The sequence below is a fragment of the Thamnophis elegans genome, chromosome 15, assembly GCF_009769535.1.
Source record: "Thamnophis elegans isolate rThaEle1 chromosome 15, rThaEle1.pri, whole genome shotgun sequence".
Lineage (NCBI taxonomy): Eukaryota > Metazoa > Chordata > Lepidosauria > Squamata > Colubridae > Thamnophis > Thamnophis elegans.
In genome coordinates this window covers 24,987,844-25,058,263 of record NC_045555.1, presented here as the reverse complement: position 1 = coordinate 25,058,263, position 70,420 = coordinate 24,987,844, and the positions used below count along the sequence as shown (strand labels likewise).

The window sequence follows — 70,420 nt, the reverse complement described above, 5'->3', positions numbered from 1 at the left end:
CTCTCTACAATCTCCATGGAGGAGCCATTGATGTTCAGTGGTGAGCGGTCGTGTTGTGTCCTCCTAACGTCAACAACCATCTCTTTTGTTTTGTCTACATTCAGAGACAGGTTGTTGGCTTTACACCAGTTTGTTAACTTCTCCACCTCCTCTCTGTATGCTGTGGGTTTTAGATTGAGATATGATTTTCTGATTGTACTTCACCCCCCATAAAATATTGGAAACTCTTTCTTTCTTTCTTTCTTTCTTTCTTTCTTTCTTTCTTTCTTTCTTTCTTTCTTTCTTTCTTTCTTCTTCTTCTTTCTTCTGCATTTTTCTATTTTTTTCTTCCTTTTTCTTTTCTCTCTTTCCTGCTTTTTTGTTTTCATTATTGTGTTAATTTTTATGTCTATGTAATACTTTTTTTAAAAAAATATTAAAAAAGGACAAAATCTGGCCAGATGTTTCCTCTTCCAATCCGGTGGTCTGCCTTTCCCAGGGCCACCGAAGCAGCTAGTGCCTCAGCTCTCCAGTGGGACTTTCTTCAACAAGATGCAATTTCTCCACCAGATTCCTTCTCTTGTGGGGCAACAGCGCCCTCTCCTGGAAAGCAGAGAGGAAAAGGTTTCTCCAGCTTCAGCTGGATTCTGCATATTCCAAAGGCTCTCCCACTGCAGGGAGATACAGTTGGTTCCACCACAAATGCGCGTACGACAAAAGCGCGTGTGACTAAAGCGCGGTGACAAAACCGCACGTCAAAACCGCGGAGATGAATGAGCGCTGAAGCGCGCCGACAACAGCGCACCGACAGAAGCGCGCTGTAACCCTAACCCTAACCCTAACCCTAACCCTAACCCTAAAGCTAACCCTAAAGCTAACCCTAAACCTAACCCTAAACCTAACCCTAAACCTTACCTTAACTTAAATCGCGCTTCTGTTGGCGCGCTGTTGTCGGCGCGCTTTTGACATCGCGGTTTTAGCGCCACGGTTTTGTCGGCACGCTTTTGACGTTTGTGGTTATGTCGTGCCACGGATACAGTCATGGGCTTGCGCTGGCTGCACAGCTGGATTTGCATCGGGCAGCCTGGGAGCTTAACATAGCAGCTGCTCTTTAGTGCCAGACCTCCCTCGGTGGTGGTGGGGAAATCAGAGGGCTGCACCAACCTTCCTAATGCATCCTCTGGGGCTGGTAGTCAAGCTTTAATCCAGTTAATCTGGGTGACAAAAGAGCCACTTTTCCATGATCTGGTGCTGTCACTCCTTGAGCCACTTTGCCAGATGACCAGGTCAGCTGGCCAGTCTGCCAGCCTGCCTTGCGGCCCTCTCCCCCAGGGAGTTAATTTTGCCCACTGAATCTGAGGGGGACAGCGGGAGACGCTCCAGCCTTGCATGATAGAGAAAAGGGGTGGGAAGCCTGCATTTGCCTCCCTCTCCCTCCCTCCCTCCCTCTCTTTCTGTGCATGTGTGCATGCGCGCACAAATTGGGTTTATACAAGGTAATGAAGCCGAAAGGCATTGCTCTGATTATCCGTTTGTTTCGCCTCCAATGAGATGAATTATGGAGATGGTGGTTCATAAATATTACTGGGGTAATTATGAGTGAAAGATACACACCCTTGTACGAGGCTATTATCGAGGCAAAGAGATCCATTTGTTAAAAATCTGACTTTAAAAATGAACAATATAGGCAGGGCAAATACAAGAGGAAGCCCGAAGTAAAAAAAAAACTTATTTCATTTTAATTTGTAGGTATCCAAATCAGAGGTGGGTTGCTACCAGTTCGGCCCAGATCGGCTGAACCGGTAATAGCGGTGGTGGGAGGCTCCACCCACCCACCTGGATACTTCTGAACATTTGCAGAAACATCACGTGCTCAAGTGCGCCCAAACGGTTAGTTAAAAAATTAGCAACCAACCTCTGATTCAAATGCAAGCATTAAAAAGGACCTGCTTTAAAATATACCCGTACTTTTCAGAGTATAGGATGCACTTCCTTCCCCTCCAAAAAGAGGGTGGAAATGTCAGTGCATCATATACACTGAATGCAGCCATTTTTGGGCTCCCAGAACCCTGCCTCACGGGTCCCTTTTCCTTAAAAAATGGGCCTGTTTTTCCCCCCCAAAAAAAATGGGATGTGCAGAGGGTTTGGAAGGCCTGCAGAATGAGGCCTGAGGAGGGCAAAAACTATTTTTCTTTCTTGTTTTCCTCTTCGAATTCTTGGTGCGACTTATACGCCGCTGCATCTTATAGTCCAAAAAATACGGTACTCAATTTGTTTTGCACTGCTGAATTTTTGTCAGTTCCATGAACTGTAATTCTCCAAGGGCGCAGCTGAAGAAGCTGGCTATGGGGGACTGGACACACACCCTAAAACAGACCTGGGGATGTTCCCCTCTTGTAAAATTCTGGCTTGGAAGAGAAGAATATCCTTTTCTCTGCTCCTCCAGTACTGGCCGGCTGCCTCAAGAGTCCCTCCTTACCTTGAGAGCCTTGTACATTTGCTCCTCCTTCTTGTACTGTTTGCCCCTGCACTATACTGACCTATATTTCCTTTGTTTAAAGCCCAGCTGATTGGCACAGCAGAGCAGATTGCCGCGCCTCAGCTGTTTTACTCAGTTGAGTAACATTTACTTAGTAAATGTTAACTCCCAGCATTGTTCTTTTTACAAGACAAACTTTTCTTCTGAGGGGAGGCTGCCTGTCATGCCTGCAAGCCATCTTTTCTTTTGGACTTTAGGCCTGTGGCTGCCAAATTTTCTACTGTGGGAAAATGGGAGGGGGGGTATATAGAGTTGGGTGATATATAGCCATAATAACATTCTTCTTAGAAAGTCAAGGTCATCTTTGTCTCTGCACCTGGCTGGAACCGGATGGGTGGAATCTGTCATTGTGGCAGTGGGAGATTGGACCATGTGATGGACTTGTGGGTGTGGGGGCAGGATCTTGAACTTTCAACTGGGTGGGGAAATCTGGAAGCTTTCAGATTCGGGTTTTCCCAGATGTGCCAACATGACATCTGTAATAAATTGGAACTTTGAGGAAACAATAGCCTCAGAGTTTTATTTTGTTGTTGTTTTTTGGAACCCTGACATTGGGGCTGTAATAGAAGGTAAATTTTTGAGTTGTTTTTAAATGCAGTTTTAAATTTTGCAGGTGCTCAGCGAACCGGTTCTTGCACTGGTTAAATCCCACCACTGCACGGGTCTCTTCGCTGCCATGGCCCCATGATTTTGCTTTCCTGCTGCCCAGCCATGGAGGGAGACGAGCTTCACCGCCTTCCCTTTTGCTGAACCAGGGTCACCCCTGATTTCTGGGCCTAGCCTTTGGTGGGGGAGCTTGGCTCTCGCAGGGTGACAAGAAAGGCATCCAGCACCCCCAGGCCATCCAGAGGAGGGCAAGTCAGGGTTAGAAGAGTAACCTCAAGATCAATAATCAGAAAATCTTGCCCTGCTTTGTCAAGCTGGCTCAGGCAAGATGCCCTCACCCAGAGCGCTCAGTGCCAGCCTTAGCAATACCCTTACCACGGATTGGCAGAGTTTTGAAAGGGACTTTAACTCCCAGGACCCTCGGATGCTCCCTGGCTCTCTGCCTCTGAGGGTTGGACTCCAGACTCACTCTGCTCCCAGCAGAGGGACTGAAGCCCTGTTCCCAAGGGGAGGGGTTGGCCTGCTTTAATCCTTGGCCCAGGTGGGGCCCCTGCCAAAGTGGATTGGCAGTAGCCGAGCAGTGAGGCTGAGTATACCCCCTCCATCACTTGAGGGGGAGGGAGAATTGGCAGAAGGAGGCCCATCTAGGGGAAGAACAGCCAGCCTCGACCGGATTTCGTCTGCCAGACAGCCAAGGGAGGTGGTTGGTGAAGCCAGCCATTTGCTGGTCTGGCCACCAAAGGGGCTTTCCTGGTTGCTGCTGCTTTTCCACGCTGGCCTTGGCGGAGGTCGGCTGCCAGCAAACAAGCAGCCTTTTTGGATGCTTAGAAAAGAAGAAGATGGCTAAGACGTTCCCAAACCGATTGGCGGAGTGTTGGAGTTGTGGGTGCAAACAGGGAACATTCTACCACATGTGGTGGACCTGCCCCAAGGTTGTAAAATATTGGCGTAACATAAGGAAGTGGTTGGAGAGATAATTGAGCAAAGGATAGAGCTGATGTGGAATTGTTTCTCTTGGGAATCTTTGATGGAAAATGGAGAAAGAATTACAATACATAATATTACACATATTAACTGCAAGTAGAATTGTACTAGCGCAGAACTGGAAACAAACAGATAGCCCCCCCCCCCAAACCCAATTACAAGAAGAAAAATCTATGAATGTGCAGAAATGGATAGACTGTCTATGGAAATGAAGGAGAGGGAAGAAACCAAAAACTATCAAACTTGGAATTGATGGTATTCCTGGCTTGAGAGTAAATGTAAAACTTAAGGCAGAAAATGGTAAATGTATAAATGTGTAGAGAGTATCCAAATAAGGATATAATTTAGGATAATGATATAGAAATAGATTTTTCTGCAAATAGGATCGTTACAAAAAATACGGATACCGATATGGAAAAGCTGTTACAAGTGTAAATTTGTGATTGTGTTTTGTCTTTTAAATGTTGGAAAATGTAATAAATATTTTAGAAAGGAGGAAAAAAGAAAAAAAGAAGATTTAAGATTGCAGGATCCACTCTGGGTTTATCCCCTGCGCGAATGAGAATGCCATGCATGTCAAAACCACACATCTCAATTTTGATGTGGCAGGGTGGATGACACATTTGCCATCCTCAGAAAAATTTTCATACCCCACCAAACTTAATCTCCCCAGATAATCACAGTGACCAATCCAGACAAGAGCCTTCAACATTATCCCGGGACACATATATTGGCTTGTAGTTGTGATTTAAGACTACACTGCCAGACATTCTGGGACTCTCCCATTTGTGTGTCCATGTGCACATACCCCCGTACGCTATAGAGCAGGGGTATCAAATTGGATTTCTTCATCCCCCCTCACCCCCTGCACCATTTTTGGGCTGAACAGCCTGCAGCACTTACTGGGTAAAATGGGCCATGGGAATCTCCATACACACACACACACACACACACACACACACACACACACACACACGGATCTCTTTTTTGCCCTCCATAGCCTTCAACAGCACTCTGCCAGCTGAAAATGTGTCACACAGAGCAGAGATGGTATTCAGCAGATTCTGACCTGTTCTGGAGAACTGATAGTGGAAATTTTGAGTAGTTCGGAGAACCGGTAAATACCACCTCTGACTGGCCCTGACCCCATCTATTCTCTGCCTCCCAAGTCCTAGTTGATCAGGAGCGAATGTGGATTTTGCAGTATCCTTCCCCTGCCATACCCACTAAATCACGCCCACCAAGCCAAGCCTACAGAACCGATAGTAAAAAAAAAATGAATCCCACCATTGGCGCGGAGGCTTCTCAAGGCCCCCAAGTTGTCCGTTTTCAGCTTCCCTGGCCTCCAGTAGCACTCTGCCAGCCAAAAATGGGTGGCCTCCATGTAGCCTGTTTTTGGCTGGCAGAGGACAGTCCTTTGATATTTCCAGGCTTGCCCTGTGGGCCGGATTTAAGCAACTTGCAGGCTGGATCCGACCCACGGGCCTTGAGTTTGACACCCCTCCTATAGAGCATAGAACATGTACAGCAATTTATGACTTTGGGCCGGAAAGGCTGCACCAGTGGAGCCATTGCTTTATCCCATTAAGGGCTGAAGATGTCGCCTCTCGGCCAGCTAGAACCATGTGGCCTTTTTCTAGATCTGCAGCTACCTATGGACCAGTAGTGGGATTCAAAAAAAATTACTACCAGTTTTACTACCAAGTGTGGCTTGGTGGGGGTGGCAGGGGAAAGATACTGCAAAATCCCCATTCCCTCCCGATCAGTTGGGACTCAGGAAGCAGAGAATAGATGGGGGCACGGCCAGCCAGAGATGGTATTTACCTGTTCTCCAAACTATTCAAAATTTCCGCTACCGGTTCTCCAGAACTGGTCAGAACCTGCTGAATACCACCTCTCCTATGGACCTACCTACACAGGACAGACCAGCATTCGCTAACACATCAATCTAAACATTTCACAGTTTGTAGTTTCCACCCAGCCTTTTGCCAACATGAATTGGTTGTCCAAGGTATTTTTACTGGGGTGGGGGGATATCTAGAAATATTTGCTCCCACTTTCTCACTGGTGTCCAAATGTCCTGTTCAGTCCTGGGGAAAACCTGTTTTCTTCACCAGCTTTTATACTGGATGTTGAAAGGGAGTAAGTGAATAAGTGGAGGATGGAGGGAGTGGTGGAGAGGTGTGCAAAGTGCATCCACACCCTGTGGTGGGATTCAACCCACTTAACAATGCAACAAGGGTTGACCGAGCCTGCTCCGCTCCATATCTGCTGTCCAGGGCAGCGGCTGCTTCTCTCCGCTGCTGCTCTTGCTGGGAGAGAGAGTGTCTCTTGCACAATTTAGCAGCTGTAAGCTGCCACTTTCCTCTAAGTCCCAAGGCTCTGGAGTAAGGCTGGAGCCGGGGAATGGCATGACCCTAGGCCCCAACCGGAGGCGAAGGGTGAGTGGATGGCATGCTTACTTTTGGTGAGCAGAGCAGGCAAGGCACTGAGATTAGCTGGATGGTCTGCACTGCATCGTGAAGGGAAGATAATATATAGAATGGGGAGGGGTATAGAGGGGCGGGGCCAGCCAGTGCTCGATTTTACTGGTTCTCCAAACTGTGCAAAATCATAACCAATTTGCCCGAACCGGCTGAATCCCACTCCTATCCACACCATGGTTTCAGTTGTCCTGTTGCACATGGATGTGTGGATAATTTCTGAGGCCTTCATCGGGCTCTTCCACAGCATTCCTGCACAAAATGAGGCCATCTTGCGAAACTCTTTTCATTTCAGTGGGCTTAAGGCTGCCCCCAATCATGTGTGTATGTTTGTACCAGAGGTGGGTTACCACCGGTTCGGATTGGTTTGGCTGAGTAGGTAATAACTTGGCCAGACCTGTGCCCAAACTGGTTCTATCGGCAGTGCTGTAGATGCCACCATCTTGTTTTTTGCTTTTGCCAACACACGGAAGCAATTTTTTTTACTTCTGCGCATGCGTGTGCGCAAAGCACACCCATGCCCAAAGTGCGTCCCTGAGCAAACTGAGTAAAAGAAGCTGGGACCCACCCCTGGTGTGTACGCATGTGTACGCGTGCATGCAGTCACCACCCCTCACAATCTCCCCTTGCTTCACAAAAGGACCTTGTTCCCATCAGTTCTGCACGCACCCAGACTTAACACTGCAATAACACTCCACTGTCTCCTGCAGGAGAGCAAACAACCAGCCCCCTTGCCTGATGACTCTCCCTCTTCCTAGGTGTGTGTGTGTGTGTGTGTGTGTGTGTTGGCTGTATCTCTACCTTTATTTAGAAAGAAACACGAGAAATCCCCCATTCATGAATTAAAGAAGCGCCGTCTGGTTTTGTCCATAGCTCTGCAACGCAAATGAGACATAACAGTATCTAATTATACATCTGCTCTTCCACGGACGGTATAGCGTTGCATTCCTTAGTGGTCCTTGGGTGTTTATGAATCATGCGGCAGGAAAACAGGGTCTGAAATTCACAGATCCCAGCAAATCTGCCCTGCATGGAAACAGATCCAGTGATGCTCTGTTAATGTCTCTGCCTGGCTCAGCCCAAGGACAGGGAGGGAGAAGCAGACCCCAGGCCCATGTAGAGTGGGTCTTCCCCACCCCACACTTGAACCTGCAATTGGGCTGCTCCTCCACCCCACCCCAGAAGCCGTGCCACCGCTGTTCTCTTCCTGTTTCCCCCACCATAGCCCCACAGGTCCTATGATCAATGATCGCACACAAAATCATGACTTCTGCCTGCCACCCAATTGGCTGGAGGCTAACTGTCCTGTGCAGCCAAAGGGCCGGGACAAATGGTGTTTTGGTGAACGGGCGGAGCCGAAGGACATGGTGCAGAGGGGCAGCAGCCCATTTTCCAAGGAGAGTAGGTGGGGAAAGGCAGCAGAGGAGAAAAGGTGGAGATAAATGGGCAGAGGTGGGAACCTGGAGGAGAAGGAGGTGCAGCCAAGGGTAGAAGCCTGAAGGTCCCATTCCGTGTGGAGCAGCAGCCCCCAATCTTTTGGGCACCAGGGACTGGTTCCACTGATACGTTGTCGCCTGCCAGCAGCCAGTGGAGCTGGCAGCAGATTCAGAGAGTGAGGATGTTGGGGAGGAACATGGGGCAGTCCTGAAGGCTGGAAAAGGCTCTGATGAGGGCTCTGTGTTGAAGGCAGAGATGGGGCCAAGGCCATCTGGCAGTTCTCAGCTGCCTTCAGAGCTAGACAGCAGTGAGGCAGAGGAATAGCTGAAGCCTGTTCCCAGTGTGTGCATGTGCAAAGTTGTCAGGAGAAGGGAACAGCTAAAGAACAGAGGTCAACTTGGGAGTAAGGACGATGAATGGCCTCTCCTGTAGGAAATAAAAGAGGAGCAAAAGGGGAAACAATGTGTTCGTTCGTTTGTTAGTTCATTTCAGGAGTGTGAAGATCTGTCCGTGAATCTCAGAGACTCTGTGCCCAGTCTTTCCTTGCACAGCACTGTGTTTGGAAAACATTTACATGACAGCTTTCCAAGCTAGATAAGATCTGTGGTCATAACTTCACCTTTGAAAGACTGTTTGCCAGGCCTTTGCTGAATGTGAATGAGAGGAATTCACATTCATTTACGAAAAGGGGTTTTGTTGGTACCAGAAATCTGTTTCGTACTTTTCTTTTTTTTTTCATTTTAATGACATTTATAGGCCGCCCTTTTCCCTGGGGAAGCCCAGGTCAGAACAAGATATTAGAGAAGACTTTCAGCTGAAGAAGTGACCTGGGGACACTGGATGGCATGGCCTGCATGTCTTTGTGGAGCCTCAGGCTTACCCATTTCTCCCTCAGAGGATGAATGTGCTTGGATGGATTAGAATGGATTTGCAAATCAACGTGTGTGAAACTGATCCCTACACAAATTGGAAAAATCTACTGTATTTTTCGGAGGATAAGATGCATCAAAATTTTGAAGAGGCAAATTAAAAAAAAAGTTTTTGCACGCTGCATACCTCCCCACAATGGCCCATTTTTTTGTCAAAAAAGGGCATGCATAGCCTTTAGGAGGCTTATAGAGTGCTCCTGGGGGTTGTGGGGGGGCAAAAACGAGCAAAAATGACCTATTTTTTGCTCATTTCTGCCCTCCCCAGCCCTCAGGAGCACTCTGGAAGCCTCCTAAAGGCTACGCATGACCATTTTGGTGAAGGGGTGGGGTTTCAGGCAGCCAAAAATGCTGTATTCAGTGTATAAGATGCGCCCAGGTTTTCACCCTCTTTTTTGAGGGAAAAATATGCATCTTATACTCTGAAAAATACGGTAAGTGTTCCTTGTGTTAATTGACATTAAAGACAAAGTGTGTACTTCATCCTTGTTGAGTGGCTCAGTCTTGACTTCCCCATCGTCTTCCACTTGTTGCCTCTCCTGCCCCCCGACTTTGCCAAGGAAACAGGAAGCCCTTGATGAGAGCCAGATATTTGCCACTCGTGCCATGTTGTGCCAATTCAGGAGGGTCATTGCCAGGCTCCCCATGAGCCACCCATCCTCCCCTTTTCCTTGGGATCAGCCTGTCCTTGCTCTAGCCACAGAGATCCTGCTGGCTCATTGTGATCCTGGGCAGTGAGATCTGGGCCTGGCTGGTCCTTCCCTCCTTGCTAGGAGCCCCAGGGGGCTGGCTTCCTTTCGCTTCCAACTTCTATTGGTGGGCTGGCTGCTAAAATAAAGTCATGGCACATGCTTGAAAGTAAATCAGGAAGACTGTAATTGTGGGTTACGTCTCCGAAGAACAAAGAATGCTTATCAACAAGAAGTATGCATGTGTAAAGCTTGTAGCAATTATGGGTAGTTAGAAAGCTGATAAAAAGTAACAAGTATTAAACAACTTGCAGATCTCAGCCAAAAGTTAGCAATGGAGATGGCTTGGAGCAAATGAAATGTGTATTAGATAACTCCTGGGGCATTCATTAGCCAAGGCTTAGGAATGGGACAGCTAGAGACCAATAGAACAAATGGTAGAATTATTGCTAAAATGTTTACTAGAGGATATTTCTTATTATTTCACTTTGTCCTGCCTTCTCCTTTAGTGGAAATGTATAAAGCTTTTAAAACCCTTTCCTCTTGGTTCTTGGCCTTTTGACCAGGAACCCTTTTCCTTGGAGTACTCCAATAAAAAGCAATCAGAAAACATGGACCTCGTGTCTGGCGTCCATCATTGGCTTTGGCACCAGGCTCAGACCCGAATTGGGGACAACACTATGTTCACTGCCTCCTTACTTTCATGCTAACAGAAAGGGGATCTTGCCTGTTTACATAAGATGCTCATAAAAAGACAGAGACAGAGCGGTTTTTGAATGACACCCTATCAAATTCACATTCCATATGGCATCGTGCTCCACCCACCCCCAACCTCCAAAGCAGCCATTAGCCTTGGCGTTTCATTAATCCCTTCTAATGGCTGTCATGGTTGTTCTCTGCTTCCCCCGCCCCCCCTGCTCTGTCACGCCCATCTGCCAGCAGAGTTGGGGCCTCCCTCGTTTTACCAGGCACACAGGCCATGCTCCAGTTATGATCATGTAATTATAATATTTCTTTCAGTCTTGGTTTTATGTTTCTATTCAAATTATGCGCACCCCGCCGATCCATCAAAGGCTTACAGAGAGAACTACTCCAAAATAGAAATGTTTAAAAACATCCCACCCTTGTCTATCCAAGAAAGGCCATTGAAGTCTGCCAATGCCAGCTGCCCAGAGCCCTCAAAGGGGGGGGTGGGGGGGTGGATGAAAGTTTGTCAGAGGGTGAGCCAGTTCAGGCTGGCTGAGTCACACTCTGGGTGGGTCTTCTGGGTGAAGTTTAAGGTTCCCTTTTGGCAGTTGCTCCCTGGGAAAGCTGCAGCTTGGCTGGTATGTTTTACATCTGTCTTCCTGTGGCTGGACTCACACAACTTACACACACACACACACACACACACACACACACACACATGCAGTGATCACCAACGAGTGGTCCATGGACCACTGGTGGCCCATGAGAGAATTTTGGTGGTCCGCAGAAAAAATTATTTGCATTTTTTATATTGCACTAAATCAGGGGTCCTCAAACTACAGCCCTTGGGATGGATACGTGCAATGAACGCTTGTGTTGCTGCAGAGGGTCTCCCCCTTTGGGGTCTTTTTGTGTGGGTCGGAGGTGGGAAGAAATTCTGACTTGGGGTCTGCTTCAGCCTCCTAGTGCAGGGCTTTGGGCAAAGGCTGGAGGGAAGTGCCGCTGGTGCCGGAGGGCCTTGTTCCAGTGGGACTGGATCATGGCCTGGAACTGGCTGACTATCTCAGTCCGCTGAGCCTCCAGGCGCAGGTACCTGGCCTTGCACTCTGCTTGGAAAGCCTATGCTGATAGTCCTCGGCGAGGTCTTTCTGCTGAGCCTCCTTCTCGATGAAATCCTATTTGAACTGAGCCAGCTGTTTTGCCAACTCTTTCTCATGGTGGCTGCCTAGCTCTAACAACTGCTTCCTATTGGAGCCCTAAGGAGCCTGGGCAGGGAGGCGAGGAGTGGCTGGGAGGGGAGGGGCGAGTAGAGGCTGGCGAGGCTCCCCTTGACTTGAGTGACATTGAGTTGGCCATGCCCACCCAGTCACATGACCACCAAGCCATGCCCACCCAACTGGTCATTAGGCAGATCACATTAGTGGTCCGTGGGATTTAAAATTATGAATTTAGTGGTCCCTGAAGTCCAAAGGCTTGGTGAGCCATGCACAAACACACACACACAAACCAGACGGAAGCTGTTGTGAGATAGGAGTATTAGTGGTCAGTCATGGTGAGGACCTCTCTGGGCCTCCTGCTTGGGACTCCCAGCATTTGCGTCTGTTGCTCCGAGCTGGAGGAAGGAGGCGGCCATGTTTTCCCTCAGAGAAAAGCGTCTGGAGAGGGATTTGGAGACATGCTGCATGGTGAAAGAGGGCACATTTGTGTCTTTTGCATTTTCTGGCTCATTCCTCCACTAAAGAGATCAGCATGCAGGGCTGAAGCAAGAGATGGCTGCTTGGGTAGGGATTGGACTAGATGACCTACAAGGTCCCTTCCAACTCTGTTAATCTAATCTAATTTAAGAATCATAATCCTAAACACTGTAAGGAAAATAAACTCCACTTAAAATCCCTGCTGATCTCGGCAGCAAACTTTACCCCCACTTGCTCAGGAGGGAGCCCTGCTGAATTTGAGGAGGGGGGTTCCTGTGCGAGGAAGTGTGATGGGGCTCAAGAGACTAGTCCACAATGGATGGAACTGGTAAACGGAGCAAACGGTCCTTAACCACGCAGTCACCATCCCCAGGAAATGACTTCTGGCTTTCTGCTTCCATCGCCATGGCAAACCCAAGAATTAACCCTCTGTTTCTCCCATCCTGCTTTGCCCCGCTGAGAACCACGGACAGCTCCCTCCTGCCTGCCTCACTTCACCTGCCTCTTCCTTCTTCCCCCCTTGGGCCAGCTTGTGTTCCGCATCCCCCGGGGACACCACTGTTCCCCCCCACTTGGCCAGCTTCAAAGCCACACCTGGAGGGGGCAGCTGCCAGCTAATCCACCAACCAATACTCATGGCAGGAGGAAGGTGCCCCTGTGTGGCACCCAGTGGCCAAAAGTAATCTGCACTCTGTAGAAAAAGGATGATGGATGGTCGAGACTTTAATAACTCCTTGGAACCAGAAATTAACAGAGTAGCAGAGTTGGGAGGGACCTTATAGGTCATCTAGTCCAACCCCCCACCACTCAAGCAGGAGACCCTACACCATTTCTGACAAATGGCAGTCCAATCTCTTCTTGAAAGTCTCAAATGATGAATCCCCCACAACTTACGAAGGCAACTTCTGTTCCATGGGTTGATTGTTCTCACTGTCAGAAAGTTCCTCCTTATTTCTAGGTTGAATCTCTCCTTAGTCAAATTCCATCCATTATTCCTTGTCTGAACTTCAGGGGCTTTGGGAAATAGCTTGACCCCTTCCTCTCTGTGGCAGCCCCTCAAATATTGGAAGACTGCTGTCATGTCTCCCCTGGTCCTTCTCTTCACTCGACTAGCTATGCCCAGTTCCTGCAACCATTCTTCCTATGTTTTAGTCCCCTAATCATCCCAGTTGCTCTTCTTCACACTTTTTCTAAAGTCTCAACTTCTTTGTCAGTGTGGTGACCAAAACCAGATGCAGTACTCTAGGTGTGGTCTTACTAAGGCTTTATATAGTGGTATTAGTACATCACTTGATCTTGAGTGTTAATGCAATTTAGGATTGCATTGGCTTTTTTGGCTGCCGCTGCACCCTGCTAACTCATATTTAATTGGTTGTCCACTAAGATTCCAAGATCCCTCTCCCAGTTACTGCTATTAAGCTTGGTTTCACCCACTCTATATGTGTCCTTTTGGTTTTTCTTGCCTAAGTGTAGGACTTTACTTTTCTCTACATTGAATTTCATTTCGTTAGATAGGGCCCAGGGTTCAAGTCTGAAAAATGCCCCGTCCTTTGTCTCTAACAGGGAGCCTCACTTACCTTTTTTTTTTTTTAGTATGATGCAGCTTTTCCCCTCAAAAAAGAGGCTGAAAATCTGGGTGCGTCTTATACACTGAATACAGTATTTTTGGTCTCCAAAAACCCCACCCCCTTCACCAAAATGGCCATGCATAGCCTTTAGGAGGCTTCCAGAGTGCTCCTGGGGGCTGGGGAGGGCAGAAATGAGTGGAAAAATAAGCCATTTTTGCTGACTTTTGCCCCTCCCCCCAGCCCAAGGAGCACTCTATAAGCCTCCTAAAGGCTGTGCGTGCCTTTTTGGGACAACAAACGGGCCTGTTTTTGCAAAAAAACAAGTCCTTTTTTGCTCATTTTTTTGGGGGGGGGGGCATCTCCCAGGAGCACTCTACAAGCCTCCTAAAGGCTATTCATGCCCTTAAAAAAAACCAAAAAACAACGGGCCCATTTTTGGGAGGTCTGCAGAGCGCAAAAACTTTTTTCTTTAAAAAAAAATTGCCTCTTCAAAATCTTGGTATGTCTTACACTCCAAAAAATACGGTAGCTGCAGGCGGCGGCTGAGAGTTTAACCCTCAACATTGCTAACCCAAAAGAGAAGAGGATTCGCTGGGATTGTTAAGACCTAGCAAACCTGCGCTATGTATCCTCAGTACCTGAGCCGACAAGCAGCTCTTCCTCTTCCCTGGATGTTTGCAACGGGAAGGAGCCACCGCCCCAATAACTCTTAATAAGTGTGCGAAGCTCTTCATTATGGAGAATCTGATCAGACATTTGTTATTTGTGCAATTTTGTGCTAATGGGGCAGCAGCAAGATTTATATCTCCTGTTTGGATCTCAATTGATTGCTAACTTTTTCTGCAACAATCCATTGCATTTAGTTATCACACATGAACTCTGTTATTAAAACCAAATTAAATGCTTTTCTGCCTTTTAATTGAATTAAAATAAATGTTGGTGATGTTTAATTAAATGCAAACAACACTTTTCATTAGCGTGGTGCTTCAGTAACTTCTCTTGTTGAGCGAGGGGCCTCCCGACCCCTTGTGGGCTGTTAAAGGTGGCAGAAAGGGGACTCTGTCCCATCTCTCTGTCCACACATCAGATGCTGTTTTTGGGGTGTGTGGTACCCAGATGCCTTCGGCTACCTGGTCCTCTTCAGCACCCTCGGGATGAATGGAAGGGCCCACTGCTTGCTTCCCTGACCCTACTCCTCCAGGGAGTCACAAAGTTCTTCTCTCTTATACATTAGCACATGGAATTGTTGGAAGAAATGTCCTTCTGGGTTCAGTTCCAAGTTGGGAGGGGGGGAAGACACTGGAAACATGGAGGCTGCTTGGAAAGATGGTTTAATGATGGACAGGATCACATGGCTTGAGCTCCTGAACAGAAAAGGGGGATCACATGCTTTGATGATGTTGAGTGAAGAAAAAGAAGCAAAAGGGACTTGCTGAGAGTTCCTAGTTTTTTACACTCTCTATTTGGCCCCACCTCACTGTTTCCTGTTCCTGTGTAAGAAATGTATTCTGATTGGTTGTCAGACTCCCAGGGGCGGTGGGGGAGAGGTCTTAGCTAACTTTGTAAGTTCTGTGTATTTTGAGTCCCAAGCTTGGTTGTGTTCCCAGGTGCCCCGTGGTGAGGTGGGTAAAGGACTAATACTATCATGCCTTAATCCCAACACCCTGGTGTGGAAGGGGGAGATCTTTGTTATGTAGAATAGATTGGCACAGGCTTTTTAAATGGTTCATTGACAAAGGTATTAAGAGTGAGTCTGTTTCCTGCCTAAAGCATGTTTCTCCATTCAGGGAAATATAATATTCTGCCTTCTTAATATTTCCCAGGATATTCCATTTTTCTAGCAGAGGGGTGGGTTTTAACATCCTACAGATTGAGGTGGGTGAAGGGGTCTCTCAGTCATTTTCACCAGGCAGAGAGGCTGGCACAGAGTGTAAGTGGGCTGCTAACAGCTTTAAAAGTATTGTATGGTTCGTGAAACCCAGAGGTGTAGATGTACAAGTGAGGCACAATTGTAGGCATGCAGACTTCGCATGAACTAGCTGGCTGCACCATACGGTTCTCACGTGCAGCTTTGCAGAAACCAGTTTGGCATCTTCTCTCAGAGGGAGGGAGCCTGCAGCCTCCAACCATGAGTGGTAGGGAGGGACTCAGACAGGCAGGCAGGTGCACAACGTAAGTTAAATTGCACCTGCTGCTGTGGCCTAGAGGTGGAGCTCCTGCCTCACAATCAGGAGGTTGTGAGTTCAACCCTAGATATAGGTAGATGTAGGGTTTCTTGCTTGGGCAGGGGGTTGGACTAGATGACCTGCAAGGTCCCTTCCAACAATCCCTTAATAAGGAAGGCGAGCAGCTTTCCATGGTCCAGCTGGTGCCAAGTCCATCAGAATGTTTCCTCATTCAAAGGAAAGGAAATAAACTCTGATTGACTAGATGTAGCTAACACGGCCAGACAGTTTCTTCCGCATCGTTGTGAACCCTGGCCTGAGGGAGCTCCAGAATCAGCCATGACTCGCTGAAGAACGTCCAAGTTTTTGTGAGTTTCTCTTGACATCAGAAATTCTCCCAAAGGTTATACATTTCACTCTCTCTACTTCTCTGATAATCATCCTGTTCTTCTTTTTAACCTGAGGATTGCTGGTTTTTAAAAAAAGTCCCATAATATTCATTGTACAGTGTGGCAAAGATGCAATCACTTAAGTGAAAAAGCACCTTTGGGACAATCACTCCAGTGCTACAGTTGAAGGTGAAATGGAAAAGGAAGGAAGGAAGGTGTCAAGGTTTGAAATAGCATCCAAAAGTAAATCAGAGTCCAAGGCAAAGGATTCCTCAAAGTTCCAATTTATTAAGAGAACCATGTTGGCACGTCTGGGAAAACCCGAATCTGAAAGTTTCCCAGTTTTCCCCACCTAACTGAAAGTTCAAGATCTTGCCCCCACACCCACAAGTCCATCACATGGTCCAATCATCCACTACCATGCTGGCAGTTCTACTCATCCAGTTCCTGTCAGGTGCAGAGGTGCAAAGACAAAGGATGACCTTGGCTTTCTAGAAAGAATTTTGTTATGGCTACATCACATCTAACTCTGTACAATCCTCCCTCCCATTTTCCCATAATAGAAAAAGCATAGTAGAATAATAGAAAATGTGGCAGGCCAAAGATCCAAAAGAAAGATGGCTGCAGGCCTGACAGAAGGAAAGAAAGAAACAAAAAAAAGAAGAAGGAAAGAAGGAAGAAGCGAGGGAAAGAAGGAAGGAAGAAAAGGCTGTTGAATGAATCAGCCCAAGACATCAAAAATTCATTTTAATGCAGGGCTGAGAAACAGAGGAGTCTTCCATTTCTCTCCATCCCATCTTTCTGCAGTGACCTCCCAGTAATTCCAGTGGTAGAAGCATTTTGGTTTGTGGCCGAGCAGGAGAAGTTAAGGGTGCTGGTGGAGGGGGACAGGATCAGAATAGGAAGGCTGGGTGCTTGATAGCCAAAGAAATCCTCTGTGCAATCATGGCCTTCCCCTTCCATTTAGACGAGTGAATTCCTGCAGAGACAATGGCGGTAAAGAAATGGCAATTGAACCAAATGTTTTTGAAAGAAGTTCCAGCAAAAGCTTTGCAAAATCACCCTTCATGCTTTTATCTTCAGGAGTCCTTTGACCCTTGGATCAGTGGGCTCCGTTTGGAGCAAATGCCGAGGTCCCAGGGGAGAAACTTTGCTTTGGTGCCAGTCCATGGTGATTTCACCCTGGGACCTCAAAGGACTTCCTGGGCTTTTGAGGTCCTTTGCTGTTATGGTGTTGTAGGAAGTTAGCACCCGCCCCTCTCCTAGAAAAATGAAATATCCTGGGAAATATTGAAAAGGCAGAATATTCTATTTCCCTGGATCAGAAATGGAGAAAACATGTTTTTAGGCAGGAAACAGACCCACTCTTAATAGCCCCCACCTTTGTCAATGGGCCATTAAAAGGCCTGAGCCAGTCTATTCTACATAACGTCTTTCCCCTTCAGCTCCAGGGTGATGGGATTAAGGCCTGATAGTATTAGCCCTTTACCCATCTCACCACAGGGCACCTGGGAAGAAGCAATGTTCAAGCAAACCTGGACTCAAAACAAAACCAAGAGAGTTGTCCCTGCATGGCCCCATAGGAGTCGGACAACCAATCAGAATACAAGATTAAGATCAAAGGCCAGAGAGGGCATAAAGCCAGGAACTTTCAGTATCTCTGTCTCTCTTTTCTTCTTCACCCAACATCTGGAAGCATGTGATTCCCCTTTTCTGTTCAGGAGCTCAAGCCATGTAGTCCTATCCACAATTAAACCATCTTTCCAAGCAGCCTCCATGTTTCCAGTGTCTTTTCCCCCACTTGGAACTGAAACCAGAAGGACATTTCTTCCGACGGTGTGAAAAGGAAGATGATTATGTCTGGATTTGTAATACCAATTGCATTGCTTCCTTGGGTTTCACATTTTTCTAACTGAGCTTAGATAATAATCTGGTTTTATCTGTTCTGATTTAGCTGGAGAAATGAGTGAAATAAATCATTTCTAGCAGCAGCACTTAATACGCTGCAGAATGCTCTTTTTCCAAATTTACGACCAATGATGGATTAATGTCATTAGGTAGCATTAACAGCTGCAGAAAGCGGTGTGTGTGGGGGGTGTCAGAGCCATAGAGGGACTTGCTGAAGGGGGACGATGGCCAGTGGGGAACGGGAAGGGTGGCCGGAGCCAAAGGAGTCCCAAGAATTTCTTTCAGAGTCCCAAAGCTCAGCCAGAGAGTTAACTGGGCGGGTGCCCAATCATGCAATGGCTAGAGCAGTGGTGGGATTCAATTTTTTTTTTACTATTAGTTCTGTGGGTGTGGCTTGGCTTGGTGGGCGTAGCAGTGGAAGGATACTGCAAAATCCCCATTCCCCACTCCTGAGGGAAGGATGCTACAAAATCTCCATTCCCTTCCTACTCCAGGGTGGGGGGGGGATACTGCGAAATCCCCATTTGCTACTGTTCTCCAGAATACTACCTATAATACTGGTTCTTTCCCCTCAAACAGCTGCTTGGACACTTGACTTCAAAAGTGCTCCATTGTTTCTCCCTTGATTTATGTGGCTACTGGTGAGGCTTCCAAAGATCCCAGCCAGGTGGTCTGATTCCCAGTTATATTCCTGCAGCAAAACAGAGTTTTGCAGGCCCTTTGGGGAAGGGGGCACACATCCAGCAGCCCCCCCCCCACCCTGACAGTCCAGCTTCTCCCTCGTCCACTGCATGCCCAAGTGGGAAGTGGCAGGAAATAACAGGAGGGGTGTATGTGTGACAAGGACCTTGGTGGGCCCCCATGAATACCTTCTCTTAGTGGAGCCAAGCCAGGCTATTGTTGTAGCTTGTTGTTGTTGTTAGTTGTGAAGTTGTGTCTGACCCATCGTAACCCATGGACAACGTTCCCTCAGGCCTTCCTGTCCTCTACCATCCTCTGGAGTCGATTTAAGATCACGCTGACTGCTTCAATAACTCCATCCAGCCACCTCCTTCTCTGCCATCCCCTTCTTCTTTTGCCCACAATCGTTCCCAGCATGAAGCTCTTCTCCAGGGAGTCCTTCCTTCTCATTAGGTGGCCAAAGGATTTGAGTTTCCTCTTCATGATCTTGCCTTCTAAAGAGCAGTAAGAGTTGATCTCCTCTAGGATTGAACGGTTTGATAGCCTTGCACTCCAAGGGACTCGCTGGAGTCTTCTTCAGCACCATAGTTCAAAGGTCTCCATTCTTTGTGCTAAGCCTTCCTTAAGGTACAACCTTAACAGCCATCCATTGCAACTGGGAAAACCATAGCCCTGATTATACACACTTTTGTTGGCAGGGTAATGTCTCTACTTTTTAGTATGCTGTCTAGATTTGCCATAGTGTTCCTCCTCAGGAGCAAGCGTCTTTTAATTTCTTGCCTGCAGTCCCCATCTGCGGTTGATCTTGGAGCCCAGGAAAATATAAAATATGTCACTACCTCCTTTTCAGCTTAGCTACCTTTTAATGCTAGCTGTACCGTGTAGCATTATGTATGTGTGAATTCAGCCACAGTGGCTCACTGAGCACCACAAGGAATAAAATCAATCAAGGGAGGTGTTCTTAGATTAAGAAGACAGGAACAAGTCAAATGAGAGTTATTTCAGCCAGCGCCATACCATTAATTTACCTCCACTGAATGTGATGTGTGTATGTGTGTGTGTGTGTGTGTGTGTGTGTCTTCTCCTATCCAAATAAGCCCCCCTGGCCGAGTAAATGATTTGGGAGAAGAGGTGAGTGGTCAGTCTCACAAACCAGAAGTCCTTGTAGGAGAGAAAGACAGGAGTAAATCTATTGTTCTGAGTCTGACCTAGGTTTCCCCAAAAGGCACAAAGCGGATTCCTGGTCCCAACAACATCCCTTTTATTAAATGAATGTGAATTCATCTCATTCACATTCAGCAAAGGTCTGGTAAACAGTCTTTCAAAGGTGAATTTATGACCACAGACCGTATCTACTTTGTAAAGCTGCAATGTAAATATTTTCCCAAATGAGGTGCTGTGCAAGGAAAGACTGGGCACAGAGTCTCTGAGATTCACGGACAGATCTTCACACTCCTAAAACGAACAAACGAATGGTTTCCTGCAAAAGCCGGCTCCTCTTTTACTTCCTATGAGAAATTTCCTATTATTCACCACCCACCTGTGGCCTTACTCCCAAGTTAACCCCGATTTTTGAGCTGTTCTTTTCTTCTGGGAACAGGCTCCAGCTGTTCCTCTGCCTCACTGCTGTCTAACTCCGAGGACAGCTGAGAACTACCAGACGGCCCTCCCCCCCCCCTGCCTCTGATGAAGAGCCCTTGTCCGAGCCTTCCCCAGCCTCCAGGACTGGCCCATGTTCCTCCCCAACCTCCTCACTGTCCGACTCTGCTGCCAGCTCTGCTGGCTACTGGCAGGCCACAACAAAATCTATGCTGAAAAGCTGTGTGGCCTGCAGGCAGCAGTCAAACAGGCGGGGGATAGGTTAACATTTAGATGAACTGTCTTTGGAATGGGAGGGGAGGGGGCTTCTCTTCCGACATTCAGGGCAGCATTGTGTTGTTACATTATTCCGGTAACTAAGAGCAAGTCGCAGAACCCATTGTGCCCCCTTATATAAGCCAGATATACTGGACCAGAGGGCTCTAAGTATGTCAGCTCAGCCAGCTGGCATTTATAAGTGTCTCCGGAGTGGCTATTTAAATCCCTGAATCTGAAGTGAACTCTCTTGGCAAGAGCTTTCTACGGGGTCACAGACCTGGCTGCTGTTGTCAGGGGGAACAGAGCCTGAAGGAGCCACCTGAAAAAGGATGAGCTCCTGTTCTTGGCTAAAGTTTTCCTCAGCCACACGAGAAATACTCTTCACATGCTGCCAGATCTTTGAAGCCTGGCCTCATTGGCCCTGGATGTTGCACAATTCCCTTCAATGGGGTTGGGGACAAAACAAAATAATCTAGGAAGCCCCACCCCCACCCCTCAAATGGCCTTTTAGTCATGGAAGGAAGTAGCCGATTGACTTGTCGTGATTCAACCATTCAAAGGCATCTTTTCCCGTATCCACCTCGTTCCGCAGTAATTGAGATGATTTCTCTCACAGCTGCACCAAACTGACAGGAGTTTGCTAAAAGGTTCCTCCTAGAGGGCAGATCATGTGAGACCCTTTCAGTGGCCCATTAGCCTCACGGAGGCTATTAAGGGGATGGCTTCGAGGGCCAGCATGTGCAGAAAGTCCAAGCTGCACTCTGGTAGCTACCATATTTTTCGGAGTATAAGACACACCGGAGTATAAGATGCATCAAGAGTTTGAAGAGGTAATTTTAAAAAAAAAGTTTTTACACTCTGCAGACATCCCAAACCCTCTGTATGCCTTGTTATTTTGTGAAAAACGCGGCATGAGAAAGTTTGCGAGGCCTTCAAAGTGCTTCTGGGCCTGGGGGGGGGGCATAAAACACCCTGTTTTTCGCAAAGGTTTGGGGGAAGATTCAGAGCTGCAAAACTAGTGTTGGGAGAAATGTCCATTTGGGTTCAGTTCCCAGTGGGGAAAAAGACACTAGAAACATGGGGGATGTTTGGAAAGATGGTTTAATGGTGGACAGGATCACGTGCCTTGCAGTTCCTGGGTGAAAAGGGAAGATATGCTGAGAGTCCCTGGGTTTTATGCCCCCTCTGGGCTTTGAACCTCCTGGGGCATAGGAAGAGTATCCTGATTGGTTGTTGTCAGAGGTCATAGCTAGCTTTGTAGGTTGCCTGTGAGCTAGGTTTGGTTGAGACGTGGTAGGTGGTGCAATGAAGGGCAATGAAATGGCTCTGCCTAAAGGGAGTAGATCTTTGTTATGTAGAATAGACTGCCTCAGGCCTTAATGGCCCATTGACAAAGGTGGGGGAGGGCTATTGAGTCTGTTTCCTGCCTAAAACACATTTCTCCATTTCTCATCCAGGGAAATATAATATTCTACCTTTTTAATATTTCCTAGGATATTTCATTCTTCTAGGTGAAGGTGCTAGGTTGCATGTCAATCTTACAAACTTTGCATCCGTATTTTTGCCTCTGTATTGCTATTTATGCTCAGCGGGAATCGATCCTTTCCAGATGAGGTTTTCACCTGCAGTTACACCACTACCACAACTTAGGTATGAAACATGCAAATATTTGAAAACATTTGTTGCACAAACAATTCAGTGAAAATCAGTGATATTTTTTCCTCCAGATGGAAAATTGCTGATTTGTGCCCAGCACATTGCCAGTGAGACCCTGTATGCAGATAAGAGGAAGCACGCACACCGTTAAGTCCAGCTAGCCAGAAAATATACCGGTAGTTTAATGTGTACTAAACATCAAAAAGAGCTACCTGGCAAAAGAAAGCAAAAAGCAGGGAAGAGGAAGGAGAGAAAAGCATGATGAATAAGTGAGAGATAAAAGGGCAGAGCATGGAACTGGCCTATTTATTTGTCTCTAGCAAGAGGCACAGACTTTTTCATAGCCACTGGATCAGTGGTGAAATTCATTTTTTTTTTACTATCGGTTCTCTGGGCATGGCTTGGTGGGTGTGGTATAGCTTGGTGGGCGTGGCAGGGAAAGTATACTGCAAAATCTCCATTCCCACCTATTCTGGGACCAGCCAGAGGTGGCGTTTGCCGGTTCTCCGAACTACTCAAAATTTCCGCTACTGGTTCTCCGAACTACTCAAAATTTCCGCTACTGGTTCTCTGAACTACTCAAAATTTCTGCTACCGGTTCTCTGAACTACTCAAAATTTCCGCTACCAGTTCTCTGAACTACTCAAAATTCCCGCTAATGGTCCTCTGAACTACTCAAAATTTCTGCTATCAGTTCTCCAGAACCTATCAGAACCTGCTGGATTTCACGCCTGCACTGAATGCAACCCTGCAGGTCATTAGCCTAGGGTGTCCCCTAAAGGGAGTGAGTTGCAGACTTTCAGCCTTTGTGTACATGGCAGTCACAGAATAAAAATGGAAGGTAGGACACCAGGTGACCTGAGCTCCCCCACCACCCTGTGCATGCGCACATGACCTCCCTGTGTCCCATTTTGGGCCTAGCAGGACTCCCTGCAGCCTCCTGGGACTATTTGACACCTGGAACCCTGACAAACAGGGCATGGGGGGCACGCATGAGCATGTACACATGCCTCCTGGCTCCTGCATGCATGCACATCTCCTGCATGTGCCCCGCCCCTGCACATGGGCATCAGAGAGCTGAAAATCAGCTAGCCAGTAGAAGGCATGGGCGCATGCATGGTGGAGCTGAGCTGGGGTGATGGCTCACATGACCACAGAGAGGGCTCCCCATGTCACCTATGGCCCCATGCCATAGGTTCGGCATCACTGGGCTTTCCAAATTCCCCCGCTCTCTGAAAAATTCAGACCACTGGTTGGGACTGAACTGAATGAAAATGTAAATGGAACTTAAGGTAGGGAAATGGAGCAATAAATATCAATAAAATATTTTTAGAACAGGGGTGTCAAACTCATGGGTCGGATGTGACCCGCAAGGTGCTTGGATCTGGCGTGTATGACTGTCCTGGAAACAGCAAAGGACCAGCCTGCGGTGCCTCTGCCAACAGAAACGGAGCTTGGGGAGGGGGGGGGGGTGCTCCGTTTTCACTGGCAGGGGGCTATCAAAACAAACCGAAAACAAAACAAAAGGGGAAACGTTTCCCCGGTTGCATCTGAGCAAGCAAGGAGGAGAAAGGGAAAGAGGAAAGAAAAAAGAAAGAAGAAAAGATGGGAAGAGAGCAAGGAGGGAAAAATAAGGAAAGGGGGGAAGGGAGAATGAAGAGGGAAAGAAAAAGAAGAAAAGGAAAGAAATTATAATGAGAGTGAGTGAGAGTTTCAGGGAAGTCCTGTCTTAGCATTTGGCCAACAGCTTGCCCCCCCCCGCCCCCCGGACACGAGTGATGTTGAGTTGTCCACGCCTACCCCACCCCACCCTGGGCCATCTGAGGTCAAACACAACCCTGATGAGGCCCTCAATGAAATTGATTTGACACCCCTCATTCACCTCCGAACTAGGACCGTTCATTAGGCTTCAACTTCCCCTAGTGGGCAAAACAGGGCATTACAGGAACCCTCTCCTGCCTCCCATCTACTTTGCGAGTCTTTGAAATATTTAGACCTACCCATTTGTCTCCTGAATCTGCAACTGGGCAGATGAGGAGGGGTCTCTGTGTTATTCATGACTGAAGGCTTGTGGCTCTCAGAGTTTCATGCTTCATGGATTTCCCATTCTGTAAAAGTGATCCGGAAACAAAATCCACCCATTGCATAGGCTGTGTGTTTGTGTGGGTGGGTGTTTCGTTAATGTTGCAACTTGTGTAGGAGGTGAGCACTCACCCCTCTCTTAGAAAAATGAAATATTTTAGGAAATATTAAAACAGAATATTTCCCCTAAAAAGAAGGCAGAAATTCATCCCCCTCCCACCTTTGTCAATGGGCCATTAAGGCCTGAGCCAGTCTATTCTACATAACAAAGATCTCCCTCATTCAGGCAGAGCCATAATAGGAATCCCAAAGCCCTTTCATTACATCATTACCCAGCAAGGCTCAACCAAGGTTGGGACTCAGGACAGCCTACAGAGTTGCCCCTGCATGGCTCCATGGGAGTCTGACAACCAATCAGAATACAAGCTCAAATTCAAAAGCCCAGAGAGGGCATAAAACTCAGGGACTCTCAGCAACTCGCCTTTTTTTTTTCCCTCCACCCAACAACTTCGAGTCACGTGATCCTGTCCGCCATTAAAACAATCTTTCCAGTGTCTTTTTCCCCACTTGGAACTGAACCTAGGAAGACTTTTCTTCCAATGCTTGCTTTCGTTTCCTCCTCTTTTGCCTTCCGGCCTCGCTGATGGAGCAGGGAATCAGCCTGTACACAAGCCCTTCTCTGAGCCAACTTCCTGGGGAAACTTCAAGGAAGCGCCCAGGAGTGGTTGGAGGAGAAGAGCAGGATAATTACTGGATTATGTGACGAACCGACATCAGTGCCTCCCCTGTGCAGAGGTTGCACAAAGGATGACTCCAAAGCTTGAGAGAGGCTCAAACTGAAGACCCTCACATGCCTGCAGAGCCCCTCTCTGCAGGCATGTGAGCTCCCGCCCCAGCTCAGCTGCACCACACATGCACATGTGCCTCCCGTCAGCCAGCTGACTTTTGGCTCTCTGCCATGCATGCATGAGTGAGTGAGACACATATGGGAGATGCACACGCATGGGTGAGGGGTGGGGAGTCAGTCGCGCACATATAGGCAAGCAGGGAGTCATGTGTGCATGGGCAGGGGTGGACGGAGCACAGGGGGGAGCACAACAGGATGCAACACCCCACGCTTGCAGCCCTGTTTGCTCTCAGAAGGATGCAGGGAAGCTTAGTAGCAGTGGTGGGTTGCAGGCAGTACGCTCTGGTATAGGCATACCAGAGACTGCCCGGAGCACTGGATACCGTTCCGGTACAGTGCTCCGTAGGGCCCACCCATCTGTCCGAGCTCCTTACCGGTCTTTTAAGTCTTCGGCGCTTCGTACAGCGCCTGCATGATGCTGGCATTGTGGAGGCTTGCGGAAGCAGTAAGACACATGTGTGTGCTGCACGTGTCCATGTGGACACCTCCAGGCCCATTCCCATTGGAATGGGATCCAGAACCCACCACTGCTTAGTAGACCCAAAATTGGGCATGGGGGGGGGGGTGTTCATTGCACATGCACGGGGAACGCGGGGTGTCACACATGCATTGCATTGTGAATGTGGGCACGCAAGCTTTTGGCTCACGACGACAGAAAGGTTAGCCATCCGAGGGGAGGAACTAAAGTCACGATGATACGGATGTGCAGTCTCGATGCTCTGAGACCGCAGCCGATACTTTTGCCTCCGGGTGGTCCAATCGGATCCTGCAGAGATGGTGAACAGGAAGAATATGTCTTGCTGATCTCAGGGACATTGCAAAGTCCCTGATCGATCAAAGAAAAGTTCTTCAAGCCGGCAACAAAAAGTCCAGCCATCAGGCTGATGAAGTCAGGGCGGCTCCAAAACAGAAGGATACAGAAAGAGAAAGTGTTTCCAGCTGGTGAGGAATTTTTACTGTTTTAAAAGAGACTGCCTATAAAAAACTTAAAATTAATTTAAATTTGAGAACAGAAGAAATAAGCGTCGAAATTAAGCTTTGAATGGTTTTGGACAGTGGGTTATCTTACTTTTTAAATGTTATTTTCATGGATGGAATTTATGCAAGCCTTTTAAACCTAAGGGATTAAGTTTTCTTTTTTATTATTATTATTTTTTGCAACCTATGGACTAAAATTCTCCTTCTTCATTACTGCATGTGTTTTTCCCCTTTTCTTATCTATTTCATTCAAGAATTTGACTTTTTTTTAATTTGGAATAAAAAAAGATACAAAAAGCAACAAAGAAAATTGTAACAACAGAGGGAACGATGACACTGCTACTCGGAGGCTGGAAGTCTATGTATTGGAAACAAAACACTTTTACTTTCCTCACTGATTATTCTGGCTTGGCACTTCAAGGTCTCACTGTTTTGTCTATAGAGAGTGATAAGAAGAAAAGCATACAGATGTTCCTTTGACGTATATCTTTAACCAGAGAAAAGTGAAAATAAGACTTTATTGTGAATTTATGCTTAATCTTGTAAAAACCTTCCAAACCAGAGCAGCAGTGTTTATCAGGTTGAGACAATGGCACAATGTCAACAGCAGAAAGAAACTTTAAATTTGCAAAAGATATTGTTAGAAATTCAGAAATTATCAAACACATTTGAAAGGATGGAGAAGAAGATGGAAAATCTAGAGCATCTAACTGTAAAATATGATGAAGAAGTTGGAGATGTTTATCAAGTGGAAAAAGTGGAGGTTAGAGTCCTAAAAACTAAAGAGAAAAATGACTACAAAGAAATTAAATCCACTGATATCTATGGTGATTGGTTTGTGTCTGGAAATGGAAAGAGTGGAATATGGAAAGAGGAATTAAATGGAGCGGAACTCTACCCCAGATGGCAAGGTACAGAAGAAGAAAAAATAAAATAATTTATGGATTTAAAGAGAGAAATTTTATTAGCAACATCATTGAAAACACCACTGACAATTAAAGATAAGCTGATTAAGGAAACAGAAGGGCATTGAAATTACATGAGAGACTTAATAAGCAATGAGTTGCAAAGAGGAGTCCATACACATTTGATTAAGGAGATGATTAGAGGACTGATACCACAAATGGCAGAAGACATGAGATTGTTTTGCTACTATTATTTATAGTTAAATAAATAATTGATAATGATAATAATGTATACATGCATATTGCTATGATAAGTAATAATTGAATATGGATATTGAATGGTACCTATGAAAGGAAGATTAGAAAATTTTTGGTTATATATAAAGGTTAATAAAAAAGAACTAAGTTAAATTTAGTTAAGTTTTGTTTATTAGGAGGAAAATGTTATGATAAAGGACAGAGTTAAATAAAGGAGGGATAATGATAACAATGTATATATGCATGGGTACAACATAAGGAAAGTAGATGCAAATTGTAAACAGTGATTTCGAAAGGAGGATTAGAAATTTTTGTTATTAAATATTATGGATGTTTAGCCAGAATTGGCCATAAGGATTCAGTGTTATTGGAGGATATTAGAAATAGCAAATGAAATGACAGTATGTGGTTATGTTTTGAATCTTGATATATTTTATGATGAAGGATGTTTAAACAATTATAGTCAAATGAAAATGGAGGTATGATGATGGTAATGTGTATAAATATATCTGAATTAAAATACTTGAGTTAATATGAATTATGGTTGATGACTGTGGAAGAGATGCACAAAAGCCTTTTGTAACCAACTGATACAGTTTCTACAGTATGTAAAAAAGGAGGATTCTTTGTGTTGTGTCTGTTTTGAATATATATATATATATATATATATATATATATATATATATATATATATATATATATATATATATATATATATATATATATATATATATATACACACATACATACACACACACACACACACACACACACACACACACACATACATACATACATACATACATACCTGGCTCTAAATATATACCTACCTCCCTGGCTCAGCTGATATGGAGGACGACCTGTGGCTTAATGGTTAAGACATCTGCCTAAGATGTAATACAGCACAAGTTCGAATCCCAGTAAGGGTATGGCTAGCTGATGAGAGCTAAATAGCTTGAAATAGACCTATACTAGTCTCCCTTTATTTATTTATCAGCACAAATACAACACAAATGTAACAAAGGCAACAGTAAAAATATTGGGCTTCTGTCTGGATGGTCTCTTGTGACGAGCCGATGGACAGAGAATGGAAGCAGTTACCTTCTTCCCATAATTGGGGCATACCAGGGGTTGTGACACTAAATATATACCTTCCTCCCTGGCTCAGCTGATAAGGAGGACAACCTGTGGCTTAATGGTTAAGACATCTGCCTAAGATGTAATACAGCACAGGTTCGAATCCCAGTAAGGGTATGGCTAGCTGATGAGAGCTAAATAGCTTGAAATAGACCTATACTAGTCTCCCTTTATTTATTTATCAGCACAAATACAACATTATATATATTGTATTTATATTTATATTTAATTTATATTTAATTTATATTTATATTTATATTTAATTTATATTTATATTTATATTTAATTTATATTTATATTTATATTTTTTATATTTATATTATTTATATTTATATTTATATTATATTTATATTTATATTTATATTTATATTTATATTTATATTTATATTTATATTTATATTTATATTATTTATATTTATATTATATTTATATTTATATTTATATTATTTATATTTATATTTATATTTATATTTATATTTATATTTATATTTATATTTATATTTATATTTATATTTATATTTATATTATTTATATTTATATTTATATTTATATTTATATTTATATTTATATTTATATTTATATTTATATTTATATTTATATTTATATTTATATTTATATTTATATTATTTATATTATTTATATTTATATTTATATAAAGGTTAGCCATCCCTAGCCTAGATGTTTTGGTGTGATCCTCTGGTGCCCTTTCCTGTAGCTGCTCTGACCTCTGGGCCAGGGTCTGACACATTGGCAACCTAATTGGCAGAGGAAGAGATCCAGACCACCCTCCTCACTCCTTCCAGGCCAGCTAAGCAGCCCACCTAGCTGCCATGATAACAAAGAAGGCCTATACCTGAGGGAACTCTTGGGTAGTGAAGTCTGACATCTGACGGAGAGGAGGCCAGCAGCTCAGGCCTTGAAGGACCGTCCTGTACCTCCCTGTGGACAGAAAGACTTTGAAGAGGGTGTCTCTGTCAGATAGGAGAGACTCCTAAATATCAACAGATTAACAGAGTTGGAAAGGACCTTGTAGGTCATCCAGTCCAGCCCCCTCCCCCGCCCAAGCATGAGACCCGATACCATTGCTGACAAATGGCAGTCTAATCTCTTTTTGAAAGCCTCCAGTGATGAAGCTCCCATAACTTCTGAAGGCAACTTCTGTTCCATGGGTTGATTTATTCTGTCAGGAAATTTCTCTTTATTTCTAGGTTGAATCTCTCCTTATTCAGTTTCCATCCATTATTCCTTATCTGGCCTTCCAGTGCCTTGGAAAATAGCTTGACCCCCTCCTCTCTGTGGCAGCCCCTCAAATATTGGAAGACTGCTATCATGTCTCTCCTGGTCCTTCTCTTCACCAGACTAGCCATACCCAGTTCCTGCAACAGTTCTTCATATGTTTTAGTCTCCTGTCCCCTAATCATTCTAGTTTCTCTTCCAGTGGTGAAATGTAAAAAAAATTGCCACCTGTTCTCTGGGCATGGCTTGGTGGTGGTCGTGGTCATGTAACTGGGTGGGCAAAGCCAACTTTTTATATTTTTTAAAGCCTATTTGTCCAAACCAGCAGGAAAAAAATGCTTTAAAAAGCAGAAAAAAATAGTTTCCAACAATTGCGCAAATCAGCTGTGAGCTGCATGGTCCTCGGACGTTTCCCCCCCCCCTACTTTTTAAAGCATTTTTTTCTCTGCCGGTTTGCAGAACCAATAACCATCGTCCCCTACTGGTTTGACCAAACCAGGCTGAACCAGGAAGATTTCACCCCTGGTTTTAGCCTCTAACTCCCTAATCATCTTTCTTGCTCTTCTCTGCACTCAGTCTCAACATTTTTTCTTATAGCGTGGTGACCAAAACTGGATACAGTACTCTAGGTGTGTGGTCTTACTAGGGCTTTATAGTGGTATTAGTACCTCATTTGATCTTGATGGCATCCCTCTCTTAATGCAATTTAGGATTGCATTGGCTTTTTTGGATGCTGCTGCACACTGCTGTCTCATATTTAGCTGGTTGTTCACTAAGACTCCAAGATCCCTCTCATAGTCACTGCTATTAAGCCTGGTTTCTCCCAGTTTATATGTGCATTTTTTGGTTTTCCTTGCCTAAGTGTAGGACTTTACTTTTCTCTACACTGAATTTCATTTTGTTAGATAGGGCCCAGGGTCAAGCAGTCTCTGAGAAGCCCAGTTAGTTCAGCCACAACTTATAGCCGAGTAAGAAGCCAGCAAGGAGCTTTTGCAGGTCTGGAAGTTTGGTCAAGGACCTCCCATAACTCCCTTAGCCTTATGGCTGGCCCCGGTTCAGGTCAGGAAATGCAGAACCCACCCGCACCCCCTCCCAGGCTGAGAGGGAAGAGAGGCCTGAGAAAGGCTCAACCTAACTCCGTCCTCGGCCTGGGGGTGCAGGTCATCCCGCTGGTCAATGGAGATCGGAGAACTGCGGAAGCCAAAGGCGATTCTTTAGGTTGGTGAAAACCAGAAGACCACGCAGGACAATGTAATTGAGAAATATAATCTTTATTAGACTTTTTTTCATAGTCATCTAAAATGTATTTCTTCCTCTCTCTCTTTTGGCATTACAGTGCATTCCAACTGCTTTGGAACTGATTGATTCAGCTTTTGAGGATAGCAAGGAAACGACCGGCCCTCGGTCTTCTGCCATGAGAAGCAGCAATTGCAGGCGAGAGGTGAAAATGGACCGAGTCCTGTTTGTGGGGGGGGAGGACGATGGAGCAGCCAAGACCCTCCTGGAAAGAGGCAGCCCCTCCAGCCGGGCTCAGAAAGAACCCAGAATGAAAGTTGGTGTTGCAAAGCCCTGGGAGCAACTGGTATAAAAGAGACCCCCGCCTCTCTTCATGAGCCTCCATGGCCTCAACCAGAGGCCCAGCACCTCTGCTAAGACTGCCTTCCCCAGCTCTGAGCTGAAATCCCCAAGGAACAGTGCAGGGATAATCTGGGGAGGGGGAGCTCCTCGGGACCCCTTTCCTACCCCGGCCAGCTGCTGAGGCCACATCCAGAAAGCTACCAGCTAGTTCAGTGATGGTGAAGCTTTTCGGCATCGAGTGCCAAAAAGGGAGCGTGTGTGCACGAGCACTCGTCTGGGCTGCAATCCTCCAGAAGAGGAGCTGCCCAGGGGGCATGTCAGGAAATGAACTTCTGGTTTCTGGCACGCACCTGAGTGCCGGCCAGCTAGCCTTCTGGTTACTGGAGCAGATGTACATGTGACAATCAGCTGGCGCAGGCTTCACGCCAAAAAATGGAAGACCAGGTTTTCCAGCTTCCGGCACTGCCGCACACAAAGGCCAGCTGATCGTCACGCACAAATGCGCGCCAGAAACCCAGAAAAGGAATGTGCGATGCCGCGCATGGCAGGTGACATGGCTCTGCGTGCCACTTCAGGCATGCGTGCCATAGGTTCATCATCACAGAGCTAGTTGGAGCCAAGGGAAGACACAGGGAGCATTGCGCAGGGTAGCTGGCTTTACAACCTACTGGCGGGGCAAGGAATCGCGCCAGATCTCTTTCTTAAGTATGGGAATGGAATGTCCCCAGGAAATTAGGATAAAAGCAGGCAGAGGGGTCCCCAACATCAGATGGGGGGGTGTCTTTGGAGGCTGGGTGAGACTTGTTTTCAGGGCCATTTGATCTGGTGCTGCCACCTGCTGGCCAATGGGTGGATGAAGGCAACTAGATACAGAAATTCCAATGCAATGTCCCCATCTAATGGTTCTCTAGATCTGTGCAGGTCAGAGGTGTGAGCCCAGCTACAGCTGGGATATTTGGGGTCTATTTGAAACAGCTCCAAAGATAGAACTATCAATTGAAACAGGAAGCTGGACATATGCCCCCCCCCAAATCCCTTGACATTATAAAATGAAGCAATGTTTTAACAGATCGATCGATCCCTACAGCTACAAATGCTTGTTTTCCCACCTGTTTAAATATATTGCAAACCCTGGTTTTTATTGCCACAATCCTACCAATGTTCCCCCCTCCCAAGTAAATTTAAATCTTGTAAGGAAAACAATCCACAAGGCTTAATACGCTTACCGCAGGACCACCTCACATAAAGACATTTTACATCTTTTATCAGAAGCATTTATAAAAAGGAGAGATGGGTATTCGGGGAATATATTTTTTTCGTACTGGAGAGAAGGTAAAACATCTGTAAATTTGGCATGAAGGTGAACGTCACCCAAGGACAGCCACCCGGAGCAACGGAGAAGATGCAATGGGTGAAGGGAAGGCATCATCAGTGAAATCCCACCCCAGTTCTTTCTTTGGCAAAGTCAGAACCTCCTGGGAAGACCAGGGGAAGTGGCTTCTGTCCCTTGGTCTTGTCTCCCAATCCAAAGCGGAGGGAAACTCATTGCTGCATGCTTCCTTGCTTGGTCAAAAGACCAAAATGCTTCTACTGCTGGAATCACTGGGAGGTCACTGCAGAAGGATGGGATGGAGAGAAATGAAAGACTCCTCTGTTTCTCAGCCCTGCATTAAAATGAATTTTTGATGTCTTGGGCTGATTCATTTCCCTCCCTTCTTTCCTTCTTCCTTTTTTTCTTTCTTTCTTTCCTTCTGTCATGCCTGCAGCCATATTTCTCTTGATCTTTGGTCTGCCACACTTTCTATTATTCTACTATGCCTTTTTCTATTATGGGAAAATGGGAGGGGGATTGTACAGAGTTAGATGCTATGTAGCCATAACAAAATTCTTTCTAGAAAGCCAAGGTCATCCTTTGTCTCTGCACCTCTGCACCTGACTGGAACTGGATGGGTGGAAGCTGCCAGCACGGCAGTAGAAGATTGGACCATGTGATGGGCTTGTGGGTGTGGCTGCAAGATCTTGAACTTTCAACTGGGTGGGGAAAACCAGGAAGCTTTCAGATTCGGGTTTTCCCAGATGTGCCAACATGGCTCTCTTAATAAATTGGAACTTTGAGGAATCCTTTGCCTTGGACTCTGATTTGCTGTTGGATGCTATTTGGAACCTTAACACAGGGATGGGCAGCTGCTGGCTCAGCTTCTGTGGCCAACACCCTGTGTCCATCACTGCCCTGTGCCAAGATTTGTCTATGATCCATCAGGCACAGCAAGGCCCCTCCTGCCTCCACTCCAGGCAAGCAGAGCTGTGGACAAGCTAGACCCTTCTGCTTGACCTTCGCACAGCAGGAGGCTCTCTGAGCAATGGCATTATAACAGTGCAATCAACCGACAATTGTATGTTGTTAAAAGTCTTGGGAGAGTTTATCCATCGTTCCTCAGAGCCTCCCCATGCAAGAACAGCCAACTCTCATGTGTGAGAATGTGGACGCCCCTGTTGTGGCTCACCAGTAGCCTGCAGAACTAGCAGCATATTTGGACAGTGAGGAGGTTGGGGAGGAAGATGGGCCAGTCCTGGAGTCTGGGGAAGGCTTTGATGGGGGCTCTGTGCTGGAAGCAGAGAGGGGTCCAGAGCCGTATGATAGTTATCAGCTGCCTTCAGAGTCAGACATCAGTGAGGCAGAAGAACAGCTGGAGCCTGTTCCCAGTGTGCGCATGCGCAGAGTTGTCAGATGAAGGGAACAGCTAAGGAACAAGGGTCAACTTGGGAGTAAGGCCACAGGTGGTTGGTGAATGGCCCCTCCCAAAGGAAATAAAAGAAGAGGGGGTTTTGCAGGAAACAATTAGTTCATTCCTGCATTCTTGCCAAGTATTGCGGTGTCTGAAAGATATCATCCTGGCGACTCTCCAAGCCTGATAAAGGACGGTAATTGTGAACTATCTCAAAAGACTGGGAGTGGAAAGACTTTGCTGGAGAGGAATTCACTGTAAATTAAATAAAAGGGGTTTACCGGGATGAGGACTCAGCTTTGTGCTGCTGGGGAAGCCTAGGCCAGAACAGCCCCATGCGAGGAGCTTCCAAAACTTTGACAACTAGGGGGAAGATTTCAGGAACCCTCCATAGACAATGTATTACGCACTTCCCTTTCGCATACCCTCAGTGCTGCAAGGAGCGACAGGGGAGCATCTCAACAACATGCAACACACAAAGGTGTGTCGACGTGCGTCTCACAGACACCAGTCATGGCGAATCGATGGAGCTGGGAAGGGGTTAGAGGCAACATTGCTTGGACCCACCCCTGCCCAGCCCTCACCCCTCACAACAATTAAAAGCAAATGTTCAGGGTGCCAGGCCGAATGGATTCTTCCAGATGGATTGCAGGAAAAGGAGCTACGTTGAGATGGCTTACCAAAGTATCTTACTGTGATATTCTGGGTAACTGCAAGAACAAGCTTGGAAGCAAATGGAAAGGCTCCCAGTTGGTTTTGAACTTCAGCTGAAATCAGCTGTTGAAAATAAGCCATTCATTCAAAGTCACATGGAAATGAGGCCATTTACATATGCAATCTCGGTTATCTCTTAAATATATCAAGGCCTTGCCCAAACGAGTAGGGAAAGACATGAGGATGATGGTTGGCTATGAGCAGCTTCCGGGAAGCCAGTCCCCCTAATTATTCCCCCTTCGATGTGCAGACACTGCACCCTGGAATTGCCACGGACCTTCCAGGCCAACCTCAGCAGAGCTCCAGAGGGACCTTCTGGGGAATCTCCAGCTTCTGGTTCAAAAGCGAATTATATTAGAATATATGTAGATATATCAATCTCTCTAGCCACACACACACACACATCCACACACGCGTGCGTGCGTACCACAGGGATATATGGGGGCCTCAGTAAACAGGTTTGCTCTTTTTGCCGATTTTCGATTTTGCGTTCACCTTTCGGGCGATGTTGTTGGCTGCTTCCGCCTTCTTCTGGGGCCTCCCAATGTCCCGGCCGCCTTCCGCGGGTTCATACAACCACTTGACAGGGTGAGGGCCGCCTGCGAGTCTCTCGTCCTTAGCTTTCTTCAGGAAGAGCCGCCCTTTCTGAAGCGAATGAGATTTGGGGTCAGGGGGGCTACTGGAACTGTGTGGATACTCCCAGCTGTAAGTGGGAAGGAGAAAGGGGGGGGAGAGGGAGAGAAAGGGAGGGAGAGCCAGGGAGGGGGAGAGAAAAAGAGGGAGAAAGAGAGATTAAGAGAGAGAGAGGATGGGAAGAGGGAGAAAGAAAAGGAGAGAGAAGGAGAGAGAGGGAGCGAATGAGAGAGAAAGAGAAAGGGAGAGAAGGAGGGAGAAAGAGAGGAAGAGGTAGAGTTAAAGAGAAAGAAAGTGAGGGAAAGAGAGAATGGGAGAGGCAGAAAGAGGAGGCAAAAGAGGGAGAGGAAGTGAGAGAAAGGGAGACAAAAAGAGAGAGAAGGGGAGAGGGAGGGAGAAAGAGAAAGTGAGGAAGAGATAGAGGCAGAGGGGAAGGGAGAGAGAGGGCAAAAGAGAGAGAAAAAGAGGGAGAAAGGGAGAGGGAGAAAGAGGGGGAGTGGGAGGGAGAATACAAGAGAGAAAATGAAAGGGAGAAAGAGGGGGAGAAGGGAGAGAGCGAGGGAGCGAATGAATATGAGTGTCAGATCTGGCAAAGGTAACCCAGAAACAGAAAATGTAGTTTTAGCTGCCCAAGCTCAGGCACCCACCCACCCATAGGAAAGGGAAGGGAGGCCATACATACAGACATCTGGCTTTCTTGAAAGACGACAAATCTGCAAACTAAAAAAGGAAGAGATTATTAGACTGACCTGAACCAATACTAAATGAATCATTATTTATTGATTATTGCGATCCTGCGTTTCTTGCATACAGGTGCAAATTCTGCTGAGATCAATGGGGTTTATTTCCAGATGACACAGCATGGTCAACATTAATCAACCGAGAATACTTCGATTGAAATTTGCCACCATGGGACCATCGGAGCAAACAATCTCTGTTCAGGACTCCATAATCCCCTTCTGGAATGTTCTCCAGCCTGGCCTGGTTGCAGGCTGGTGAGCGTCTTTGCCTGTTGCCATCCTCATAAATTCCGGTTTGGTAAGAGATTTTCTTCCTTATTTCATGCAAAGGCTCCAGAACCTTCACCATGTCCCCACTTTTTGTGGGTGATTCCTGCACTGCCTGAACAAATTAACTGCCACCGCTTTGCCAGTCTGCCATGAACCCAGGGGGGAGGCTGGAAGGGAGGGAGAGGGCCTGGGACAGAGGGCAGGCAACCTGTGGCTCGGGAGCCGCATGTGGCTCTTTCATCCCTCTGCTGTGGCTCCCTAGCGCCTGTCACCTCCACAATTATAGGGATTTCAGTTAGGACAGGTAGAGGAAAAAGGACGGCACCCTAGGACAGTGATGGCGAACCTTTTTCGCCTCGGGTGCTAAAACCATGAGTGTGCGTGCTATCGTGTGCTCTTTGAGTGTTTAAGGTTGCTGACCCCTGGCCTGGGTGAAAGTGAAACTGAACTGTGAGGAGACTTCTCTGTGAGAACCTGACTGAGGTCGTTTCCCTGGGAGAGGAATACCAACATGTAGAGCGACTGCTTCCAAAACATCTCTTTTAGATTTGATTGGACAATGGAAAGACCAAAAAAAAAAAAGTGGGGGAGGAAGGGATCCAGAGAGGGAATTTAAGTGGCAAAAGCCTGGCCCGAACTCTTGAGTTCTGGCTTTACGCTACTGCAAATTCACTTGACTTCTAATAAATAATACCTTTATCATTGGAGTTAAGGATGGTTTTTACCTAGAAGCCCACATTTGGGGCAGGGCTGACATTTAGCAGCGCCTGGCCCATTTGCAGCAGAACTCGAACCCACAAGCAATCTATCCTGCACTTTGCTTAGGGCGATTTAGTTTGCTTGTTCCTGGGGAGGAAAGCTATAGCAAATCTAGACAGCATAGTAAGAAGCAGAGACATCATCCTGCCAAAAAAAGGGCATCTCGTCAAGGCTATGGTTTTCCCAGTTGCAATGTATGGCTGTGAAAGTTGGACCATAAGGAAGGCTGAGCGCCAAAGAATGGAGGCCTTTGAACTCTGGTGCTGGAGAAGACTCCTGCGAGTCCCTTGGACCACAAGGCGATCAAACCGGTCAGTCCTAGAGGAGATCAACCCTGACTGCTCTTTAGAAGGCCGGATCCTGAAGAGCAAACTCAAACTTTGGCCACCTAATGAGAAGGAAGGACTCACTGGAGAAGAATTTAATGCTGGGAAAGATTGAGGGCAAAAGAAGAAAGGGACAGCAGAGAATGAGGTGGCTGGATGGAGTCACCGAAGCAGTAGACATGAGCTTCAATGAACTCCAGGGGATGGTAGAGGACAGGAAGGCCTGGAGGAACATTGTCCATGGAGTCACAAAGGGTCGGACATGACATCGCGACTAACAACAACAGTTTGCTTGAAAAGGCTTCAGCTGCTTTGAAGGAGGTTTTTTCCAAAAATCTTGAAGGAAACTAGGAGAAGGATGATCACTTCTTGCAGACACACACATACACAAACACACACACACACTAACCGCACACATTTTGCCTGTATTCAAAGTGCCGCCAGTGGAAAATCTTTTCCTCCAGGAATATAGGTGGGCATTTCCATCTCTTTAAATGTGGGTCCAGCCACATCACGGAGGCCACACTTCCCTCTGGTCACCAACTACATTAAGTTAGATGCGGCCACTAGCAGCAGCCACACCAGGGGTGGGTTTCAACCGGTTCGCGGCGGTCCCTGCGAACTGGTTGGTCGGCGAATCCGGAAGTAAGTAACTTCCGGGAACGGCGAAGGGCCCACCTGCCGCCCGCGCTCCTTACCCGGTTTTGACGAGTTCTGCGCTTCCACGCATGCGCAGGACGCATACAGCGCCTGCACGATCCTCCAGGAGCAGCTGGAGCATCGCACAGACGCTAGTACGCATGCGTGCACTGCGCGCGTGCACGAGGACGCCGCCGGCCCCGTTCCAACTGAACCGGTTGGAACAGGGTGAGAAACCCACCCCTGAGCCACACCCACTCCGGGGACCTTCAAAGGGAGGAAATGAGGGTCCTAGATCCATGAGGGCGAACCTATGGCACTCATGCCAGAAGTGGCATGCAGAACCATCTCTCCAGGCACAGGGTGCCATCACCCATTGCTCTTCTGGGTTCTGGCGCACCAGCCACCTTGTCTTCCTGAGTGTAAGAGTGCCAGAAAGCAGAAGAGCCGCTGCCCGGGAGACGCGCCACCTGGGAAGCAGTTGCAGTAAGTGGCACTGCGCTCAGAAAGTAGTCCTGCTCCCTTGGCAGAAGTGGTGGGAGAGGGGAGGGGGCTGCGTTGGCTTGTTCCGAGGCTGGGAAAGTGCTCCTGCTTTCCAGCGGAAGAAGGCAGCATTCCCCACCCAAGTTTCTTTACCCGTCCGGGACTGCGGAACTGGGTCATCAGTGGTTATACCCCACCAACCCGCCGGGGACCAGAGGGGTGGACAGGGAGACGCGAGTACCCCTGAAAGGCAAGGCGGAGCCAGCGCATGGGCAGTGGACAGTTGGTCTTTGTGCGTGCATCCACACCAGAAACCAGAAGATCGTCTGCTTTTTTGGTTTCAGGTGTGCATCTGTTTTGGTGCTCAATGCCGAAAATGTTCTAGCGTTCCAGTTTTGGCACTCAGTGCCAAAAATGTTTGTCAACACTGTCCTAGGTGGTCCCAGAGAGGGAATGGCCTCTCTGCCAAGTACATTGGGAAGCCACGGAGGACTCTTCTAAGGCCAGGATTTGGAGACGAGCAGGCTTCTCTTCCCTTCGGAGTATCCGCTCACCAGATGTTGGCTGAGGTCTCCAGAGCTGCCCAGCAGATGCTGATGCTGGTACTTCTCCAGCTGCTTTTCTGCCTGGTCGACCCGCTGCAGCAGGTTCTCGATGAAGCACTCCAGCCGGGCTTTCCCACGGACCTCCTTCTCGGCTGCTTCCTCCAGGAAATGATTAAAGGTCACGACCTCCCTGCAAGGGCAATAAGGCAGCTGTGCTGGGACCGCACAGAGCAGTGGCACCCGCTGAGCAGCAGAAGCAGCATTGCCCACCTGGCCCACCCACAGCCCACCTCAGATGCCAAGCCACCCAGGATCCAGGATCAGCAGTGGGACAGGCTGGGGCAATGTATGATGTCTGGCAACAAAACAGGTTTCGCTTCTCATTGAGATCCTTCTCCCTGGAGGGAGGAAAAGAGTCAGGAAGGGAGAGGCAACGCCTGGCACTCCAGGAAGGCCACTGCGGGACAGAGATGACTTTAAAAATTATGCTCTTTAAAAATTATGATTTAAATCAATTCCTTTTACTAGTGATTTAAATCATGATTTAAATAGTGATTTAAACTACGATTTAAATTGCGATTTAAATTGACTTGATTTAAATTCTGATTTAAATTGATTTGATTTAAATCAACTTGATTTAAGTCGACTTAATTTAAATCGTGATTTAAATCGACTTGATTTAAATTGTGATTTAAATTGACTGGCTTGAAATTGACTTAGTTTAAATCGTGATTTAAACCAACTTGACTTAAATGGCGATTTAAATCGACTTGATTTAAATCAAATCCACCCTGGCTGCAGCAGAACTTCAAGTGGAGCCAGGGAGCGAAGGGGTGCCTCCTTTTGGGGTTTCCTCCCAGGCTGTTGGTCCCAGCCGAGCAGAGGAGGGAAATGCAGGGATGGTGGACCCAGCACCAAAGGGGGAAACCCCCCAGGTACAGGCACAAGAAGCCGCACTTCCAAGGTTCTTGTGACCAGTTTGGGACAACACCCCCCACCCCATCCCAGAGATCCCTGGGGAAAGAGTGGGGCGGCCCCACTGCACAGCACTTTTTAACTTCCTGTAAATCTTGTGGGAGGAACTGTGGGCAGAGTGAAGGGCAGCCTTTGGGCAAAACCTTCTCTGCTCTGGAATATTCTCCCACTGGAGGGGAGGTCTGTGCCCCTCCCCCACCCTTCTGTTATAGACTAAAACTGTGATAGCTGAGCTTTTTGTCATTGTGTGCCGCACCTGCGCACCTGTACCCATAATGCAATGCATGCCTGACACCAGTGGTGGGATTCAAATTATTTAACAACTGGTTCTCTGCCCTAATGACTAGATGGGTAGGCAGGGCTTGGTGGTCATGTGACCAGGTGGGCATGGCCAACTCAACATCACTCAGCTCGATGGGCACTTCACCTTAGCTGTGACAATGTAATAAGGGTTAACTGGAGAGGCAGTTTCTGTAAGCAGAGCAATAGGCTAGAAGCAACAGTTTGCTATCACGGGCCTAAAACATGGCCATACTTTGCCTTTGCTTTCTCCTCCTCATTTGATTGAAGGGGCGGGGGGACATGCAAAGCACACAGAGTGTTTGATTGGCTGCAGAAACCAAATCTCAATGACTGAGCCCCTCCCCAAAGACCCCCTCAGTCCAAGCCTTCTGCGCCCTTCCAGTAATGGGAGAATTGGGAGACCCCTCCTCATGGCTGAGCCAGAGAAAGTCCTTAAAAAGCTTTCCGTTCTGGCTTCCTTCCCATCCCAATTTCCACCTTACATATTTTAAACCAGATCAAACATGGCTGCATTTCATTTGGGGACCTGCCTGCAAGGCCTCCCAGCTGCACATGAGCCTTTAAGAGAAGAGCTGGAGCGCCCGAGGAATCTGTTGCCAAGGACAGACCCGAAGGTGAGACTTGACGCAAAGCAGGTAACTAAGCAAATGAAAACAGGGAACTGTGCAATTGCTCCCTTGAGAAAGGTTTTTCCCCCACCCTTGGCTGAGGATTCTGAGAACAGGCTACCTGTTCTGACTGCGGCTTCCCAAGAGCATGAAGCAAACTCCGGGTCCCGACAAAACACCCTTTTATTAATTCACTGGGAATTCTGCTCATTCACATCCAGCAAAGTCTTTCAAGGGAGGATTTACAATCACAGACCTTATCTGGCTTGGAGAGCTGCCAGGCTGATAGTTGCAAAACCTCACAAGAAGTCTCAGCAATTAAGCGAACTAATTGCCCACTGCAAACTCCACTCCCCTTTTGCCCCTCTTTTATTTCCTCTGGGAGGGACCATTCATCGTCCATCTGTGGCCTTACTCCCAAGTCGACCCCTATTCCTTAGCTGTTCCCTTTGTCTGGCAACTCTGCACATGCGTGCACTAGGAACAGGCTCCAGCTGTTTGTCTGCCTCACTGATGTCTGACTGAAGGCAACTGAGAACTGTCAGATGGCTCTGCCCCCCTCTCTGTCTCCAACACAGAGCCCTCATCAGAGCCTTCCCCAGATTCCAGGACTGGCCCATGTTCCTCCCCAACCTCCTCACTGTCTGAATCTGCTGCCAGCTCCACTTGCTGCTGTTGGCCACAACACTACCAGCCTAACCTGGCCCATCATTTCATTTCATTTTATTTATTAAATTTATAGGCCGCCCAATCCCGGAGGACTCCGGATGGCTTACAATGAAGCTGGGACATCTATGGCCTTTCAGTCAGTGGAAAGCCAAGAGCTGGCATATGTCTGGACTTTCCCCACCTCATCCCCTCCCCAATCACCTCTCTCTAGCAGCAGGGTCAAAGTGTGGCTAGGTGGGAGGAGGAAGGTCACCGCCCTCTCGGACTGGGGTTCCTCCTCATTCCCGACTTACTCCTCTTTGCGGTGCAGCTCCTCCTCGGACTCGGTGAGCCGCTGCTGCAGCACCGCAATCATCTCCACCGCCACGTCCACCTGCCGGTTCAGGGCCCTCTCGCGCCGCTGCACTTCCTGCTTCTTCTGCGAGAGCTGCACAAAGGCTGCCCGGACCTCCAGGAGCTCAGCTGTCTTTCGGGATAGCTCGCGCGAGAGGTTGTCGATCCGCCTCTCGATGGTCTTGTCTACGGCTTCCACCATGTGGTTGAACTTTTCCCGCACGTGGGCCTCAAAGGAAGCGCTGGAGTCCACGACCTTCCAGGCAGGGTCCCAGGCCAAGTCGGCCGAGGCGTGGCCGGACCCCAGGTCGGCCGGCCATTCTGCCTCTCCCGCCAGGGGTCTCCTGGGCAGAGCGTCTTCTGGCTCGCAGAAGTTCAGGTAGGAGAGCCGTGGCTTCAGGACGCTGCGGCCCCCATCCTGGAAAGTCCCCTGTGTCTGGGGGTGGGAGGAGGAGCCCCGCCCCCCCTTGAGGGGCGAGAAGAGGCCACCTTGGGGCCGGAGGCTTCTGTCTTCGAAAGCGTGGCTGTACTCCAGGTGGGCCCTCAGGGAGGACAAGCTTCTGAACCGGGCATGGTCCCCACACCGGGGGCAGCGAAAGGGCATGCGGGCCCCACCGGCATGGTCCAGTGATTCCTGCCACGTGGATTTGCTGTCCTCAAAGGCCTTCTGTTGCATTCCTTTCCCAATCCTAATGGTCAGGGGAGGGGAAGAAAGGAGAGGTCAGCAAGGATCTTCTTGGCTAGGAAACTTTCTGGAGACTACAGAACCCATCACCGGGCCAGAGCACAGTTTTGCCGGCTTCAGAGAGCGGGCAGGAGAAACCAGCACTTCCAGAGAGCACCGGATTTGGAGGCAGCTGCCTCTCAGTCCCCCAGAGACCCTGAATTTGGCTTCACTCGCCAACTCCTGAGGGACGCCAATTCACACGACTCACCTGTATCCAGGCAAAGGGCAGGTAGGTCGGCCTCTCCATCAGGTGTAATTCCTTCTGTCTCACAGGTGAGACCTGGGTACAAGGACCCAGTTGGGGGAGGGATGGAAGGAGGGGCTGCTTTGGGACTGGACCACTCTGAATTCAGCCCGGGGGGGGGGGGGGAATCTCTCCTGTTGGGCCAGGAGGGGGGGGGGGCTTGTGTAGGATGAGGGTCTGGGTTGGGGGTGATGGGGACACACACACACATTTGGAGGAAAAGGGGTTTCCAAAGGGCACTAAGGCTTCGCGGGGCGGGGGGGGGGCGCCAAAGCCCCTCTTTGGGAGGGGAGCAACAGCCCGGTGCGTCCTTCTCTGGGGGGAGAAGCGGTCTCCCCTGGGCTGGAGCCAGCGGCAGGGATCCCCTCCCGAGGCGCCCGGAGATCCCGCTCCCTATTGCAGGAGGGGGCGTGGGGGGAGAGGTTTAAGATTAAGAAGTCTCTTTAGGCCTTTAGAGTAAAAAGTGGGGAGGGAGCGGCGGGGCGGCGGTTGCTCAACCCCCCCCCCCCGGCCAAACCAGCCTCGGGGAGGCGGCCCTCCTGGCCCTGCTTTACCAAGAGCGGCCCCGTCGGACCCCGGGGCTGCAAGAGGGATGCCGATGCGGAGGAAAGCCGGCCTTTTGCGGGGGTCTCTCCCACAAATCCCCTGCCTTGAGAAGGCCGCCCAGCTCCCACCCCCGTTTCCCGGCAGGCCCCTAGGGCCACGTGGAGCCCGCGAAGGAAGGGGCCGCCAGATGCCCTCGAGGCGTCCCCTCTCCCCGGGACCGAAGGGGGGGGGGGAGGCTCCCGGGACAAGCTTTCCACCAAGCCCCTCGGATGACGTCAGGTTCATGCCGGCGGCATCCCGTGCTGGGAGTGCGGCTCTTCCGTCAGCCGCTCCCCGCCCTCCAAAGCCGGGCTGCCCGAGGGGGAAGTTGCCCGCTGCGGTGGGTCAGTGCCGGCCGCCGCCTTCGCCTCCCGCAGGCCGGTCCAGGCGCCCCCGCGCTCATCACTCACCTCCGAAGCGGCGGCGGCTGCTGCTGCAGTCCCGGCGCGGCTGCCCCTGCCCCCCTCCCTCCCTCTGGGCACCTCCGCCGCGCTCCAGCCGCGCCTCCTGCGCCGCTCAGCCCAGGCTGCGGGGAAAACCGTTTTCAGCAGCGTCGTAAATCACGGCGGACGGACGCGCTCCCGAGTCGTTCCCGCCCGCGGTGGCGGGAAGAGAGAGCGGCGCCAGGGCCGAGCAGTTCCAAGGCTCCGGGATTTGCCTTTTGCTCCCCAAGCCAACCAGGATGGGAAGGGAGGGCTCGCCTTCCCGGGGCCTCGTGGGATGCGGGATGCTCCGCAGGCGACCTCTGGCCCCTTCCCTGACCCCCAAAACCATCACCGAAGCAGCAGCCAGGAGAGAGAGAGAAAAAGAAGGAGAAAGAGGGAGGGTGAGAGAGGGAGAAAGGGAGGGAGAGAAGGAGGAAGAGGGAGAAAGAGGGAGGGAGACAGAGAGAGGAAAAGAGGGAGAGAGAAAAAGAGGGAGGGAGGAAGAGGGGAGAGAGAAAAAGAGGGAGAGGGAGAGAGAGAAAGGAAAAGAGGGAGAGGGAGAGAAAAAAGATAGTGAGAAAGAAGGAGAGAGGAAGAAAGAGAGAGAGTGTGTGTGTCCAAGGCAGGGCAGAAACCACAGTGATGCATCTTTGGGGCAGGTTACATACCCAGCATAACATACAACACGTTTATACCGCTGTAATATAATCTTATATACATACATACATACATACATACATGCATGCATGCATGCATGCATAGGAATGTGTGCTAGTTATTACGTACTTATTTGGGTTTATGGATTTCTTTTTTCATTGTTATTGAGATATATTCTGGGTTTTTTTGGGGGGGGGGCAGGGAGCTGCACCAGGAGACGCAATTTCATTGTACACATGTTGTGCATTGCCAATAAAGGTTTGATTTGATTTGACCGGAACACACAAAACCACAATATGGCATTATGTGACAGAAAGGACTTTGGTTGGGCTGTGAGCAAAGCAAAAGTCTACAGGTTCCAATTACAGCTGAAGAACGGTTGCGGGAACTGGCCATGGCCAGTCTAGTAAAGAGACATGATAGTAGTGTTCCAATATTTGAGGGGCTGCCACAGAGAGGAAGGGGGTCAAGCTATTTTCCAAAGCACTAGAACACCAGACAAGGAACAATGGGTGGAAACTGAACAAGAAGAGATTCAACCTACAAATAAAGAGAAATTTCCTGACAGTGAGAACAATCCATCCATGGAACAGAAGTTGACTTCGGAAGTTGTGGGAGCTTCATTACTGGAAGCTTTCAAGAAGAGACTGGGCTGCCATCTGTCAGAAATGGTGTTGGGCAGTGATGGCGTGCCAAAAGCGGGAGGAGCATGAGGGGGTTGTGCGCGTGTGCCCTCCACCCATACATGATTGCACAACCACGCCACCCAGCTTTTGGTGTGTGATGGTACGGTGGACCTGTTTCTTGCCCTCCACAGGCTCCCAAGGCTTTTGGGGAGCCTGGGGAGGGTGAAAATGGCCTCCCCTCCCCCCTGCAGGTCCTCCTGAGGTGGGAAATGGCCTGTTTTCCGACTTTCAGGGAAGCCTCCTGAAGGAGAAAAACAGCCCTATGGGCAACTCAGAAGTTTAGGAAAGGACTTCCGGTTAGCATGTTGGGCTGTTTTTCTCCCTCCGGAGAAAATTTTTTGGCCTTCATTTTCAGCCCTTTTTCACCCTCCTGAAGCCTCCCCTCTGAAGGGTGAAAAATGGTGCAATGCGCAAACCGGATCTCGAATTTCTGGGTTGCCCATAGGGCCATTTTTCTTCCTCTGGGTGCTTCAGGAAAGCCTCCGGAGGGAAAAAAATGGCCAAAAATGGAGGCCGAAATAAGCTGGCCATCGTGCGGATGCGCACTGGAGCTGACAAGGCAACTTGCCATAAGTTCACCATCATGGGTGTAGGGTCTTCTGCTTGGGCAAAGGGGCTGGACTAGATGACCGACAAGATCCCTTCCAATTCTGTTAATCTGTAGGACAAGCTGAGAAACAGCAAAGGATTGATTGCGATCTTTATCCACCCAAAGACGTTGTGTGCAAACTCTTCCTATAAAGGCGCCATCTGCATAGAACAGCACTGATCTCAAGGTGGGAGTCTTGCTTAGGGGCCCCAGGGAGCAATAGACCCCCTGTGGGGCAAAAGACCCCCTTGCTCACCCCCCCCCTTCTTGGCTGGCTCTGCACCAAGAGCCTGTTTCTTTTGAGCAGAGGGGAGAAAAGGCCTCCTTCATTCCCAAGGCAACCGGGAGGTGGCCCACCATTAGGCCAGTCTAGCGTAGGCAGAACCAGCAGGTCAGTCCCAGGGGCGCCAGTGGCCACACAGAACAACCACTCATATGATCCCTGGCAGGCAAAGGGGTTTATTGCTGGGATTTGCCAGAATTTGCCCGAAGCATGATGTGCAGGAAACAGCATTCATGGGCTCTCCCTGTCTCTCCACCCCACCCCCAGTCGCTCTTCTCACAGCTGGAGAAGCACATAAAACTCTTCTGGGTTTTGTGGGGCATCTCAAGCCTCGCAGGCCCCAAACAAGCTGCCCTGCTGAGCCTAAATTGCCATGTGGCATTGTGCCCACCATTTTGGGCTTTGAGAACAGTCAACCCATTGAACAGAAGTTATGGGAGGTTCATCACTAGAGGCTTTCAAGAAGAGACTGGACTGCCATCTGTCAGAAATGGTGTAGGGTCTCCTGCTTGGGTGGAGGGTTGGACTAGATGACCTGCAAGGTCCCTTACAACTCTGTTAATCTGTTAAATGGTATAAGGCCTCCTGCTTAGGCAGGGGGTTGGACTAGATGACCTGAGAGGTCCCTTCAACTCTGTTAATCTGTTACATGGCAGTGATGGCTAACTTTTGTCGCTGCATGCCAAACGTGTGTGTGCGTGTGCAGCCATAATGCAATGCATGTGCAACCCCCATGCGGCCCACACCCCCACGCATGTGCACATGACCCCGTGTGCGCCCCGCCCCTGTGCATACATGCACAACCCCATGACCCACGACCCCCCCCACGTATGCATGCACATCTTCCGCATGCACCCCACCCCCTGCGCATGCGTGGGAGAGATCCCAAAACCAAGTGGCTGGCGCAAGGCACATACACGGTGGAGCTGAGCTGGAGTGATGGCTCATGTGCCTGCAGAGAGGACTCTGCATGCCACTTGTGACACGCGTGCCATATGTTCGTCATCATGGGCATAAGGTTTCCTGCTTAAGCAGTGGGTTGGACAAGGCCCCTTCCAACTCTGCTAATCTGAATGAATTGGCTTATTTGGCCAATTCATTCCCCTTTGGGTGTCTTTCCTCCATTTGCTCTCTTGTTTGGAGGCCCCTTCCAGGGGCTGTTCCATTTGCCCATTCAGATTAAGAGAGTTGGAAGGGTTCTTGGAGGTCATCCAGTCCAACCCCCTGCTTGCTCAGGAGCCGTTATACCATTTAACAGATTGACAGAATTAGAAGGTACCTTGGAGGTCATCTAGTCCAGTGGTAGTCAACTGGTCCCTACCGCCCACTAGTGGGAGTTCCAGTTTTCATGGTGGGTGGTAGGGGTTTGTTGTAAGTCTGCTTTATAAATTTTATAAAGTAAAATTACTTCCCTACTTTATAAGGGAATGGTCCCTACCATTACTGTGGAACCGGTGGGCGGTTAGAAAATCTTACTACTAACAGAGATACAAAAGTGGGCGGTAGGAATAAAAAGGTTGACTACCCTTGATCTAGTCCAACCTCCTGCTGCGAAAGAAATCCGGCTTTGGCTCGAACCTCGCGCCTCCTTTTCCCTTGTATGGAAGCACAAGAGATCCGGACACGCGACGTGCACAATGGGGAGGGGGGCGGTGGGGGGGGCGCGGGAGAAACCGAGCCAGGTAGAAAGAGGGAAAAGAGGCCACCGGGCGATCGCAAAGAGCCGGGGCAGAAGCGCAAGCCGGCCTCCGGGGGTTTGCGGCCGAGCAGGGCGGGGCTTGGGGAGCGGCCGCGGCGGGAAAAGCTAAGGCGGCCATGGCGGCGGTGAGAGCGGCGGGGCGCTTGGGGGGGAGCGGGAGGCAAGCGGCCGGGGCTTCGAGAGGAACCTCCGAAAACGTCCCTTCCGCCTCCCCGAGAGGAGAAGGACGGGCGGCGTCAGATGTGTTCCCGAAGCCCCTTGCCGACGACCTCTTGCGGGTGACGGGGACGCGAGACGCGTGTCAGCCAGTCGTCGGGATGCCCTCTTACGCTGACGCTTCCTTCGCTTCACCAGGAGCAGCTGGAGATGGAGATGCGGATGCGCGACGGGCTCCGCAAACTGCTGGCCGCCAGCACCAGCCGGGACCAAGCCCTGCGCGCCGCCAAGGCGCTGGCCCTCTGCCACGGACGCCTGCGGGGCCTCCGCGCCCATCTCCGGCGGCCGAGCGAGGAGGAGGAGGAGGCGGCGGCGGCGGCGGCGGCGGCGGCGGCGGAGGGACGGTGAGCGAGAACCCACCGCGGCCGGCGGGTGGGGAAGGAGAGGGGGCGAAAGTCTTTGGGAAGCGCTTCCTGTGAGGCCGCTTTCCCCGCGGGCTGCGGACGACGCTGCCTGAAAGGCCAGTTCTGGAAGGGATCGATGGGGAGCTGCCGAGCATCCCCACTCCCACTTCCGGGGCCCCGGAGCTCTTCGACAGACGCCCTGAGGCAAGAGGGAAGCAGGGCAGCGGCAGTTTGGGTGCTTGGTGGAGCGGAAAATGACACACAGACACACACAGCTACACCACAATGCTTTTGCGCCCCGGTGTAGCAGAAAATCATGCACACACATGTGTGCGCGCACACTCATATACACACACCTTGATGGTCCTGGAAAGTTTCTGCTCTTCCAGTCAACTCACCCACCCACCCACCCCCCACACATCTCTTCATGGTCCTGGAAAGTTTCTACTCTTCCAGTCAAAAAAAAAAAACACACACACACACAATCATACAGGCTTACACCTTGATGCTCTTGGAAAATGTATGCTCTCCCAGTCAACACACACACACACACACACCTTCATGGTCCTGGAAAGTTTCTGCTCTCCCATTCATCTCCAGCCATCCCAGTCTGGATTACGCCAGATGGTCTGCCAGGCCCTGCCTTCCCCCCTCCTTGGCCTTTTCTCTGCTCCCCTTCCTGCCTTTGACAGAGGCTCCCTCCTCTTAAGCCACATGACCCTCTTGGGCTTTTATCCCAGCTCCCTTCCTAGGTGGACACTTTGTAACCCGGATAAAGCACAAAGTAGTGAAGCTTTTAAAAACAAAGAGATTGAAAGGAAGATTTGCGACAGGAGCAGCATTGGAGAGGCTGCAGATTATTCCTTGATTTAGGCCAGCCTCGTGGTTGTCCTTGTGGCAAGAGTAACTTTGTAGATTTCTCAACTGACCCTATCAAGACCCAATGCAGCAATCAGCCACAGTCAAGTAAGAGAGTGTGAGATAAAAGTAACAATGAGCAAGAGGCCCCTTGGCTACTCAATATTTGCAATCTGTCTCTTCCCATTTCCCTGTTACAAATGATGGGTTGGTGCCATCTGCTGGCCAAAGCTCATACTATCACAAGCCCTTAGTTTGAGGGTTGGATAGTGTCCTTCCCGTAGTTCTCCGTCTATTAGTCTGTAGAAATTCTGCCTCATCCAGGTCATGGTTGTCCCAAAGGTGTTGTTTTAGGAGGCAACTGGACTTTCCTGTTTTTTTTTGTTGAAGATGTTTCGCTTCTCATCCAGGAAGCTTCTTCAGCTCTGATAAGATAGTGGGGAATGGAAGGATTTATATTCCTTACAGACATCTGGTCATTTGCATCCTTTTAGAGGGTCCGTGAAGCACATGGAGGTTTATTTGTGTTCTCAGGATCACCTGAGTTTTAATGAATGCAAGAATGTAGGTGGCTTTAAATCCCTAAAAGGTTTAACTTTAAATTATTAGTGGTATCCATTTATTTGATTACTGATGGGGTTACCTTGGAAGAGAAGAGGAAATGATGAACTTTTTTTCTTTCTAATTAGTGTTTTTTTATTTCTTTTGTTAGAGGTTCAGATGTTGCAGCTAAAGATCGTGCAGCCTGTAGAGGGAAGGTTGGCATTTCAGGTATGTTTGTTTTCTGTTGTCTGCAACTGGAGAACACAATACAGGTAATCCCTGGGTTATGAGCGTTCCCTTAGCGAATGTTGGAAGTTACGTGATAAACGCCCCCTAGCATTTATAAATGGGCCCCGAAATAGCAATAGCAACAGCAGTTAGACTTATATACCGCTTCATAGGGCTTTCAGCCCTCTCTAAGCGGTTTACAGAGTCAGCATATTGCCCCCACAGTCTGGGTCCTCATTTTACCCACCTCGGAAGGATGGAAGGCTGAGTCAACCCTGAGTCGGTGAGATTTGAACCGCTGAACTGCAGCTAACAGTCAGCTGAAGTGGCTGCAGTATCGCACTCTAATCACTGCGCCACCTCGGCTCTTATTATGAATGTTGCAGCACCACAGCAGTTGTTTGCTCTTACGAATGACTGGAGAGGCTCTGCAACATTCACCCACCTCTATCACCCCTATCAACCGGTTCGGCAGCAAAAAATGCGGACCGGAAATGTGCGTAAATGGCTTGAAGAAGGCTTCAGTGATGAAAAGGAGGTATGGAAGGCTGTGTGCAGGTCTCTAGGCCTCTTTTATGGCCTCCAGAGCCCTTTTCAAGTGCTCACTTCTGGTCTGCATTTTTCACCACCAAACGGCTTGAAAAGGGCTCTGGAGGTGGGAAAGGGGGGCTGGAGGGCCACATGCAGGCTTCAGTGCCTCCTTTTCATCACCAAAGAACTTCTTCAAGCTGCTTGCAGATGAGAAAGGAGGAAGCAAGCAAAGATACAGCCTGGAGATCTTCACAAAATAAGCCACCACACGCAGAAGGATGGGGGAGGAAGGAATTGTGGGGATCCCAAGAGAGGGAAATGAGGTGTCTGTGGGTCAGGGGAGGCCTTGGGTGGTCTGAAGTAGGTCTTCCCCACCCCAAAATACCTCATGCGCACTTGATTCATTCCCATGAATCCTCGGGTTACGCATGAAATGGGCAGGCTCCATTCCATTCATAACTCGAGGACTGTAGCTGTAAACTATGCTGATCTGGCTGGTAGCTCACACTGATGCCTCTTCCCACTTAAATGCCAGATCCAGTTTCATCTCCTTGGCTCTGATGAGACTTGTCTTGGAGGGTAAATTCCTCCATTACCTTAACATTTAAAAGGTTTTTGCACCTATGCAAATTCTGCGAGTCTCCTGTAAAAAGTATAGTTTTACATTTTCAGTGCCAATTTGAGTAGAAAGGAAGCAAAAATTTTCTTCCAGTCTCAGTGTAGAGAGGGAATCACTTTGGTATAATGTCAGTGAGCTGAAAAACAAAAACAGAAGACTTGATTTCCAAATGCTACTTGCACCTAACCTCATAGCAATATCACTTACTTATATACCATTTTTCAACCCTTTCTAAGTGGTTTATAGAGTCAGCATCTTGTCCCCAGTAATCTGGGTCCTCATTTTACTGACTTCAGAAGGATGGTAAGGACTCCAGACAACCTGGAGTCGGTGAGATTTGAACTGCCAAATTGCAGGCAGGCAGCAGGCAGCAGAAGTAACCTGCAATACTGCATTCTAACCACTGCGCCACCACAGCTCATGGCAGTAAGCCATAGATCTCCAAACTTGGCAATTTGTGCCAAGATTTGTGGATTGCAACTCCCAGAATTCCCCAGCCAGCATTATTAACACTGAATTAACACTGAATGTCGAGAGAGAACATTTCTAGAAAAAGTAGAAAATAGAATCTATTCTGAATTTTTGGATTGTGTTAGGAGTGCAACGGACTTATTTTCTCTCTCTCTTTGTTTTAGATCTACGAATTCCGTTGATGTGGAAAAACTCCGATCATTTCAACAGCAAAGACAGTACGTATGTTTATTTTTGGGCGGTAATGCAACCTCTTTAGCTAAGCTGAAGCTTTTCATCAGTTCTGATTCAATGCAAAGCATCATCCAGCATTTATTCTCACAGTCAAGGTCTTTAAGTGTCAGTTTATAGCTGAGCTTGTGAATTGTAGCTGTCTGAAATCGGCTGATGAGAACCTTTTGCTTTTGAACATATGCTCTTCAGAAAAGCGTGTAGTGCCAGAAGTAAGTCCTTCCATGTGTTTGGCTGAACTCTCAGAGACAGAAAATATACTTGGCAGATAAAACCACTGAAAGTTTGTCTGCTGTTAGTGCAGTAGCTGGAAGAGATGCTGGCTAGGCCTCTGAGATTAGCCATGGTCTGTTTTTGCAACCTTCCCCTCCCCACGAATGGATTTATAGCAAAAACAACAGCACTTAGACTTCTATACCACTTCACAGCCCTCTCTAAGCGGCTTAGAGAGTCATCATATTGTCCCAACAATCTGGGCTCTCATTTTATGATCTTGGGAAGGATGGAAAGCTGTGTCAACCTTGAGTCTGTTGAGATTTGAACTGTCAAATTGCAGTCAGCCGATAGTCAGCAGAAGTAACCTGCAGTACTGCACTCTAACCACTGCGCCACTGTGGGGCTTAACTTTGTGTTTCTGTAAGTTCAGAGATGCTCACACAGCCAAATACTCCCAATTCCCCATTCTGCATTCATAATGTTGGTGCAGTTTCTCTCTCTGTGTTTTAATTCATCGCTTGTGACAAAGTTGATTTCAAGAGTTTGAACTTCCAGACATAATGTATGGCCAGAACCCCCGATGAATTTCTGAGCTATTTAAAGTTCATTTGTAAAGTTGAGAGATTTGCTAAGTTGTATAAACATTAAGGACATCGAACCAGTTACTGGTTACATTGTTTCTTCTTTGCACACTTTTATTTTATTACTGCACTTCATTCCCTGTACAATGTGTGACTTCCTTAAGATTGAAGCAGGGTGGATAAAAATCGATGATGCTTTTTTTAAAAAAAATTAAATTGGATTTTTGAAATTTAAATCAGATGTTTTTAAAATCAAATTTATTTTTAAAAAATGCTTTTGCAGTAGAAGTCTATTTAAAGATAGTTGTCTATTTAAGATGCATTAATAATTTAGTTTATTCAGCATGAAATGGAGCTTAGTTATGTAGCATGAGGCTGTATATTCTGCAATATTGGGACTGTTGGTTAGTCAACAGCGGGTCAGAGGAGGAGCCACTGCGGGACAGAGATGACAGTTTAAATCGAGTTATTTAAATCAAGCCTTTTTACTAGTAATTTAAATTGTGATTTAAATCGACTTGATTTAAATAAAATCCACCCTGGATTGAAGCAGTCAGTAAATCCCATAAATAAGTAGTTACATACTGTACAGCAGAAGTCTTCAAATTTGGCAACTTTAAGACTTGTGGACTCCAACTCCCAGAATTCTCCAGCCAGCTATGCTGCTGTACAGTGTGTGACACAACACATTATTTTGTGGTGTTCTGCCTTTTTTCCCCCTTGCAGGAACTGAACGCTACTCGGTTTTTTGCTTATTCAAAATGGGAGCTCAGGTGTATGATTCAGACCTGCTCATTGTGGATAAGGCAGACACGGACATCTGTTTAGAAAATACAACGATATTGTGAGTATTCCTGTACCAGTAAGGGCACCCAAAATCTTGAATGAATTCCACTGCTTTAAAATTTTAGAATATGTAAGCTCCGTGTGAGGCCATCTCCGCCTGAACCTGAAAACTGCAGTAGCTGTGATGCCCCTGGGAATAGAGTGACTGATCCGTTCCTGGTGGCTGAGGAATCCACCAATGGGTCTTTAGCCCTCAAAAACCAAAACTGGACTGCAGCAATGTGCACAGGGGGTGGTTTTTCAGGGAGAAAAGAGACTTTTCTTAGTCACTTTTGTCAGAGTTTGCAGCAGCAATCACATCCAGAAAGCACACACAGGGAACTGATTCAGCAGGATTCATTAACTTCTCTTTATATATAATATCACACACAAAGTAAATATACAATACCAAAAGCAGGTTTTCCAACGTGGTAGAGAGAAGAGATAGGGATGCAGTGGCTAAGACGCTGAGCTTATCGACCAGAAAGGTCGGCAGTTCAGTGGTTCGAATCCCTAGCGCCACGTAACAGAGTGAGCTCCTGTTACTTGTCCCAGCTTCTGCCAACCTAGCAGTTCAAAAGCACATAAAAATGCAAGTAGAAAAATAAGAACCACCTTTGGTGGGAAGGTAACAGCATTCCGTGCGCCTTCGGCATTTAGTCATGCTGGCCACATGACCACGGAGATGTCTTCAGACAGCGCTGGCTCTTTGGCTTTGAAACAGAGTTGAGCACTGCCCCCTAGAGTCGGGAACGACTAGCACATGTGTGCGAGGGGAACCTTTATCTTAGAGAGAAGAGTTGTAAGTAGGTACAAACACAGGCAGAAGAGAGAACAGTTTCAGTTCAGAGCCACAGACTAGTCTAGCTTTTGTACAGAAGTTAAGCTAAGCTAAGCCACGCCCAGGCTCTTGCTGTCTCCTTGTTGCTCACAGCAAATACTGTTTCAGTTTCCAAACAGCCCTCATTGGCTGACCCAGTTGCCATGCCTCTTCATTGGCTGACCTTGTTGCCCTGTCTTGTCCAGTCATGAACTCTCAATACACTGATAACTTTCTAGCAAATTTAGGGACTGTCGCTTTGCTTGAGTCTCCTGATTTCTACACACGCTGCTCTGTGCCTTTAATATTTTATGTGTGGATTTTATGGGGCTGCTTCAATTTTTGCTGGGAGCATTTCCAATTGGCTGAAGAGCAGCCAAGGTAAAAAGCAACAACAAAAACAGAAGTAGTAGCTTTTTTAAAGAAATTAGGATCATCCTTCTGAAACCTGCCCCCTGTTCTGTCTAGCGAGGGAGCTGGGCCAGACTTCCAGCTGAAGGTAGAGGTGTACAGTTGCTGCTGCGGGGAAGACCCCTTGACCCTTACCAACACCCCCAGGAAGCTGGTGAAGAAATTGAAGACTTCCCTGGGAAAAAGCGCCGGGAAGAAATTCAGCTCTGCTTTGGACCAAAAGGACCTTGAGACACTCCTACTCACTGAAACAGCCACACAGTGAGTGAGCTCAGATGGAGGGGGAGGGGCGTTTCAGATGGGGTGGGTGCAGGGGTGAAATGCTACTGGTTTGGGTGAAATGGTAGTAAAAAATACTAAAAAAGTTTTTTTTTAAAGTTCAGACGATCACATATTGCACAGCCAAAAAGGGGGAATGGGGTCCGTTTTTGCTCTCAGCAGGCTTCCCTGAGACTTGCTAGGCCAAAAATGGGAGGGTGGGAAGTGCGGAGAAAGAAAGAAAGAAAAGAAAGAGAGAGACAGAGAGAAAGAAAGAAGGAGAAAGAAAGAAAAAGAAAGGGAGGGAGGGAGGGAAAAAGGAGAGGAAGGAAGGACTACAAACCTAGCACTAGACGCAGCTTCAGAGGATAATCCAGGACTGGAAGGGAGCTTGAGGTCATCTAGTCCAATCCTGCTCCAGCAGGATGTTGTTAAAATGAGTTTCTGTCTTTTGATCCTCTAGTTACATGACTACATAGTTACCTGACCCTACCAAGCCATGCCTACCAAGCCACGCCCACAGAACCGGTAGTAAAAAAAATTAAATTTCACCACTGGGTGGGTGGGGTCTCAGGGTGGTTTCTGTCTATGGAGCCGTTCAGCTCCAAAAATCTAATTTCTGTCTCTCCTGAAGTGGGGGAAGCGGTTCAGCGGTCACCAACCGGTGGTCCACAAGAAAATTTTGGTGGTCCGTTGAAAAATTATTTGCATTTTCTTATATTGCACTAAATACTATTTATCTTTCTTTTAAAAAATAATATTGGTGGTCCAAGGGATTTAAAATTATGAATGTAGTGGTCCCTGAGGTCTGAAAAGTTGGCGACCCCTTGCCTCTTGTGCCGGCAACACGTCCCTGGGTGGGAGCCCCCCCCTCACAAGCAGGAGACATAGCGGGCAGGAAGTCCAGGGGGGAATCGGGGGGGGGGCAGAGGTGGTGAGTGTGTCCGGAGCAGTTAATGCAGAAAAGCAAACTGCTTCATTATCGTATCTGCTTCATTCATTTTGGGGGGCTAACTTCTCCCAGGAGAGTCTCTATTTACGGCTTGGTCCATTCCATTGGCATTGCCACTCTTCTCCACAACGTGGGCAGGGAACTCATGCAGTGTGGTGAGGGACCACAACGTACAAGTAAAAAAATAAAAAAAAAATAGGTTGATGTAGGACACTTTGAATTTATGGGCTGAAAAAGCCATTCTTCATCCTTATATATTACATGGTTCTGGGGCCTGTGGACAGAAAAGCAGAATTTTAAGAAATCCCTCGGTGTCCTCACAAGAGAAACCCTTTATCGCCTTTGAAGCCGCAAAGAGCCCCTAAACTCACGGGCAGATAAGCCAACACACAGACAGACAGACAGACAGACAGACAGACAGACAGACAGACAAATAGCCAGGAGACCCTTGATACAGTCTCTGTTTGTGCCATGCAAATTCCAGATAAAAACTCAGCTACTGGATTATTTTGATATACCGTATTTCTCAGAGTATAAGACTCACCTTTCCTCCCCCCCCCCCCAAAGAGGGTGAAAATCTGGATGCGTCTTATACATTGAATACAGCATTTTTGGCCTCCCAAAACCCGTCCCCCTTCAAATGGGCCATTTTTGCTCGGTTTTGCCCCCTCCCCCAGCCTCCAGGAGCACTCTACAAGCCTCCCAAAGCCTCTGCATGCCCCCCCCCTTTGGCAAAAAACAAGGCGTGCAGAGGGTTTGGGAGGCATGCAGAGTGCAAAACTTTAAAAAAAATTACCTCTTCAAAATCGTGGTGCGTCTTATACTCCAGTTTGTCTTATAGTCTTATAAAATATGGTAAGTGATTGTTTGGCTTTCAGTGAGAATGCCTGAGCAGCGCTAATATATCAGGAACGAAGGAAGCCGTTGATTGAGGGAAACTGGCCCTTGATTCGACTCTTAACTCAGCCACAAAGCAAAAGAGGGATTTGGGAGGGGGAAGGTGGCCGAGGCCAAGGGACAGGTGGGTCATTTGCACAAGCCTTGTGAGCTCCTCATGTGTTCTGGACGCTCCAAGCACTACCATTGCCATCACCATCGCCTCCCGCCTGTTCTTCCCCACCAATTCTCCCCTGGTTTTTTGGAGAGGTACAAATACCCTGTTCCCCCAAATATATGACCTACCCCCAAAGTAAGCCCTAGCTTGATTTTCATATGTGCACCCAATATAAGCCCTACCCCAAGAATAAGCCCTAATTAAGATCCCGCCCACTCCAGGGTGCATGGGTAAAAGTTAAGCTAGGGTGGGGCTAGGGGGGTGGAGCTGCTCTACAACTTACTTTTGGACAGTTGCAGCCAGGCCGCACACACCCCAACACCTGGCTTGCCAGCCCATTTCTTCTGCAGCCTACAAAGCCTTTGGATCGATCCAAAGCTCTGTTATTGGCTGCAGAGACTTTTAGGAAAGCCTTGCCTGAAGGCATTTGACAGCAAAAAGGAGACCAGGGGCGATGCACGCAAGTGGGGTGAGTCAGTGGATGACACCCCCCCGGTGCCTTTTTTTGGTGGCAAAAAATATATAAGACAGTGTCTTTTATGGGGGAAACATGGATAGCAAAACACCAAATGTAGAGAGAGCGCTATTGGATCCATCTGTGTGTGTGTTTCCTCTCTCTGAACCAGTGGTGTGAAATACAGCTTGCTGGCCTCTGCCTCTCTGAGCTTGGAGAACGCCAAGGACGGCTTCAACGCCCACAGCCTTACACTCCTGGGAAACGGTAAGTTACGTTGCACATGTTGAATCCCTCCAAATCCAAGATGGATTCAGCCTGATTGGTTCAGGCAAACTGGTAGCAGAAATTTAGAGTAGTTTCGGAGAACCGGCAAATAAATTTTGAGTAGTTCGGAGAACCGAGTGGGAAGGCCATTTGACCCCGCACTCCCACCCCCGTCGTTTCCTGCCCTATATTTCTCTGGTTTTTTTAGCTCAGCTGATTCACGCGGCAGAGCAGATTGCTGCGCCTCAGCTGAGCTAAAAAAAAACAGCTCAGCTCACCAGCGCTGACACTGAGGGCGGTCCTTGAGTGCTGCGCGCAAAGCGCTTTCTCATAGAACCAGTAGGAAAAGGTTTGGAATCTCACCACGGCCCAAATCCTTCCAAGACGGCTTCAGAGAAGCGTTGGTTTTTGAGCTGTGCCTTGTGTCCCCCCCAATCCATTCAGGTGGAATTGTGTTCCTGTCTGAGTTCAGGAAACCTTTCTCCCTGGACATCTGTATGGAATGAGAGAAGAAAATCATAATTCAAATAATATTTTTTATAGAGCAACTGTCATCTCTGTCCCGCAGTGGCTCCTCCCCTGACCCACTGTTGACTCACCAACCATCCCATTCACTTTAATGGGACAGCCTGTGATGTGGCAGGGACACAACAAGGTGAGGGACGTGGCAGGCAGCAGGTGAGGGATGCCCACTAACAGGTGCTGCCATGATAGATCTGAAATGACTGAAGTTCTTTAATATTATATTTATAAGCTGCTTAGGTGGTTTCACTATCATTTTTACTGCTTGCCCTTCCTCCTCACACGTAGAGCCTGGTGGTACAGATGCATTTCTCTTCAAACAATCGTACAGTTTGCAGTCTACATAGATTTGCAAAATGAGGGGATGAAAGAATATTCCTGAACTGTGTTTTACTATTTATCTCATGGTTACTGTGAAATTGTGTGAATGCATCAGTGCAGTGCATGTTATCTTAGCTTGCAGAGCTTGGATTCATTGAATGAGTTTACCAAAAATGTAAATATTGCAGAATATATAGCCTCATGCTACATAACTAAGCTCCATTTCATACTGAATAAGCTAAATTAATTAATGTATTTTAAATACAAAACTGGGACACGGTGGCTCAGTGGCTAAGATGCTGAGCTTGTCGATCAGAAAGGTTGGCAGTTCAGTGGTTCGAATCCCTAGCGCCACGTAACGGACTGAGCTCCCATTACTTGTCCCAGCTTCTGCCAACCTAGCAGTTTGAAAGCACATAAAAAATGAAAGTAGAAAAATAGGAACCACCTTTAACGAGAAGGTAACAGCATTCCGTGCGCCTTCGGCATTTATTCATGCCGGCCACATGACCACGGAGATGTCTTCAGACAGCGCTGGCTCTTCGGCTTAGAAACGGAGTTGAGCACCGCCCCCTAGATTCAGAAACGACTAGCACGCAAGTGTGGGGGAATCTTTACCTTAAATAGAAAACTTTTTTTTTACTCCAAAAGCATTTTATTAAAATAAATTTGATAAAAATTAAAAAAAAATCTGATTTAAATTAAACTTTTTTATTTTTTTTTAAATATCATTGATTTTTATTCACCCCTCTGCCTTCTGTAGCTGGGGATTTGGGTGGCATGTTGCTGATATAAGAGCTTTGGCTTCCCGAAGGCCAGGAGCGGCCAGGCCCATGGAAGGGAGAGGGGGAATCTCCTGGGGAAGGAGCAGACCTGGCACCAGCCTCATTCTCTGTCGCTTTTCTTCCGGTCTAAAGATCTCACCATGGAGTGAATTCATAAATTAGGACGTGGCTCTTTGCTCCGCGCCTGTTTGGTTATTGTTCATTGTGAATTTGGCCAAGGACATTGGGGCCTAAGAGTCTGGTTTGTCCTGGGTTGTCTTTGCAGAGGATTCTCCTTCTTGGCTTCCGCTCTATGGCACCATCTGTTGCCGCCTGGTTGCTCAGCCGGACTGCATGACCCATGATGCCATGACTGGATTTCTTAATGAACAGGTAAAAATGCCCGATGGACCTTTTGTTTGGACAGCAGCCTTTGGAATGCCTCTTCAATCTTGAGGATGACTTGGCAGTCCTTTTACCATCTTCAACTGGATCCTGCAGGGCAGTCCCTCTCCTCCCAGGGCACTGATAACCCAGGCTTTCCCTTGGATGCCAAGAGTAGGGTGGTGTGGCCGCCAGTGGCCTGCGGAGCTGGTGTCAGTTCGGACAGTGAGGAGATTTCGGAGGAACCTGGCCCAGTCCTGGAGTCTGGGGAAGGCTCTGATGAGGGTTCTGCTTCGGAGGCAGAGAGGGGGCCAGAGCTGTCTGACAGTTATCAGCTGCCTTTGGAGTCAGATATCAGTGAGGCAGAAGAACAGCTTGAGCCTGTTCCCAGTGTGCGCATGAGCAGAGCTGCTGGGAGAAAGGATCAGTTACAGAACAAGGGTCGACTCAGGAGTAAAGCCATGGGTGGACGGGGAATGGCCCTTCCCATAGGGAACAAAGAAGAGCGAAAGGGGAGGGGAGTTTGCAGGAGGCAATGAGTTCGATTCATTAAGGTGAAGATCTGTTCCTGACTTCTTGCCAAGTATCGTCTGCTACAGAATGGCGTTTGGAAGATATCGGTCTGGCAGCTCTCCAAGCCTGATAAAGATCTGTAGTTGTGAAATCTCATGAAAGATTGTTGACTTTGCTAGAGAGGAATTCAGTTTAAACTAAATAAAAGGGGTTTTAGGGAGAAATGTCCATCTGAGTTCAGTTCCAAGTGGAGAGAAAGACACTGGAAACAATGGTGGCTGTTTGGAAATATGGTTTTAATGGTGGAGGGGATCATGTGGTTTGAGGTCCTGGAGGAAAAAGTGAAGATATGCTGAGAGTCCCTGGGTTTTATGCCCTCTCTGGCCTTTTGAATTTTTGCTTGTATTCTGATTGGTTTTCAGACTCCCATGGGGCCATGCAGGGGGCAACTCTGTAAGCTGTCCTGAGTCCCAAGCTTGGTTGAGCCTTGCTGGGTGATGATGTAATAAAAGGGCTTTAGGCAACTCTTACTATGGCTTTGCTTGAAGGAGGTAGATATTTGTTATGTAGAATGGACTGGCTCAGGCCTTAATGGCCCTTTGACAAAGGTGGGGGAAGCAGAGTTTCTCCCTCCCTTTTAGGGGGAAATATTTGGCCCTTTTAATATTTCCTAAAATATTTCATTTTCCTAGGAGAGGGGTGGGGGCTAACTTCCTACATCCCGATAAGGGCTTGTACTTTGCCTGAGAGTGAAATAATCTTTGGAGGGCGATCTGTGACTGATGACATTTATTACAGCCATCGGGAGGTGTCCCGGGGGAATCCTGGAGGCGGCGATACTGTGTGCTGAGAGGGGGCCAGTTGCTCTGTTTCTCTGCCCCCGAAGAAAGAGAGGCCGACGCGGAGCCTGCCTTGTTGGTTCCCATCAACCGGGTAAAGCCAAGCATTGCTTAACCATTTTAAGATTAAATGGTCGGGGTCTTGTTCCACTTTTATTCATCTTTCATTGGTTAAATGTATGTATGTATAAAGGGTGGCATTGCCCTGGGTGAGAAATGCGGACTTAAAAAGCAGGGGCACCTTTTCACAATGGACTGGAGCTGGATATCCGGTAGGCCAAAGAGCTTCCCGAATTCGGGCAGTGTTGTGGCCCGCCAGCAGCCAGTGGATCTAGCAGCAGATTCGGACAGTGAGGAGGTTGGGGAGGAACCTGGGCCAGTCCTGGAGTCTGGGGAAGGCTCTGATGCAGCCCTGTGTCTGAGGCAGAGATGGGGCCAGGGCCATATGCCAATTATCAGCTGCCTTCAGAGTCAGACATCAGTGGGGCAGAAGAACAGCTGGAGACTGTTCCCAGTGTGCGCATGCACAGTTGCCAGATGAAGGGAACAGGTAAGGAACAAGGGCCGACTCAGGAGTAAAGACACAGGAGCACTGTTCCCTCTAAGGTGTGCGCGTGCGCGGCCGCGCACGTTGCAAGAAAATCCCGCGCAGCAGTTTTTATCTGCCGCGCAGAGATTTCTTAAGGAAACGTGTGGAAGCCCTTTGCAGGCGGCTGCAACTGAATCCGGCAGTGCTGTTGCCTGTTGGAGGAGGAGGAGGCGAACCAGCCTGCCACCACCGCCCACCGCCAGCCCCGCTGCTCTTCCCGCCCCCTTCTCAGCCCCACAGTCCAGCGGTCGCAGCAGAAACTGCTCTGGGTTTCCGCTGCCGCTCCCCGCATTTTCTGGACAGGGTCTCGCAGGAAGGAATCCCCTCTCCAAGGGATCCCCGTCCAGAAAATGCGGGGAGCGGCAGCGGAGACCCGGGGCTGCTTCTGCTGCGACCGCTGGACTGTGGGGCTGGGAAGAGTGGCGGGGCTGGCGGTGGCTGGCTGGTTCGCCTCCTCCTCCTCCAACAGCACTGCCGGATTTCCGCCCAACGCTGCGGGGGCGCCAGCGGGAGCTTCGGCGGCTTCACCTCAGCCGCAGCGCTGGGCAGCAAATGTGTTGGTGCTGTTGGAGGAGGAGGAGGAGGTGGCAGCAATAGCACCTGAGGACAGGACAAGAAGCAATGGAAACTTGTCAGGAGACTCAAGATGGAAATAAGGAGAAATCTGACAGTAAGAACAATTAAAATCAATGGAATCTTAATTCATTTGCTGCAGGTTTTCAAAAGACTGGACGGCCATTTGTCTCAGATGATATAAAGACTCCTGCCTTGGACAAGGGGCTGGACTAGAAGACCTCCAGTATCCCTTCTGATTCTATGATTTTAAAAACCACAAGCTTTTTACAGCTCGCTTGCAACTTTACCAAATTTAATTCAGCCATTTCCTTTTGTTATTAAATGGGTATTGCTAGTTCAATGCACATGCGCTCCACTTTTAAGATGCTGAAAAAATCCCCATGACCTGCAACAAAATTCATTCTTCCACTCTTATCTTGCCCTAACTTCTGATAGGTTCCTGAAATATAGATCTACAAAATTTAGTGAAAATATTTCTATCTATTTTAATACAGACTCGTAAAACAGATTGGGACAAATGAAATTAGTGCTCTGGGATAATAGCAGGTTTACTCTATTTGGATTTTCAGATAAAAGGTATCTTTTGTGCTAAGTTCTAACAATGTAGTTCTCTAATGTAACTATGAAACAGTCCAAATATATAATTCCCCTCAGGGAGGAATTCTGGGAGTTGAAGTCCACAAGTCTTAAAGCTGTCACGTTTGAAAACTCCTGGGGTTTTTTTCCCTAAAGGGTTAGGGGTGCAAGGGTCTTGTAACAACAGCTTTAAGACTTGCATGCTTCAAATGCCAGACTGTCTGAGCCAACATTTTGGTTGCTAAGCAGGAGCGTTGTTAAGTGATACTGATATTATATAACACTTTTAATTAAGCGGGTACCTTGAATAAACATAACTTTGAGTTTCAAATAATACTGATTTTGTTGTTGTCTTAGGTGACATCTGTGAAAAAAATTCAGGTGCTCAGGCATGAAAATGTGCCGCTCAAACACTATACTTTTCCGCTCACACTGAAAAAAAATTAGAGGGAACATTGCACAGGAGGATGACCCCTCCCAAAGGGAATAAAGAGGAGGGAAAGGGGAGGGGAGTTTGCAGGAGACAATTAGTTCAATTCATTAGGGTGAAGATCTGTTCCTGACTTCTTGCCAAGTAATTGCTGCTACAGAGTGGCGTTTGGAAGATATCATCCTGGCAGCTCTCCAAGCCTGATCAAGGTCTGTAGTTGTGAAATTTCAGTTGTGACTTTGCTGAAGAGGAATTCACTTTAAACTGAAAAAAAAGAGGCTTTATCAGGATGAGGCGTTGGCTTCGTGCTTTTGGGAAGCCTCGGTCAGAACAGGCATTTGGTTGAAACTTATTTTCCCAGCTTAGGGAATTTAGTATAAAAGTGCCTCTTCTCCCCCTCCCTGTCCCCCTCCCTCTCTCTCTCTCCCTCCTCCCCATCTCTGGCTTTGGAACCCATATAGACATTTATGACCAACCAACTTAAAGACTTGGGGAGCACTTTGCTGCTTGCTTAAATCTATTCTGCTACAGAAGCTGCTTTCAAGTAAGATCCTTAATAGGCAGTTCCTTGGAGGTTTTCCCTCTGCTGCAGATGCACTGCAGCCTCGAAAGGAGGAGTCTATTACTGCTGAGGTCAGCATCTTCCATCCCTTTAATAATCAAAGGAAGAATAAAGTGGTTTTAATCAGAGAACAGCTTTTGTTTCGTGAAAGCATTTGTGGCACGAGACATGGCACAGATGCTAAATGAACTGTTGGAAGAAATGTCCTTCTGGCTTCAGTTACAAGTGGGGAAAAAGACACTGGAAAGATGGCTTTAATGGTGGACAGGATTACATGCCTTGAAGATGTTGGGTGAAGTAAAAAAAGGGAAGAGATACTGAGAGTCCCTGAGTTTTATGCCCTCTCTTGGCTTTTGAATTTGAGCTTGTATTCTGATTGGTTGTCAGACTCCCATGGGGCCATGCAGGGGTAACTCTGTAGGCTGTCCTGAGTCCCAGGCTTGGTTAACTCTTGCTGGGTGATAAGGTAATGAAAGGGCTTTGGGATTCCTATTATGGCTCTGCCTTAAGAAGGTAGATCTTTGTTATGTAGAATGGCCCATTGACAAAGGTGGGAGGGGGATGAGTTCCTGGTGAGAACGCCGTGGGAATGCCCACCGTTCTAAGCTATTGAATGCAAAACTTTTTGGCTTAATTTTCTACTGGTCTCTATGGTTACCTGCATTAACCGGAGGCCAGATTTATGGATGCATGATGTAATCGTCTATTTTTAGAATGAAAGGTTTAAAATGAACAAATGCATCAGACAAGCTGCAAACAGCTTGGTGGATTTCAAACAACTGTAGAGCCTCTTTTAAAAAAAAAATCTGTGAAAATATTCTGCGTGTTTTGATGGATGGTCAGTTCTTGGGGCATTTATTTATTTATTTTTCCATCAGGGCAATAAGATGTAAAAAAAATAAAGCTGCACATTGAAGGGTTGCTGGGGTGGATGGACACGCAAGAGAAGAGCAGAAAGTGTGGTGTGTGTGTGTGTGTGTGTGTTTCAGCTGAAACCAGGTTAAAGGAGATCACACAATGTGCGCAAGGCAACATTTTTGGTTTTTTGTGTAACATTTAGGAAACTCACATTCGTCCTGTGGATAAAGGAGCTGGGGAAAAGGCCAACCTTTTCTCCATCATCAACCCTGAGCCTGGCGAGGCCACAGCTCGGACTTTCCAAGCAGAAAACCGCCAAGATCTTTGCAAGTGGATGGAAGCTTTCTCGCAGCACTTTTTTGATTTCAGTAAGTGGCTCGTCTTTCTTTGTCCGGGTTGGAGGAAAGTGTGCAAACTTAGATTAACAAAGTTGGAAGAGACCTTGTAGCTCATCTAGACCAATCCCCCACCAAAGCAGGAGACCCTCCACCATTTTTGACAGGTGACAGTCCAGTCTCTTCTTGAAAGCTTCCAGTGATGAAGCTCCCAGAACTTCGGAAGGCAGCTTCTATTCCATGGGTTGATTGCTCTCACTGTCAGAAAGTTCCTCCTTATTTCTAGGCTGAATCTCTCTCCTTGTTCAGTTTCCATCCATTATTCCGTGTCTGACTTTGGATGCTTTGGAAAATAGCTTGACCCCCTCCTCTCTGTGGCAGTCCCTAAAATATTGCAACACTGCTATCCTGTCTCCCCTGGTCCTTCTCTTCACTAGACTAGCCATGCCCAGTTCCTGTATGTTTTAGTCTCCAGTCCCTTAATCATTCTGGTTGTAATGGCTCATCTCCTCACTTGAGAAAGTAAAGACTCTTGAAATGGATTATTTCAAAAGGAACCTTTAATCAGTCAGGATGGAAACCATTAGAGGCAAAGCAGCATATGAAACCCTTTAGGCAATGCAAGTGGGATTAAGCTGATAATGAACCCTCCCCTTTGTCCGAATGCAGATTCTGACCAATACACAAGTGTGAAGATGCTTCCTTAACTCTCCTGCCCTGGGTGTCAATAATACACACGTTCCCATGGCTATCTCTAGTTAGACATTAAAGTAAGTTATCCCACATGGCTATCATAAACATCCTTCCAGAAATGCTGGGACCTTCAGTTTTCCGGTGACAGGAAACCAGTTGTAAAGTTGTAAAACTCAGTAGTTATAAATACAGCTAGTGATTTAACTCCGAGGCCCCCCTCCTCCCAATTGAATGGCAGTATCACTTGTAGGGATTGACACTGGTTGCTCTTCTCTGCACTCTTAGAGTCTCAACATCTTTTTTATAGAGTGGTAACCAAAACTGGATGCAGTATTCTAACACCCTGGTTGCCCTTGCACAACAGCCTCAACATTTGCAAACCCCCCTCCCTTTGTAGCCACAATGGAATCTGACAAAACTGGCAGAACCTGGCTTTATGCAGGACCCCTCAGAGGGAGGGCCCAAAAGCCAAATAACAATAGCACTTAAAACCGAGCTTGTCGATCAGAAAGGTTGGCAGTTTGGCGTTTCGAATCCCTAGCACTGTGTAACGGAGTGAGCTCCCGTTACTTGTCCCAGCTTCTGCCAACCTAGCAGTTCGAAAGCACGTAAAAATGCAAGTAGAAAAATAGGAACCACCTTTGGTGGGAAGGTAACAGCGTTCTGTGCGCCTTTGGCGTTTAGTCATGACCATGGAGGCATCTCGGAAAGAGGTAGTAGTAGTAGTAGTAGTAGTAGTAGTAGTAGTAGTAGTAGTAGTAGTAATAGTAGTAGTAGTAATAATATTTGTTTTAACTCAGCCTTTTTCTTGATTGCCCTCCAGGTCAGTGGAAGCACTGCTGTGAAGAGTTCATGAGGATGGAGACACGGTCCCCTCAAAAGCCACCCCTGTTCTTGGCCAAAGAAGCCACTTCGGTTTACCAAGAGCTGAGTAAGTTGGAGCCAGTGAGCAACCTTAGGGCCCCAGGAGCAGGGGTGAAATCCAGCAGGTTCTGACAGGTTCTGGAGAACCAGTAGGGGAAATTTTGAGTAGTTTGGAGAACCGGCAAATGCCACCTCTGACTGGCCCCGCCCCCATCTATTCTCTGCCTCCTGAGTCCCAGCTGATCGGGAGAGAATGCAATGTGCTCTACATGGGGCTGCCCTTGAAGAGCATTCGGCGACTTCAGCTAGTCCAGAATGCGGCCGCGCGAGCAATTGTGGGTGCACCTCGCTTCACCCACGTTACACCTATCCTCCGCGAGCTGCACTGGCTGCCTGTCGATCTCCGGGTGCGCTTCAAGGTGCTACTTATCACCTATAAAGCCCTTCATGGTAGTGGGCCTGGGTATTTGAGAGACCGCCTACTGCCAATTACCTCCACTAGACCGATACGATCGCATCGATTAGGCCTCCTCCGAATTCCATCTACTAGCCAGTGCAAACTGGTAACTACCCGGAGGAGAGCCTTCTCGGTGGCTGCTCCGACCCTTTGGAACGAACTCCCCGTGGAGATTCGGACCCTCACCACCCTCCAATCCTTCCACGCCGCTTTGAAGATCTGGCTGTCCTGGCTGGCCTGGGGTTAAGATTCCAATCCCACCCGAATTGTGTGACTGTTGTGCTCTCTTTTAATATGTTGTATTGTTTCCATATTGGAATACTGTTTGTCTTTCCCCGCCTCCCTTTTTGAATTGTGAGCCGCCCTGAGTCCCCCCAGGGAAAAGGGCGGCATACAAATAAAGGAAATGAAAAAATGAGAGAATGTGGATTTTGCAGTATCCTCCCCCTGCCATGCCCACCAACCCATACCATGCCCACAAAGCAATGCCCACAGAACTGGTAGTAAAAAAAATGGATTTCACCACTGACCCAGAGCAAGATCAGCCCAGCCTTAGGAGCCTCCCCACTACTGTCCATATGGGATTTGCAGGGGCTGAAGGACAAGCAGGTAGACCTCTTTCCCTTTGGGGGATCTCTAGCGAGTTGAGCAACTCAGAGTCCATTGGATAAAGAGATCTTTGTGGCTGGCTGATCCCTATTTTTGACAAGCCAGGTGTTTTTGATTTTTCTGAATGCCCGGTTTTCCTTTCATTGCTGCCTGTGCTCAACAGATGATCCAGAGCTGACAGACCATACTATTGTAGGATTGAAAGGGGCTTGGAGATCACCTAGTCCACCTCAACAGTGCATTATTTTCAGGGGAAGCCAAAAACCAAAAGGCATAGACGGCAGTATTACATTGTCAAGTTCTTGGGAGAATCTTCCCCTTCAAACTCAGCTGATCCAGAACTATTACTTGCAAATATTTGTTTTAGATCGGGAGGGTCAAACTCAATTTCATTGACCTCGGAGGGGGGGGGGAGCTGGGGAGACGTGTGTGTGTGTGTGGCCAGCTCAACATCATTTGTGTTGGGGATGCCTGTGGTGGCCCGAGCACTGTGCCACCAAGAACTGGATCCCGAGGACTGTTTTAGGCTGCAACGGCCTCCTGCAATCCTCTGCCAGTGTAAATGGAGGTCCGGAGGATCTCGCATGCGGCCCTCCCGAGTTCTGTTTTCATTGGCAGAGGCACCGTGGGCCGGTCCTTTGCTGTTTCCAGGGTGGCCCTGCAGGCCAGATCTAACCACTCTGTGGGCCAGATCTGGCCCCCCCCCCCGGGCCTTGAGTTTAACATCCCTTTTTTAGATTAATACAAATAATAGAAGAGCGATGTGACTTGCATCTCAGCATTATTAGGAAGTGCTCATTTTTCTTTCTCAAGGAATTTCGGCTGTTCTATTTCTTTTAAGGCTTGGTAAACAAAGAAAGGGTCATGTCTGTGGGATGAAGTTCTCATCTGTGGGGCTGGTGGTGTGGCCCAGCTCCACTTTTGTGACCCTTCTCTTGTGTTGTCTTAATGTGCCAGGCATTGATTCACCAGTGAAGCCTTTAGTTGCGACAGCTCAGCATGAGGAGGAAGAGGAGGAAAGCAGAGTGGCCTTGTTCGTTGGCTTGGATGAGGCGGACATGTCCGGTGGTTCTTCTCTGAAGCAGAGTGAGAGCATCCCCCAAGGAAGCCGCGACTCCGAGGGGACAAGCAAAGGAAGGGAGCCGCCTTCCAGGCCCTGATCTGGCTCTCCACAGCCCTGTGCCCAGAGGGAGGCCTCCAAACCACAGCTTCTGGCATGCTGGCACAGCTCCTGTGCCTTCCTCCCTCCCTCCCCCCTCTTTCCCTCCCGATTATCTCCCCCCTCACTTTCCATTCCCCCTCTGCCCCTCTCTCTCTTTCCTCCCTCTCCTTCCCTCCCCCTCTCCCCCTCTCCCTCCCTCTCTCCCTTCCTCCCTCTCTTTCCCTCCCCACTCTCTCCTTTTCTTTCTCCCTCCTTCCCTCTCTCTCCCCCACCATCCCTCCCTCTCTTCCTCTCTCCCTCCCCCTCCCTCCCTCCCTTTTTAGTGAAGATACAAATTAGCTGCATACTTCAGCCCCAGAATTACCTCAAGAGCTCAAGTGATTCTCCTCTCCAAAATCTTTTTTTTAATAAAACTTTTTATAACAAGGCCATATTAAACTCTTGCCTTTTGCCCAGCCAGCCTCTCCCCCCCTCTCCCCCCACCCGAAGCCCTTGGCTTAATGGAGAAGAGTCTTCATTTCTTTCTATAAGGCCTCCCTCGGCATTACCTGGAGCAGGAAGTGTCTGCGGGCCTGGCCAGTTGCCACTCTTCCCAGGGTCAGGTGGCAGGGAGACGGGCTCTGAGCCCCCAGACTGATGGCTTTGCCCGCTTAGGCATGGCTTGCTTCCTGGGCCCTGACCCTTCCTTCGGCCTGGGCGATGGAGGACAGGAGAGCTATAGAGGCGCCTCCCTTTTATCTGCTGTTTCTGCCAGTCCTTCCTGCTGTGGTGGATTGGTCCCCCGTGGCATGCCTTGGACGGGCAGCTCATACGCCAAGGGGATCCTGATCCTCCCCCATCTGTGGGGCCATAAGAGGAAAGCAGCCTCACTTTGCCAAGGCCTCCTGCAGAGACTGACCAGGAGGTGGGGTTGCCCTCACCAGGCAATCGAACATCTGCACGGCTTCATCTTCTAATCCATTATCTAAAAGATCCTCTAGTGCATGGATCTCCCAGAGCTGCTAGTTTGCTAGGTTGGATCTACTTAAAACAGGACGAGCTGTTCCCACTGTGAATATGGTGGGACGGAAGAGCTAATTGGCAAGGCTCAGTCCAGGGGCACCCAAGAGGGTCAGAAGCCCCCTCCCCGCATTTGTCAAAGCCCCCATCTGAGTTAAATTCTTACAAGCTAAAGGGTGTAGCATTTTTAGCTCAAATACTAATGTCCCTCCAAATAATTTCCACAGCCGGTAGTGGAAAATTGGATGGGTTTATATTAGGAAGAGAAAGGGCGGCTCAGTGGCTAAGATGCTGAGCTTGTCAATCGAAAGGTCAGCAGTTCAGCGGCTTGAATCCCTAGCGCCGCGTAATGGGGTGAGCTCCCATTACTTGTCCCAGCTTCTACCAACCTAGCAGTTCGAAAGCGGGTAAAAAAATGCAAGTAGAAAAATAGGGATCACCTTTGGTGGGAAGGTAACAGTGTTCCATGTGCCTTAGGCGTTCAGTCATGCTGACCACATGACCATGGAGACATCTTCGGACAGCGCTGGCTCTTTGGCTT

At 48.1% G+C, this 70,420-nt stretch overlaps 2 protein-coding genes across 2 annotated transcripts; one reads left to right on the top strand and one right to left on the bottom strand.

Moving 5' to 3' along the window:
- Positions 1–34,322: 34,322 nt before the first annotated feature.
- Positions 34,323–43,074, bottom strand: ZNF365 (zinc finger protein 365). Its single transcript, XM_032232145.1, has 5 exons — positions 42,988–43,074; positions 42,013–42,741; positions 39,174–39,354; positions 36,085–36,122; positions 34,323–35,472 (listed from the first exon to the last, which is right to left on the bottom strand). The coding sequence occupies exons 2-5, from the start codon at positions 42,726–42,728 to the stop codon at positions 35,217–35,219; spliced, it is 1,191 nt and encodes a 396-aa protein (XP_032088036.1). The 5' UTR covers positions 42,729–42,741; positions 42,988–43,074; the 3' UTR covers positions 34,323–35,216.
- A 4,901-nt stretch (positions 43,075–47,975) lies between these two features.
- On the top strand, positions 47,976–69,011 carry RTKN2 (rhotekin 2). Its single transcript, XM_032231489.1, has 12 exons — positions 47,976–48,072; positions 48,302–48,507; positions 50,078–50,136; positions 51,922–51,975; positions 53,512–53,629; positions 54,899–55,102; positions 57,732–57,826; positions 59,720–59,826; positions 61,129–61,263; positions 64,963–65,128; positions 66,612–66,719; positions 68,676–69,011. The coding sequence occupies exons 1-12, from the start codon at positions 48,064–48,066 to the stop codon at positions 68,876–68,878; spliced, it is 1,464 nt and encodes a 487-aa protein (XP_032087380.1). The 5' UTR covers positions 47,976–48,063; the 3' UTR covers positions 68,879–69,011.
- The last annotated feature ends 1,409 nt before the right edge of the window (positions 69,012–70,420 follow it).

Excerpts from the sequence above, each read along its gene's own strand:
- RTKN2 (XM_032231489.1), top strand. Across the intron at positions 53,630-54,898 it reads TTAGAAAATACAACGATATT|CGAGGGAGCTGGGCCAGACT; the intron begins GTGAGTATTCCT and ends TGTTCTGTCTAG. Across the intron at positions 66,720-68,675 it reads TTCGGTTTACCAAGAGCTGA|GCATTGATTCACCAGTGAAG; the intron begins GTAAGTTGGAGC and ends TTAATGTGCCAG.
- ZNF365 (XM_032232145.1), bottom strand. The coding sequence starts at position 42,728 with ATGCAACAGAAGGCCTTTGAGGACAGCAAATCCACGTGGCAGGAATCA. Across the intron at positions 39,355-42,012 it reads GAGCTGCACCGCAAAGAGGA|GGAGGTCGTGACCTTTAATC; the intron begins GTAAGTCGGGAA and ends TTGCCCTTGCAG. Across the intron at positions 35,473-36,084 it reads TTCAAGAAAGCCAGATGTCT|CTGGGAGTATCCACACAGTT; the intron begins GTATGTATGGCC and ends TCCCACTTACAG.